The sequence below is a fragment of the Dioscorea cayenensis genome, chromosome 2 (assembly GCF_009730915.1).
Source record: "Dioscorea cayenensis subsp. rotundata cultivar TDr96_F1 chromosome 2, TDr96_F1_v2_PseudoChromosome.rev07_lg8_w22 25.fasta, whole genome shotgun sequence".
NCBI classification, from domain to species: domain Eukaryota; kingdom Viridiplantae; phylum Streptophyta; class Magnoliopsida; order Dioscoreales; family Dioscoreaceae; genus Dioscorea; species Dioscorea cayenensis.
Genome location: NC_052472.1, coordinates 1,935,369 through 2,007,457, shown reverse-complemented (window position 1 = coordinate 2,007,457; position 72,089 = coordinate 1,935,369). Strand labels below are relative to the sequence as shown.

The following is a 72,089-nucleotide window of genomic DNA, read 5'->3' as shown; positions in this document are numbered from 1 at the left end:
GACAACCATCATCATATATAGAAGTCATTCTAAGCACCTACTCAGATAAATGGTTAGTAACATTATAAGAATATATGGAGCCTTTTTACAAGAATGGCACTTGGGGGTTGGTTAAACTATCAAGATGAAAGAAAGTTATTAGATGTAAATAGGTCTTTAAGATGAAAGAAGATATTGTAGGCATTAAAGAAGCAAGATATAAAGCACATGTAGTTACAAAAGGATTAGGAGTGTAAGCGAGCAGAGCTACTCGTGAGCTATTCGAGATCAGCTCGAATAATATTGGAATTTGATTCAAAATTCTGTGAGCCGAGCTTGAGCTTGAGCTACTCGAAATAGTTTTACGAGTCGAGCTCGAGCCTTAAAATATCCAACTTGATAGGCTCGCGAGCCTAATCGAGCTTTTCAATATAAATTAATATATATATATATATATATATTATAATTTTTATATCATAATTATATATATATAAATACATTATATATATTTTATATAAATATATTATAATATATTATACAAACTTTAGAGGGAAGTTATATGAAAATCAGAAAAATAAGGGATTTATCTAAAAAACAGCAAAGTTAGGGAGGTGGTTGGAAAAAAACAAAAATTACGAAATACGAACCCTAGATCTCACTCCCCAAAATCTCGCATTCTCTCATCTTCTTCACTTCTCGCCCTCTCCTCCGATCCTCGTCGTCTCCGTCTCCGTCTCCAAGATCAAGATCGGTTCCAGGCTTTAATTAGTGGTTGTGACTTGCGATTCTGGCGGCGATCTCTTCAGGTATAATGTAAATCTCCTCAATTTCTTCTCTCTTTTTCAACCTTGTCCTTAAAGATCGTTTTCTTTTTTTAATTATGTGGATATTTTCACTGTGATTTGTTTCAATTTCTCTTATGAGCGTCACCTTCAGAGTATGTTATCTGCACACTTGTCAGTGGTTTGAAACTTAGGGTAAAATTAGAATTTTGTTTTTTTTTTTAAGTTGATTCATTTCTTTAAATAACTTTTAAAATTTATGGGGTTTTTTTATGAAAAAGGTATTTGATTTTTTTTCTTGTTTTTTACATATTAAAATACTAATTCCTACAAGTGTGTTGTTTGCACACATGTCAGTGGTTTGAAACTTAGGGTAAAATGCAATGCCAGTGATTTGTTTTAATTTCTCTTTTCAGTAACTTAGTTTATTTATTTCTTTGTACTCACTATCAAGTATGGACAGCCAATGGATGGAACCATTTTATTCTTTTGATTTTGAGGAAGTAATTTAAAGTTTAACATACATTATTAATGTAGAGAAGTGTAGCAAGTGCTTAGTATTTAATTTCTTTGATTTGGGATGTTGATATGTTTGCAAAAGTTTTAGTGATATTTTCATTTATTTTGCAATGCTATTTTGCCAAATTAATGGATATCATGTAAATTTGTTTTTTCTTGATTGTTTGCTAAATGAATGGATATTAATTACATTTTATTTAATGGATGTCTAGATATTTTCTCCAATGGATACTTCATCTCCAATTTCCATGACTAATCCATAAGAAGATTGCTCTCCCAATACCACTACCAATACCACTACCAATGCCACCACCAATACAACAACAGTAACAACAAATACGATAGAGCAAAGAGAGGATGATTGTGCAATTCAAAGGAAGAAGAGGGCAAAGACATCAACAGTGTGGGCTGAGTTTAAAAATGTTGTTAGTGATGGGCCAAAGAAGGCGGAGTGTGTTCATTGCAAGACTAAGCTTTCAATACTTGCAAGTGGTTGTACAACTCATCTTTCAAGGCATTTGAAGAGTTGTTTGATGAAAAAGAGGCATATGAATAATCAGCAAAACAATTAGCTTCTAAGCGATGAGACAAGGGTTGTGATAACAAAAATCATGTCATCGGCAATTATGGATGGAAAAATTGGACATGATGAAAAATGAGAGAATCTGTTGCACATTGTATTCTTATGCATGAGCATCCATTTTTACGTCGTGGAGGATGAAGGTTTTAACATGATGTAACAAAGGGGAATGCCACAATGGGAGAAGTTTTCTCGTGTCACAAGCAAGAAATATTGCATGTTGGTGTATGAGAATGAGAAAAAGAAATTATTTTCATTGTTGAAGAATGTTAATAAGATCAGCTTAACAACAGATATGTGGTTGTCATCACCTCAAAAAATGGAGTACATGGTTCTAACTGGACACTTTATTGACAATAATTGGAAGTTACAAAAGCGTGTTTTGAATTTTGTCCATCTTCCTCCTCCTCTCCGTGGTATTGATATTGCTGATAGTATTTACAAATGTTGCAAGGAATGGGGAATTGAGAACAAGGTCTACACTATATCAGTTGGCAATGCTCTAAGAATGATGTTGCAATTGGAAATTTGAAAGATACCTTTTCAAGACACAAGAAGTTGCTTTGTGGGGGGAAAATATTTCATGTTCGTTGCACAGCTCACATCTTGAATATTATGGTTCAGTATGACCTTGAAAAAACTGAGAGGATCATCAAAGACATCCGTGATAGTGTGGTCCACATCAAACATTCTGAGAAAAGGTTAATCATGTTTGCAGAGATTGCACAACAATTGCAATTACATCATAAAAAACTTGTGATTCATTGCAAAGCAAGGTGGAATTTGACCTATGATATGTTATTTACAACACTACAATTTAAAGAAGTATTTCCAAGATACAAGGATAGTGATTTCACATATGAATGTTGTCCAAGCAATGAGGATTGGGAAAATACAGCAAAAGTTTGTGAAATTCTTGAAGTTTTCAGTTTGATTACCAATATTATTTCTGGAAGTGAGTATCCCACCTCAAACTTGTTTTTGAATGAAGTTTATCATGTGAAAGTGTTGTTGGATAGAAAATATCAAGAAAGCATTAATAAAGATTACTTCATTTTTGACATGGTTGCAAACATGAAAATTAAGTTTGACAAATATTGGGGTGAATGCAATTTGTTGATGGCGATTGGTGCTATTTTTGATCCACGATGCAAAATGAGAGTTATTGAATTTTTCTTTCCTAAAATATATACTCCACATGAAGCACATGCTTACATTCTTGATGTGAAGAATTGCTTGTATGAGCTTTATAATGAGTATGTTGCTGAATTTCAATCCAATGATTATGAAAATAGTGCTGAAAATTTAACAATTATTGGGCCTAGTTGTGCAACTACTATCAATGGCCAAAATTCTTCCTCGGGATGGTTTGAATTTTCAGAGTTTGTGAAAACTGTTGAAACTATTTCCCCACAAAAATCAGATTTAGATATTTATCTTGAAGAGGGGTGTTATATAGTGGTGTCAAACGGGCCGTGTCGGCCCAGGCCCGGCACGACCCGGCACGAGTTGGGCCGTGCTTGGCCCAAGCACGGTGCTACAATACCGTGCCCGGGCCAGGCAATGCCCAAACACTAGGCCGTGCTGGGCTAAGGGTTTGCAGCCCGCGGCCCGTTTCGGGCCAACATGGCTTGGCACGCCAAATGCAAGTTTTTTTTCCATTTTTTTTAATTTTTTGATATATTTTTTGTTTTTTTAGTCAATAAGGCATTTAGTTCTATGTTTTTGAATTTTAGGGTTTAAAATAAAAAATATAAATATAATATAATCGGGTCGGGCCACGTGCTGGGCCGACCTTGGTGGTTGGCAGGCCGTGCCGGCCCGTTTGACACCACTAGTGTTATATCTACGAAGGAGGTTCAAGTAAATTTGATGCTTTGGAGTGGTGGAAAGCAAATACTTTGAAATATCGTATTTTGTCTAAGATGGCCAGGGATGTTCTTGCAATACCCATCACGGCTGTAGCTTTCGAAACCACATTTAGCGCTGGTGGAAGAATTATCGACTCATATCGTGCTTCATTAGCTCCTGAAACTGTACAAGCTTTAATATGTGGAGGTGGTTGGTTGCGTTGCCTTTTTGGCATTAAGAAAAAGAGCAAGGTATATTTACACAAATTTTTTCTTTAACTCATATGATTTTATTTTCTAATAGCTTGATATAATAATATTTTAATATTGTCCTTTTTCATTTTACAGAAAGAGAATAAAGCTGAAGAAGTTGTTCTTCCTATCAATGTCAATGAGTGTTAATATTGCTCAATGTATGCTAGTATTAAATATTACATGAGTAGGTACTGTCACTATTTTATTACTGAATCTGTTTCCTTTAGACTAGTGATCTTTAGGCAAATATATTAATGTTCTCTAGTGTATTCAATTTCAGGTCTCAAAGGAAATTCAGAAGCTCGAGTATCGTATTCTTCTTCTTGTTTGTGCACTGAGAGAGACAGATTCTAAGCTGGCATCTTTAGCAGTGGTACCCACAAGTTTACCTCCATAAACTTCCGTATTTTTCATTCTCCTTTGTCTTCTATTATTTGTTGTTATTAGTTAATCATCATTATTAGTTTTTCACTATGAAATGAACTTGGTAAGCAGCTTGTCAATAGATATACTTTTCTTGTGATTGTTTTGTTTCAAGATCACAATTAAGTGGGTAATGATATGTAGTAGACTTACTAAAGATGCTAAAGTAGTTACTGCCAATTCTCATGATTTAGTCTTTTCTGAGTCTTCATGTGAATCATATTGTTCATTTTTTCTTTTCTTTTTTTTATTTACAGATTGAATTGAGTTAACCAATAATGCTGATTAAAGAATTTGGCACATTAGGAGGCAGGAGCATTGTTATCATTTGATAGACAACTGCCTTGAATCAATTGAAATCACCATCAAAATACACATTAAATCTGAATTAGCTTCAGTAAGTTCATGCTATGAACATTCTCCATGTGAATAATATTCTTCATTTTTAGTGATCGCAAAACTTCCAATACTATCCGATCAATCGAATTTCTTCTTTTTTTGACTGTGCAAAATACATTCTTTTGCTCAAACATTTCCGTTTGCTTTTCTTTGATCGGTTTTGTCTTTGAAATTGTCACAGAAGTAAAAAATTATCGGGAACCATGTTGCAGTTATTATCTTAGTTGGAAGGAGTATTCTACAACAAACATGGCTTCTCTTTAAGCTTGTAACAATAGATTCTATTTCTGTTTTTTCAGTGAACTATTACAACATTTTTGATGGATTTTAACTGCAAAATTTTTATTCTTGAGTTAGTATTCTGTGGAACCAAAACTTTTGGAACAAATGCTCAATTATCAGTTATTCTAAAAGTTAGTGTCATTGGACTGAAAGGAGCTCATGAATAAATGATGAGTGTTCTTTTTATATAAAATCTGTCTAGGTCTACATGGCTACAACTTAAGCATTTTGTTTTTAATTGGTTTTGAATGCTGATATATATGTTACTTCTATTGTTAGAAGAAATTGGTTTACAGGTGATTGTTGGCTATAGAGATTAATTATGTATAAATCAGAGAGATTCATTTGATTAATATGTATGTTAGATTTTTTTCATGAGTGTTAATATTGCTCAATGTATGCTGGCATTAAATATTAATATGGCCAAATTCAAATTGACCATTTCAAATGCTAGGCTGCTGCAGGCATGAGGCATCCATTTTTTTTTTGTGCAATGGTTTTTCTATGCAATTATTTATCTATATTTATTGCCCTTTTGAAATGAGCTTAAACGAGCTCGAGTCGAGCTCATATTTACGAGCTTTGATTCGAGACTAGTAGAGCTAATAGGATGTCGAGCTTCACGAACCAAGCTCGAGCAGCTCGAGTAATACACAAGCCGAGCTTGAGCAAAGCAAACTAAGGCTCGAACGAGCTCGAGCTCGAGCTTCGAGCTTCGAGCTTTACTTACGAGCCGAGCTTGAGCATGTTAATACTCGGCTCGGCTTGGCTCGTTTACACCCCAAAAAGGATTTAGCCAAATACAAAGTATAAATTTTAATGACATTTTCTTGCATGTGGTAAAACGTAATTTCATTCATGTTTTACTTGCTTTGGTGACCCTGGATCTAGAGTTAGAGTAGTTAGATGTTAAGGCTACATACATGATGAGCTTGAAGATAAGATTTACATTCAACAACCAGAAGGTTCCAAAGTTGAAGGAAAAGAAGATCATATTTACCTACTAAAGAAATTCTTGTGTGGCCTAAAGCAATCTTCACGGTAATGGTACTAGAAATTTGATTTATTCATGATTAGTTATGAGTTTTCAAGAAACAATGATGATAGTTGTGTTTATTTTAGAAATATAGCAGATAGATTATTTATATACTTATATATACTTATTGTTGTATGCGGATGACATGTTAATTCCAGCAAAAAATACTTCTAAAATTGAGAAGATGAAAATTCAACTAAGTGAAGAGGTCAAGATGAAACATCTTGGACCGTCAAAGAAAATTCTTGAAGTAAATTCTAAGAGACAAGAAGCAGGAAAATTACTTCTTTCTCAAAAAAAGCATATTGAGAAAATCCTACAATGTTTTAATATTAAAGATGCTAAATTTGTAAGTATTCATATTGCTACTCATTTCAAACTTTCAACAACACTATAACCACAAATAGATGAGGAAAGAAGCTATATAGATTGAGTTTCATACTCCAGTATAGTAGGTGACCTCATGTATGCCTGGTATATACTCAATATGATAATTTACATGCAATTAGTGTTGTTAGTTGATATATAGAAAATCCAGGTAAAACTCATTGTTAAAGTAGTAACCTGAATTTTGAGATATTTAAGAGGCACTATTGATATTTATTTGAAGTTTAGCCGTGGTGGTAATAATTTGGTTGGTTATGCTTACTCAAACCATTTAAGAGATCTTGACAAAAGTAGGTCTTTAACTGGTTATATTTTCACATGAGGAAACAATGCCATCAATTGGAAATCAACTTTTTAGTCTATAGTTGTATTATCTACTACTGAAACATAATATATATTGGTGAATGAAGCTGTCAAAGAGTCTATTTTGTTATGAGGCTTGTACAATGAGTTCATTTCCGATCATGAGGACATTAGTACATTTTATGCCAATCAAAGTGCCCTACATTTGACTAAACATCAAATGTTTCATGGGAAGACAAAACACATTGACATAAAATATCATTTTATTCAGGATATTATCGTTGAAGGAAAATTATTTGTAAGAAAGATTGGTATCTCAAATAATCCTGTTGATATGTTAATCAAATGACTACATGTTGCAAAGTTTTGGAATTTCTTGAATTTAATTAGTATACAATGCACTTGAGCTACCCTTCGGGGTTACTTTGGAGAAGGAGGAGATCTATAGTCTTAGTATATGCAAAATTCAAGACAAGGTGGGGGTTTGTTAAATGTGTCAAATGTACCTTGAATTTTACACATTATCTTGACAAATTATGATGCCTAAACCCTAAGTTAGCCCTATGTTTTTGACAAGTATTTTTAACATACATGAAGCCTTCATTTTTTACATGTATAGATCAACTATTTTTGACATCCATGTATAAATATATAGACTTTTGATTTCTCCATTTGTCTATAAATACATGGCATTGGGCATGTTGAGATCACCATAGAAAAACTAACACAACTGTATTTTAGAGAGTTTTTTTTTTTGGGTGATTGGGTGTTTCGGTGTTTTGGAGTTTTAGTTAAGAGACATTAAATATAATCTCCACTTGTAAAATTACTTTTCTATAGTAGAATATTTCTCCTTTTCCTCTAATAGATGTAGGCACTAAAAAGCCAAACCACTAAATCTTGGTGTCCTTTTCTTTTATTTCCCACTTTATTTTATTATCTTGAGTTGTTGCTGCCTATCGATCATAATAGTAATATTATTGAAATGTTATTTGAGTTTGTTAAACAAATATTATATAATAATAATAATAATAATAATAATAATAATAATAATAATAATAAAAACTAGTGGCTGTGAGCTGTTGGTGGGTCGCTGGTAGCAGCGGATAGGAGGATTGAGAAAACCTCCCTAATTAGGGGTTGGTCGTCTATGAGTCGCTAGTCACTAGTAGCGGCTGGTCACCAGTGGTCAGTTGTTGGTGGCAATGGATCACCAATGGTTGGTGGAGGTAGCTCATGGAATTTTGAAAAAAATGTAAGGGTCAGTTTAGTCCATTATATTTATAAATCCTCCCCACTTTGGAGCATTGAGAAATGGAGTAAAATGAAGGTTTTCAAACTTTCATTTTAGCCCCTAAAACCTTACTTCATCTACAACTCTCTTCAAACATAAATATTTAAAAACCTTACCTTACTTTACCTCCAAAAGCCCTTTCATCTAAGCAGGGCCTAAGTAAAAAAAAAGAAGTAATTTAAGACCAACGGTTGTTAGTTCAAATAGTAAAGGTTTGGGATGCTTAAGTAAGTAGTTTTGAATTATGAAAAAAAACAACCGTTGGAAGAAATCTATTAACTTATATGGCTTTCAGTATCTCCACGAATGATTTAGAGCTCATGGCTTCTAGGAAATTTAAAACAGATGTAAGAAAATAGTCATAATTTTGTAAAAGGTCTAATTATTTAAATGAATATATTTAAAATTAGTATATATTACTAATGCCAATAAATATTCCTCGTTAATGAAGTATTTATTTTTAAAAATATTTATTTTAATTAATATTACTTAAAATTATTTGTTATTAGTTATATATGTGGCTCAAACTCAATATTATGAGGCTCATTTCACTCTATGTACTTAAATACTTAAATATTTGTTAAAGCTCTGAAGGGTGTTCATTTCACCGTAAGTGGGGGGAAGTAGGGGGAAGTGGACTGACTTTTTCCCATTTTCGGTGTTTTTTTTTATCTTGAAGTGGGGAAAGTGTCACATCCTCTACTTCAGGCTGAAGTGGGTTATAGTTAAATCCCACTTCAGTATTTTTTATGGTGAAGTGGGTGAAGTGGGGAAAGTATAAAATGTCACTTCCATCCACTTCCACAACATTTTGAAAGTTAGGAACCCTACCTCTTTCTAAATCGTGTGGCGATCTCTGTTCCAGTGATCTGATATCTTTTTCTGCAAAAATTCAATGACTCCTTCGTTGATCTCCTCCCCTACGGCCTGATCTTTGCATCGTCTGCAGCCTTCTGCAACAACTCCGGCATCTCTCACTTTTGTAGTTGATCTCTCCTCCGGTTGCTACTGTCCACTAGAAAGCCGACCAAGGATCATCCTTGTCGGCCCTTCCAACGCCGGCAAGCGCACTCTTCTCTCTAACAGGTGAATGCTAATAATTGGGTTGATTTTTATTCCTCATTTTCTTTGTTATGATCTAGTTCTTTTTCTTTGTTATGTTGGGTTAATCCATGGCCTAGTATAAACTTCTCTTCACATTTGAAGTAGATGCCTTTCTATCTTTTTTCTTCATAAAAACTACATGGTAGCTTAAGTGTTTGTTGACCGGAGTCTGGTTAGATGGTTTGTTGCTTTGTGAAAGAGTACTTTGATTTCTCTTTGAAGTTGTTCATTTAGGTGTAGTTGATTTTCAACAAGTTAGAAAAGATGGATTTTAATGCTTTACCTATTGTTGATAGCTTCTTGTCAACCATTCATGCAATTTCAATCGCCCTTGTAGATTATTGGGTTGGAACATCCAAACTTATGTTTCTAAATCCAATTTTAAGGCCTTTCTTGAAAACCCCCAATAGAGCTGATCCAGTCTCATTATGCATGTGATTCATGAGATATTCAAAGTTTATTCAAGTTCAATTTGGCCGGAGTATTTTTTGGAAATGTTGATTCAAGTTCAATCAGCTTGTGCTGTGAGTGTCGATTGGATTAATTTTGACCTGCTTTTGTCCAAGGAATTATCCTCATGAATCTGAAAATGAGTTGTTACTGAGTTGCATATTGCTTACTGACAAGTGAATAAGCTTGAGCTATGACCTATTAAATAGGAGGAAGCAAATGTCTTTTATGTAGTGTCAACTTTATGGTGATATGTGAGTATTTAATAAACCTAAATATCTGTTCTTGTTGAACTGAGCTATGCTAATCCCTTAATGAGAAGGCTAGTTAATGAATCTTTAAAATGATTTCTAGCAAGCTCACAAATGCCAAAATATCACTATAGCATGATAGCCATTTCACTCTCTTCAAATGCACTACTAATACTAGTTTTAGATGCAACTGATTTCATGTTTAATTTAAAGTCAATAGATATTGAAAGAGTGTTACTAAGTTACTTCCATTACTTAGATGATTATTGTTGCTGTTTATCACTGAAAGATTATCATATCTCACTTTTTTATTGATAATTTTTTAATCTAATGCCAGCAAAGATTTTTAAATGAAGGGTTTAGATTTTCTAACTTGTCTTTTGTGTCTTGTTCCCTATAAGATTGTAAATTTATCTTGATTATATTATTGTGAATGTCTTTGTTTGTTCAATAGGCAATAAAATTGTGAAAAGCTTTGAAATGAATTTGCTGTTTGAATTACTTTAGGTTGAGGAAAAGTTAGAGTCAAGATTCTGTACACCAAATTTCTTGGAGGTATAATTTTTGTTTGTTGCTCCATCTTTGTGGGTGGTTAGATGGTTAAATTTAAGGATCTTATTCCTTTAACTTTATTGAGCTATTTTCTTATTCTCTTATCTAGTCAATAACATGTGCATTATAGTTTCTGCATGCCAAACCACGATGTTATTTTCCTTGCAAGTTTGAATATTTTTTCCCGTGCATGTTTTTATGTTGGAATTCACAAATATCATTTTGCTAATCATTCATTTCCATTAATTTTTTTTTAAATCCTATTAGTTTTTTTTATCTATTATGCTATAATAATTTCATTTCAAGTGCAATCATTTATACTAACCTTCTTAGCCGAATGGGGACTGATTCCTTGGTCAAGATAGTGAGCTTAGGTGTCTTTTGTCTAAAGTTCATTTTAGTTAACTTGATCCTTCCAATGTAAACAGAAAAAAAAAAAAATCTTTTATAAATTTGGAAGGATGATATATCTTGGGATGATTTGTTACCTTGTTTAGTTTGACTACGTTTGATTGATGAATTTAATGGAAATAGATTAGATTTTTTTTTTGTGGTATATTAAGAATGTCTACGTTTAGAATTAATTTGAAATAATTTTTATTTCATGTAATATTACTATTATTATTTTTATAAAATGTTCTTGATTTAGAACAATCATAGTTTTATTTTCACATGTATTAAATCTTAAAAAAAAAACTTATATATTGGTGATTGCCTTAATGCTTCAAGTGTTTACTTTTGTACTTAATTGCTTGTAAGTAGCTTGTCACATTGATGCATGTCTTGATTTAACCATATAATATTTGATTTTAAGAGCCCCATATGATGGTTTTGCCCCATATGAAATTTATGATAATATCCAAAAAAATATTTCTATGTCAATATAAGTTTATAATGGCCAATGACAATCTATCCGAATTAATCTACATTGACACTCCTGTGTTAGTAACAATGGCGGTCATTTTAGCAATGTTGTTTAACTGAGAAAAATGGCAGGTGCTACCTCGAGAACCTTCCTTCATTAAAGATATTCATCGAAATGCACACATGGCCCGAATATTAGATGGAGGAGTTCATAATTGTGTTGAATACATACGAATGTCCAAGGATACTTTCCTCAGACTTTGCACTATATTAAGGGAGCGTGGTCACTTGAGAGATACCATCCATGTCATGGTAGAGGAACAAGTGGTATTGTTCTTACACATAGTTGGGCACCATGCAAAGAACAAGGCAATGAAAATTGATTTTGTTAGATCTGGTACGACGGTAAGCAGATATTTTAATGATGTCCTCCAAGAAATTTATAACATCCGTCATTTGTTTGTGAAACAACCGGGCACATTAATACACCTGATATAGAATTCAACCCAAATTTTTATTCTTTTTCAAGGTGTGATTTATTTCTTTTCCATTAAATTCATGTTAGTAAGTATTTTATCCGATCAACCTAATTAAGTTTTAGTTCCAAGGATTGCATTGGATTTGTTGATGGCACTCATATAGACGCAAGGGTAAGTGTAGATCTAATGAGTAAATTTCGAGGCCACAAGGGCATCACACAAAATGTTCTTACCGCATGTGATTTGGATCTAAAATTTACATATGTTCTTGCTGGCTGGGAAGGTTCGGCAAATGACTACTTAGTTTTGAAAAATGCATTATCATGATCACCACCATATGGATTGCATATATCTCCAGGTTTAATAATATAACAGATGCTATATTTTTCTCATATATTTTTTTTATAAAGTGAACTCAATATCTTTAATATTTAATGCTAGAAAAATACTACCTTGTTGATGCCGGGTATACAACTACACATGGTTTCATATCTCCGTACCAAAAAGTTAGATATCATTTACAAGAACAAGCATGCCGTAGACCCCAAAATGCGAAGGAGTTATTCAATTTTCAGCATTTTCAACTTAGAACAAGAATAGAAAGAGCGTTCAGGGTTTTAAAGAATCGATTTAGGATTTTAGATTCAAGGCCATTCTATCATTTCAAAATACAAGTAAGCATTGTTCTTGGTTGTTGTGTACTACATAATTTTGTAAGGGAGGTTGATCCGGATGACATTATGGCGCAATAACATATTCGAGATGAAGAAATACTCATACACAAGAGACCTAACATATTAGGCGAACGACGTGAGCAACAAGCTCAATGGATGGAACACCATGAAAAAAATTAAAGATGACATGTGACATGACTATGTATCAAGTGGTCATGCCTTCGGGGCACCATTATGAAAACTCTTATTTAGATGTATTTTTTACATTTGTTTTTGGATGGTGAAACTTCATGTTTGTATTAAATGGTTTGCTTACTCATTACTTGGTGGATGTATTTTTTACATTTGTTTTGTTTCGTGTTGGATTAAATTTTTTGGATAGTGAAACTTCATGTTTGTATTAATTGGTTTGCTTACTCATTAGTTGGTGGATGTATTTTTAACATTTGTTTTGTTTTGTATTGTAGTAAATTTTTGGGATAGTGAAACTTCATATTTGTATTACATGCTTAGGTAATGGTGTCTATTTTCGTTATTATTGTAGGATGAATAATATTGAGAGTGCACAGGGTGAGAAGTGGAAAAGAACGCCAAACAAAAGATGGACAAAAAAAATAGATAATGTCTTGATACCATTACTTGCAGACATGGCAAGAAGTGGCTTAAAAGTTGACAAATCCTTCAAACACCAGGCATTTGTAGAAGTAGCGAATGTCATGAATAGTAGATTCTTTGCCGCTTGCATAGATGCCGATAATGTGGAGAATCACATGCGCACTTTAAAACAAAAATATTAAGACATTAAAAAGGTTATGAGCCTCAGTGGTGTTGGATGAATGACACAAAAAATAAGTTAGTGCTAGAAGATGAGACCTATCGTACATATGTGGAGGTATGCTTGTCTTAGTTATATATTATGTTTGACACGATTATTAACTCTATTATTTACTTTAGTATCTTTCATTTTATACAGGGGCAACCAAAAGCCAAGGAGTATTTAAACAAGCATATACCCTTTTTTGATGAGCTACGTTTGGTTACTGGAGATGATCACGCTACTGGTGATTATGCACGGACCATCTTTGACCAATTTGGTGGTATGGCGGGTGAGGATGAGAGTGCACCTCCATCTAATGCACCATTAGACGGTGAACCTATGGATACAGGAAATCAAATACATGAAGCACTAAGGTCTTCTACGAATAAGACTATTGCTGGGGCTACCTATGGAACAAGGAACAATGGTGAAAATGGTTCAGGAGAAAACATTGGAGAAAAGATAGGTGAGTTGGCAGCATCAATAGATAGGACTAGAAAGAGGACATGGAAAGAAAAACTTACCGATGCGTTGTGGGACATGGAGGGTTATAGTGATGATGATATGGAAATGATCTTCAATAGCTTAATCGACAACAAAAAGGAGGTCGAGAACTTCTACTTGAGGAAGCCATTTCTCTGGAAAAGATGGATAGATAATTTTATTGCTTCCACGAGAAACTCTAGCCATTGAGGAGATCATCACACTAGGTATGTATTTTTGATTTCTAGTTATACAACACATTGTTTTTATTTAAAACTTATGTACTTAATGGCATTTTTTTGTTCATTATAGTGGAGTGTATATATGTATGTATGTATTTGTATGTATGTATGTATGTATGTATGTATGTATGTATGGGTGACATTTGTATGATTATATAGATATGTATGGGTGACATTTGTATGATTATATAGATTATTATTTGTGATATGGTGTGTGTAGGTAGAAATGAAGCCTTTTATGGCAACAAAAGAAATTGATGGAGTTTTGCAAGGAGATGAGGATATGGGCATGTTTAAGTAAAATTCCTAAATTAATATTAAAAATAAATAAAATTAAAATATTTACAAAAGTGACAACATTATTAAAATTTAATTTAATTAATAATGTTTTACATCAAAAATATATTAACGTATATAATTATTTAAACTTGTGGGTTTAAAAATTAAAATAAAATAAAAAATAAAAATAAAAATTCATTTAAGTTTAAATTTTTTTGATTTTGTAAAGATGTAGAAATTTAAAACCTATTTAATTATAAATTTATTATCATCTTTTTATTTTTATACACTACCCTCACTTTCATTGAAATGAACATGTTATGGAAGTCATTGCAGAAGTGACACCAGTTACACCGAAATGAACACCAGAAGTGGGAATGGGACACTTCCTAGCAAAAAGAACATAAGAAGTGGTGAAAGTCATATCACTTCCACCACTTCAGAAAAGTGACACTTCCCTCACTTTCTGACTTCATCCCACTTACGGCAAAATGATAGCTCATAAATGGAGTTTATCTTATACAAATTTTGATCTTATATATATATGGTAAAATGTAAACTGCGGATGTTCCGCTTGAATGGGCCAGATCATGAGGTTACAATTTCAATCAACAATTCAGCTATCGTAGATATCTCACACACTATACATTATTTATCTTATTTATTTTTGTACTCTTGATAAGGTACGGATCGTATAGTTACTATTTGAATCAACGATCAGAAGGTTATAGATTTTTCCACACACTATACACTATTTATCTCACTATTTTTTTACTATTGATAAAGTGCTACTCTTTATTGTTCACAAGTTCATTCACTATTTATGTATCACCAGTCATTTGATATCAATTCAACAATGGATTTCCGCGCGTTCGTAGATTTATTTATCTACATAGGTTCGTAAGTAACTAGTCCTATATATGGTCCTATATATATATATATATATATATATATAATCCAATGATCTTAATTTTTTTAACATTTTTCAGTCAAAAACATAGATAAAAGCAATGTTTTCAAAACCGGACGGACCGGCAGAACCGGGAACCGGCCCGCAGTCCGGTCCGGTTCTATACAAATGGTTGACCGGGAGTCAACCCGGTCAAACCCGGCGAACCGCCCGGTTTGACCAAAACTGGGTTGACCCCGGTTCTAAAAATTTGTTTTAACTTTAATAGTTTCACAACTTTCACGGGCTTCAATTCAGTGAATCACCTACCTCCAACTCCAAGCTCTGAAAAAGGCTAAAAAACTGATGCTTGTTCCCTCTCTCCAACTCCAAGTTCATTGAACTGAGCCCCTTCTCTCTCTCTCTCTCTCTCTGGTATTCACGGGCAAGCAATCCCTTATTCATTTTGGTTTTCAACTTTTTATTTTTTTCACTGCATTTCAGTCCATATAAAAAAAATTTCACTCTCTCTCTGGTATTCATACAATATCTCTCTCTCTCTCTCTCTCTCTCTCTCATGCAACCCTTTTCATTTTGCATGCAACCACTGCACATGCAAACCCTTTTTCATTTTGGTTTTCAACTTTTTATTTTTTTTACTGCATTTCAGTTTATATAAAAAAAAATTTCACTGCATTTCAGTCCATATAAAAAATTTTATTTATAATTTTTTCATTTGATTAAATTGGACATGGAATATATATGTGAGTTTAGAATTTTAAAATATATATATAATTATTACATCATCCGGTTCGACCAAACCGGGTCATCTGGTCCAACCGATTGACCCATGACCCAGTTGTTTGGCCGGTTCACTTCCCGGTCCGGTTCTGAAAACATTGGATAAAAGTATAAAACACTAAAAAGAGTAATTAATGACCACTTGAATATATGCAAATAAAACCCTGGTTTTATAGGGGTGTATTTGAAAAAAAAGTCCAATGAATACGGCTTTGGTACTTCGGTGACGTCTATAAATACTGATCCAAGATTCGCCTCTCAATTTCGCAAAGCTAGGGTTTTGTTTCTTCTCTCTTTCCCGCGCCCCCAAATTCTCGATATTGCGCTGCTGAATCCCTCTTCTCCTTCGCATTTTCGTCGAATTCTCAGTGAGGAAGATCAATTGGATGGATTTCGATGAGTATGAGTACTTGGAGAAGGCTGTGGAGAATCCTGATGCGGCGAAGGAGGGGGTTGGAGCTAATGGCAATGGAGTGAGGGCGGAGGATGAGAAGGATCGGAGTAGGAGTTCCAAGCGACGGGGCGATGAGGCGGAGCGGGAATCTGAGCGTGGATTGAAGCGGTCGAGATCGGAGAGCCATCGGGATCAGAGGTCTAGGGATGGGGAGCGGGAGAGGGATCGGCATCGGAGCGGACGGGAGCACCGGGACCATGTCCGTGATGAGAGGAATGGAAAGGAGGATAGGGAGAGGGGTCGGAACAGTGGTCGGGAAAGTGAGCGAGAAAAGGAGAGGGAGAAGTCTCCACGGAGGAAGAGCCGGCCGGAGAGGCTTGTTGAGGAAGACCGGCACCGGAGCAAGGAGAGGAGCGGGGAGAGAGGACTCAGAGAAAAGGAAAAGGAGAGGGATTTCAAAGAAAGAGATCGAGAGACCAGGTTTTCCCTACTTTTCTTAACTTCGGCTGTGATGGTGTTCTTTTATTGATGGCTAGAAGAAATCTTTTTTTGATGATGTGCAACTTCTCTGACATTTATGCTATTCATCATCCAACAAACTTTAAGCCAAGATGGTTAGAGGCGTGGGTGGAAGTGATTGTATGTTTCTGGCAATGCTTCTCATGATTTGTCTCACAGCTGTAGCTGTTTCATGACAATCTTGGCACGTTTTTATATGTGCAACCTGTGCTTGCTCATCTAGCTCTTTTGTTATTACAATCCATATTTAATCCTGTCATATTAGTATGGAAGAAATGTGCAAGTAGTCTTCCCAGGATATAACCATATGGGAGCTAGATGGCTTGTGATGATAACTAGAGCCTTGATGACCCCAAAACAGAACTATTTCTTATCACTATTTGATGGAAGGTGATAACAAGCATGTGTTTATTTGAGATGTGGAGAACAACTTGCTGATTTGAAATTTTATTGTTGGGCAACATGCGGCTTTAAAATGTGTTACACGTTATTTGGGATTTTAAACGCTTGGAAACTGTTTGAACATATGTATGGGTTGGGTTTTGGTTCGCTAGTGATTTTGCTTATTGGAGATTCATGTTGTGCTTTTGTATAGGAAACATCCTCTTTGTATTTAGGGCCTCTTCAAGGACAAAATTATTCTAGTCTTGCTCTAAGACCTCTCTAGTTCCCCAAAATGAATACATTTTACCATTTTCCCTGAAATAAGAGATACGGCCTTGTCCTTTTGTTGTTTTTCTGTGATATAGTAATTCATCCATCTTCAATTGGCTAAGCTAAATGTTCTACAATGTATGGGGATTATTACTCATGTTTCACCAAGCTTCACCTCCATTTATGCTTAGTGTTTACAGTTAAGTACTGTTGGAGAGCTGTTTGGATACCAGAGCTGAAGATCAAAGGTTGACCATTGAAAAATTTCAGCCTGAATATGATTTGGTATTACTTAAGATTAATATTTAATAAACATATTTAGGTTTTTGGTAATTTGGTTGTGGTGCTTTGCATTATGATTCTGGAATGTGGGAATCTGTATTATTAGTGGAATTTTCAACAAGCAGGTAATGGTTTTTACATTTATAGAACGAAGATCACATAGAAGTGGAAGATATTGAAATTAGAGTCAATTGATTCTCAAGATGCTTACCACTGTCCATATAACTTTTCTGCAGCTATGTTTTAAGTAATCTTTTAGCTGTTGTAAAGCAGATCAATCTTTTATCAAATGTGCTCTGAAGTGTGCTTGCTTTGAGGGTGACTAAGTTACTAACCAACCTTTCATTTGGTGAGAAATTAGACAGTTACGATAGATGATGTGAGAGAAGCCTTGTAGGATGAGCACGTACAAGTCTTTTTTTTTTAAGTTCAAATGTTTTGGGGCACTGTAAGCTTTATCTTTTTACACTGTATGTGCTTTAAATCATTATTTCATTCTAATCATTGTTGATGGGTACACCTTGAACCTTGTACAGTTGACTTTAGAATTTGGGCCTAGAGGAAAATAAGATGGCAAACTATATTCCACTTCCACTTCTTGATCATGTGCATCAAGGCATGCACTTTGCAAACAAGATATCTCTTCTTGTTCTTGCATTGCTTTGATGTTGCAAACTAACTCTCACTTCCTTTTAAATGGCAAACCCCAAAGTGAAATGATCTATCCTTTTAAATGACAACCCCCAAAATGAAATGATCTAAGTCTAAGGTAGTTCATCTTTTGAGGTGTTAACATTTGGTGGCCTTGTATAGAGTGTGGCAGGCAAAACTGCACGATGGATGTATTTCATATTGAGTTTGATATTCTTTGTTATTGATGCCATTTTTTAAATACCTTAACCTTTATAGAGGATGAGATTTACCCAACCTATAGCTTTTTTTCTCTTGGCCTTTTATTTTATTATTTTTTTAATGTTATCAAGCTTGGAACATTGTTGGATAGGATATCAAGATATCTAATGTCCTTTTTCAAATAGCATCAAGTGTTCTTTCAATTCAAAGATCTCTCTCTAAAATGCTATCCTTTCTCTTTGTTTCTGCATGCTTTGTAATTTTATATTATTGTTAAAATGACATTTTGTTTCACTAGATGCGCCAAAATTTCATGTAGTTTAGTTTGCTATGTTATCATCGTTGAAATTTCTGAATATTGAACATTAGAATCTGGGACTGCAGATGTACTAGAGCAATGTTCAGAGTCGTGGAGCCTAACCCAAGAACTCAGGTCATGGGTCTAAAAATTTCATGCTACTAGAAACTTTGAAATCCCAATTAAAAGCTATAGTTACAAGTGTCATGATGGTAATATGGAGTTCTGGAGATCGGTGGTGGTATCTTTTGGTTTTGGTTATCCTCCACTAAGGGACAAATAGCTGAATTTTATTTGTTCTGTTGCAGACGTGCTGGTGATGGGGATCCTGGGCTTTGTCACAGAGGCATTTCATTCTGATGGTTATGAAGAAACAAGTTTTCACTTAACTTCATGGAGAAATTTTTTATGTTCTTTGCAGGACATACCATTATCAGTTTGATTGCTGGTTTCTGTTGAAAGGAAATTGACCTTGCTGGGTATTAACGGCAAACTTTGGTGTAGATCAACTGAAGTCATACACATTCCTTGCTAGTGGCCGAATAATATAAGACTCTAGGTCCTATGCAACATAAACCAAACACTTTTGCCATATAATAACCCAAGCTCATGATTTCTGAGCACTTTCATATTTTTTTGGTTTTATATAAAAAAATTTCTTTGATTTTTATTGCATTAAAATACGTAAAGTGCTTTATAAGAGTGATTGCCCTTGGTCTTTGTCTGTTCTGCAGAACCTAGAACTTTTTAGTACACGTCCAGTTTAGATCTATGTTATTATTGAATAATCTGCAACTAATTGTGCAACCAATGTTAATGTGGTTAATAAAGTTTACACTTAAAACATGTATTTCTTATTCCTGTATATCATTTGATCTAAAGAATTATGTGCATCTTGACCATAACATACTGCTTCAGAGTAAGTTCTGCACACTATGAACTTGCATAGTCAGTAGATAAGTGTTTTTGGATTTTTTTTTTCTTTATTGGTTTATTTATTTTGGATTTTGGATCGACGTATTTGACAAATTAATGAAACTAGTAAGCTCTTGTTCTCTTTTGAGTGTAAGGAAGAAACAATATCTTTAACTTATATTTCCTCCTCGGTGATTTGGTTCTGTCTCCATATATCAAAAGACGACTTTCAGATGAGATCCCTTTATAACTGCTGTGAAAAATTGCAGATGACGATAACTTTTCACAACTTACGTATACATTGATTGCAATATCCTTTCATGCTTCACTCCAGTATTATTCAATTTGGCATTTCTTTGTTGCCCGTATTCTGCATTTTTTTTGTTGCTAGCATTTGGCATCTGGTTCTTTTATTTTCTGTTGTTAACGCAGATTCAGTAGCTTTTCTTAAATATAAAGTTGTATTTTGTTTCTGTTTTCCTTCTCCTTGCATGATTATCATGTTGACTTAAGTGCTAGTGTCTATTTGTAAGGACTTAGATGTATTGCCCAGATCTATCTACAGACATAAAGATCCTTCCATGCCTGCTTACCATTTTAGTCACTTAAGTTATCATCTTCAAGCCCGACTAGAGCATGACACTCTCCTAGCCTTTGCCCTGGTTAAACGCAAAGTTGACATTCTGAATTTTATTATTGCACTTCAGATACTCAAATTAAATGAATTTAAAGTGATTATTTTTCCTGCAGGCGGCCCAAGGAAAAGAAAGAAGATCGTATTGAGCCTGAGGCTGATCCTGAACGTGATCAAAGAACAGTATTTGCATATCAGGTTTCCTTTGATTATTTTATTTCAGTTGCTTCTTTCTTTCCCACTTATCCTGTACTTTTGTGCTTTTTAACTATATTATTTTTATCCTGTGGCAGATATCTTTGAAGGCAGATGAAAGAGATGTGTATGAATTCTTCTCAAGAGCAGGAAAGGTCAGTATGAAACACACTACATAAATATGTATGTATACCTAATCTTGAAAGCATGATATCATTTTGTACAAATTATCTGAGCTTATCTGCGTGCTTGTTTTGTTTTTTATTTTTTATTTTCTAATTCCAGATCAATTTATTCCAGAATTTTTTTTTAGGATTTAAGTGTGATATGATAAGATAATAATGCAGCACAGTAGAAAATTTTGTTTGTCCGAATGCATTAAGGAATGCAATATCCGTACCTGGCTATAGCATTAAATGAAGCTAGTATAGCACTCAACATTTGTTTCTTATTCGTAATTTTCTTGATTTGAAAGTTGGAAGTACACTTGTGTATATATTTCAGTGCTGATTTGGGTGAGAACAATCTGATGGGACTGTTTATCACTGATCCAGCACTCCTGGTCAAATTATGATCCCAACATGGAATATGGCTGCATTAATTTGCTATTTTGCAATATACATTATATATAAAATCTATACGCTAAATCTTATTGGTTAATAAATGAAAAGATTGGATGCATTTTTGGACCCTATAATTTAGGATATTGTTCATTTTAGTTCAATTATTTCTAGAATGTTTAATATTCTCTTTAGACTTATGGTTTTTTTTTTCAATTATTTATTTTGGTTTATATACTTGGCACATTTGGAATGCACCTCCACTTTTTTTTTAATATTTTTAAAGTTATTATTATTTTTTATTATGTGGTGATGTAATTCAAAATGGTGTCCTTGTAACATTGGTTGCCATGCCATATACCATATTGATTTAAACGTAACTTTTAAAAAAGAAATCTATTTTTATTTCTTTAAAAATTATTTTTATTTTTTTAAGTTACTATATTTTTATTTTAAGAATTATTTTAACTTTAAAAATTTTTATTTTAAAACATATATATATTTTTGTTTAAATAATTTAAATCCATGTGGTATATCCCATGAAAATCAGTGTTAACTACCCTTGTTACTGGCATTTTGAATTCCATCATCACCTAATAGAAAAGGGAATTAAAAGAAATCATAAAATGGGGGTTGTATTTTAGTTTCTATATGGCTAAAATAAAGAAAACTAAAAGTACAAGAACACTATTCAATATGAATTTAGAAAAATATGGATCAAAATAATTAATATGCTAAAAGAAAGGTACCTAAATGCCTTTGAACCTAAATTTTGTCATTTGTTTTATACCTCATTATGTTAAACTTTGTAATAGTGTCTGCATTGTAAAAAGATGGATACACTTGGGTGTCAACTCTTACATTTGAAGTTCAGTATATATCTATTGTTGATTATAATTGCTTCTGTTTTTCACTTAAAATCTTTAGCCTTGGTTTTGACTTAACTTGCGCCAAGTATCTCATATTGACAATCTGAATGTACATAACACAAGAGTTAGAATATCAGTTTGAGTGAATTGTGGATAAATTAATTTAAACTTGATATAACTTATAAGCATGTAATACTGAATTCATGCACATTCAGAAATCACTAGAGTGGCTAATATGTTTTTGCTGTGCTAGACAAACTTATCTCTGTATTCTACAATATGGATACCCAAGTGACAATTTATCAAAGCAAATGCTTTGGTACAATAAATTGAAATCGAGTTATTTGATTGAAGCTTTGGTTTTATATGTTAGACTTTGCCATTCGAAGTATTTGTTTAATATATTGTTGTGGTTTAAACTTAATTTTTTTTTTATTTATGGATTCATCTGTGCACTGGAATCGTGACAGGCAGTATAGGATGCCTTTGTGCAATATTATAACCTGTATCGTATCATTTTCTGGAGATCATAGTTTTGTAAGTTACATATTTGGGAATTGGGATTGTACCTTCTAGCCTATTGTCTTAATGAGAGCTTGATGTTTGCCATTTATAGGTGCGGGATGTTCGTCTAATAATGGATCGCAATTCAAGGCGTTCGAAGGGAGTAGGGTATGCTTTTATTTTGTTCTTTTTAATTTAGTAGGGAAGAGCTTTCGTGTTGATATATTTATAATGCCTATTGACTTGCTATTTGGCGATACTTGGTAATTTTCACTTTATGTTCATCAAATATTAATTATTTACACCTAAAAAGACTTTGTGTAAAATTGGGCAAATTTTGGCAGAATTTACCCTTGGCTACTGTATGAGCATATTTACAATCATGTCCATGTATTCGGTTTTCATTAAATTTAAGCGTTGGATACCCTCTGATACTTGGATACTGGACACCCTTACCTGTGTTCTAGTAACACTAGTAACTTGGAATAGTTTGGCAGAAGAGTTTTGGAAATTGAATTATTTTTTATGGAAAACTTTTTGTTTGCAAGGCATATCAAGTTATCATAAGCTTTGGCTTGGGTTTGATAGTAGTTAAAACAAGTATTTTTCAGTCCAAGTTATATTAGTCCAATTAGATACCTCAAATCATATTGACGTTTAAAATATGTTTAGTGAAAGAAGGAACTTTTGTGTTTAGTTAGGGGTTAGGATAAAGGGGGTGATAAGATCTAGAAGTTTGAGATTGTTTTGGAGGAAAACTTTTATATGGAGTTGTTCTAACTGACTGTATTAATACTAATAGAAAAACATATGTTAAGAGTAAAAATTTAATTTTCCAATTAACATAGTTGTTTATTAATATTGACACTTTTAAAAAATTAATTATTAAGTAAATAATTAAATCTTGTACAGAAAGGTTGATGGGGTAACCTTGGGTTTTTGGTCCCCACAACCAAACATATGCAGGAACTGAGGGAAATAAGGTGGTACAAGACATGGAAGTCTATAAACATACAGATGGGTTAAGTACCCTCAACTATTGCTTGAGTACTACTAACATATTATTAGAAGCTGAATTTGAATCTATACTCTTGAATGATGTAATGAGCCTGCTATTTAAAGGAGTAATACAATAGGTTGAAAGAAATTATCTCCATTTTATTCTATAATCCTATGAATTTTAAGTGATTAAAGAAATGTTCTCTTTTATGCTCTAGAATCCTATGAATATGAGATCACAAAATATGCATCCTTCCTTTTGTAGCTGCACTTTCCACTACTGGCACTCACTTGTAACATATATATCACCTATTTTCAAGTAGCTCTTTCCATAGGTTCACCAATTTGATGTTGGTAGTTATTTGATTTTTGGATTAAATGTATGTATTTGTGTTATGTGTAGTTTCTACTTTTGTTGTGTCATTTTTGATATTGCATTTGCAGATACATCGAGTTTTATGATGCAATGTCAGTTCCAATGGCAATAGCTCTCTCTGGTCAGCCACTTCTTGGTCAACCAGTTATGGTTAAGCCCTCAGAGGCCGAGAAGAATTTAGTTCAGTCAACTGCTGCTGCAGGTGTGGGTGGGGTTATTGGGCCTTATTCAGGTGGAGCTAGAAGGTTGTATGTTGGCAATCTTCATTACAACATATCAGAAGATCAACTTCGACAGGTAATGCGAAGGTGTTTCCAACTTTTAATATAGGAACTTTGACTATTTAGCTTTTAAGTCCATTGTTTTTATTTTCTTTCCTAATTGCTTGATTCAGTTATATTTGTAGAAATTAGTTCCCATTTGCACCTTGCTTTTTCTATCAAGTTATGCTGATTTTAATGTGTGAGATGGCTTCATTTTTATTTTGTATTTTGTTATTTTATAATGCTTTAATGTTGATGATCAGAAGCGATCTGTTACTAATCTAATGTATTGGCATTGGACTCTCTTTGTGGTGTTGTTACATATTCCATTTTACCCCCTTTTCTGGTTCTATATATTGCATTGCATGATGCTATCTGTAATTATCATAATATGTGGAAATATCTGCTTGTGGTCCAGCCATTCTGTGTGTTCAATCTTAGGTCAGAGCTAAAGGGCTGATTTAGATACAAATTGGTGGGAATTTACTCAACCACATCAAATTCAAAGAATTGTTAGCTGAATTGCAAACTGTCCTGCCAAATTATTCTAATTAATCTAGATACAGAACGCTGGGCTGATTAATACAATTAATGCCCAGGCATACTTTCAATTAGCTTGAATAAGCTCATGGTAAGGGTTTTTATTGTTTGTATTTTTTGTTTATAGATATTATACCAGTGCTTCTGCGTAGAAATGCACTTATACAATAAACAGTAATTGTGTGAAATGAGGTCAAGTAAAATGATCACGACTTGTTGGCAACTGGTTAGCAAAAAAATTATATCTTCGCTATCTATAAGCTTTTGGGGTATGGGCGATCTTTGTATAATAGTTGTATAAAGGATGTCTCTTTCGGTCAAAGTTTTAATATTCCATTAGAATTGATGGCTCCCTCGAAGGCCATTTTTGTGTAGTGTCAAACATAGTTTGGTAGAATTATTCAGTAGAATTCGTTGACATTTTTTTTTTAATTTGTCTTGAATGCACACTTATTTGAGTGAAAGTATAGTTCAAAGTGTTTTTGTTATTCATGAAATGTGGTTACTAGGTTTTTGAACCGTTTGGCTCTGTGGAGTTAGTTCAATTGCCTGCTGATCCAGAGACTGGTCATTGCAAAGGCTATGGTTTTGTCCAAGTAAGTTACACTCTAGCATTTCAATCGCCTTGAAGACCTGTTTTCGTGTTTTTTTGTAACTAAAAATTCTGGTTCACATTTGCAAGTTTGCACGGCTTGAAGATGCAAGGGCTGCTCAGAGTTTAAATGGGCAAATTGAAATCGCTGGCAAGCCAATCAAGGCAAAATTGAAGTTCTTATTTAACAATATTTTGAGAATGATTCCTTGCTTATGTTTGTCCTTATTTTCCTTTGTCTCTGTTTAGGTTTCAGCTGTATCTGACCAAGTTGGGATACAAGAAGCTGGCACAAATGCTGGTGATTTTGACGATGATGATGGTGGTGGCTTGGTATGTAATACTGCTTTGCCATCTCATGCCCTTGCAAGGGTCTGCTATTATCTTTTCTAGTATTACACAATAATGGATTGTCATTGTAGGAGATTTAAGTCAGCCAGTGCATCGGCTAAGCTTTGGTCACTTTGATATACTCTGAGTTTGGTTTACCTACATTGTGGGACAAGTTTGATATACTCTGAGTTTGGTTTACCTACATTGTGGGACAAGTTTGAGTTTGGTTATAATAGTTCAAATCATATGTTTATTCCATTTAAATCGCTGCATATTCATATGTAAACTTTGAAATTTGTTAATAAAATATGAAAAGCTAGACAAAAATGAAGATCACCTTGTGTCCATTGAACCTTATAGTTGGCACAGCATCACAATCTGAAATCACATGCTAATCATATAACGATCTATCTGTTTGAACTAATGTGAACTGAATCTGGTTATGTGTGCTCAATATGATTGATTTTCTGACTTGATACTCAATTTGAGTTTATCTTGGTCTGAAGTCAAACCCAAATGAACTTTTTGCTAATTTGACAGCTCTTGTGCATATCATTATCTTTTCATGTTTTGGTTGAACTTTATGCTGTTATCAAGTTTCACTAAATTTATAAATATAAGCATTACATTGCAGCTTACTCTTTTAACCATGCAGGGTCTAAATGCTCGCTCTAGAGCTCTTCTCATGCAGAAATTGGATCGCAGTGGCACTACTACCAGGTATCACATTGTTTTCCCACTCATTATTTGTCAAACCCACAGTATTGTACACATGATTTCATAAATTAATTTTCTGATGTTTTTCTTTGTTGTTGCCAGTGCAACAGTTAATTCTGCTCTTCCCACACCAGCAACTTCAGTTCTTGGTATGCCTCCCGTGGTTGCTCCTCTTTTACAACCCCCAGCACCTTCAATCCTTGGTTTACATGATTTAAGTCTTCAAATTCCTCCTCCTGCTCCAACTATAGATATCGCTGGAGTTCCCAGCGAATGTTTACTTCTGAAGAACATGTTTGATCCCAGCATTGAGGTTGGTTGGTCTCTCATGCTATTTTTTGATATATTACACAGAATGATGTATTACTTGTGCAGTGTCGCATCCCATAACTTAGGTTGACACAAGTTACTTCTTTTGCAGGCCCAACCAGATTTTGATATAGATATCAAAGAAGATGTGCGAGACGAATGCTCAAAGTTTGGCACAGTGAAGCACATTTTTGTGGACAAGTGAGAATACTGTTTGCCATCGCTTTAACTTCTAACTTTCTTTTTAATTCAAATTACAACACTATTTGTTTGTATTTGATAACTTTCTTGTTATCTTGGTTCTATTATAGTTAGTACTCCGCTATTTCATTACTACTGTTTTATGTGACCTTGTATCTAGAATGAATACTAAGATTATGATATAGAATTAGTGCCAGCTGCACTGAACAACATGATTTTTTTCAATTAAATTTTTTATTTATCAAAACTTTCATGTAGGTTTACAGTCTTTTATAAGGAAAAAGTTTGAGATCAGTGTTTTATTCAATACATGTTTTGGTGGTTCTGAGCATAGTCTTACATCTAAGCTTTTTCCTGCCCATGTCTAACCACCGTTATCCCTTTTATCATTCAGAAATAGTGCCGGCTTTGTATATCTCCGCTTCGATAGTCCAACTGCGGCCATTAACGCCCAACATGCTCTGCACGGAAGGTGGTTTGCAGGAAAGATGATCACAGCCACATTCATGGTAACATCGAAAGACATTATCGCCTTTGTTCCTTATGAAATGTTCCAATTCAATTCTCTTATCGCTTTCCTTTTTTTCCCTGATTTCAGCTTCCCGAGATTTATGAAACCAAATTTCCTGCCAATAGTTAGATGTGTTCATCCTCAAAGTTATGGGTAAAGGTAAAAATACAATTCCGACCATTACCGGGTGGATGATGATTTCTTTTGGACTTAAGAAAACTCATGCTTTGTTGCTAACTTTGTGAGGGATCTGCCTCTCTTTCATGCAATTTATTTTTATCTGTTTGTTTGTTTTTTTGTTGTTGTTTTTCGGGTCATTACCGTTTGTTTTAGTTTTTTTTCTTTTTACTTTTTGTATATTTGACTCGGTTATCATCGAATAATTTCTCTCTATAAGTTTGCAGGATTTTATTAGAACTTGTCCAATTTGTTTTGGATTTGCTAAAATGATGGAATGAAATAGGAACAAAGTCATTGATAGGGAATTTTTGCTTGTACGTCTCTTGAAAACTTGAAATTTGCAAGAAAAATCATGTTTCTTTTTACTTCTTTTTATTTTTTTGATGTTTTTTTGGTGGATACATGCAAAATGTTCTCAAAATGAGATAATTTATTATGTCAATATCTAGTTTTTTTTTCTAATAAAATTTGAAAGGTTCAATGTCATGTGAGCCGGCCATTGCAAGAAAGAGATATAATTGATTTTATTGGAATTTTGCTACAATTTTAAATATTTTAATACATAATTCTAATTGTTTTAGCGTATTGTTTGCACATAAATAACTCAAGGTCGGCTTAAATTTTTGATACATCAAGAAGTAACTCATACTCAGTTCTCTTTTTTAAAAAAATAAAAACATAAAAAAATAAAGCTTTAAATAGAAAAGAGTTAATTCATCTTACTAATATAAATTTAAAACAATAAAATCAAATAAATGTTGATTAAGAAAAACAAAATGTTTGCTTTAATTTTGTTTTTCTTTCTTTTCTCTATTTTTTATCCTCAAACAAATAATTTGTCTTAAATCCTCAAAGGTCATGTTCTAATTTTGGTTTATTCCACCACCATCTCCAAAGAGAATGAATTCCAAGGATGATCCTCAGAAATATATATATATATATATATATATATTAAGGATTTTTTAAATAAAGTTAATATTAATGAATATCAATTATTAAGTTGTAAGTTAATAACATACATTTTTAATCTTCAAATATTTAGTTTACTTATCACAAAATTATTACCAATATATGATGTGGCTCTAGCCCTCAATTATGGTTCCTTGTTTGTTTCCAACATTATCACAAAGAAAAAAAAAATTATTAACAGACCATTCTTGGTGGGTTCATTTTTTTTTCCCCCTAAATAATAAAAAAAGAGATAGATCTGTGATGAAGTGACAAACACTGCACCAACAATGTTTATAAATGGTTGTTCTTTTGTTTTATAATTTAATGGGTTGTTACATCATTGATTAGCCAATGTTGAACAGCAACAAGCAGCCATAACTAGCTCCAATCATTCATGCATTTTATCATCATCAATGAACTCACTCTTCTTCTCCTTTCCTTCTTTCCTTTGTCTTTTTTTTTATATATATATTATGTATGTATATTAAACTAAACAAGTGAATTTATGAACAATATATATATATATATATATACCCACATGAGAGAGCATTGTTCTTAATTATTGAATCCCTGAGTGGAACCAAGCAAGCTTCTTCTTCTTCTTTTGTTCTCTCTTGTTCAATTAATGGAAGCCATTGAAGATATAGTCATTGTTGGTGCTGGACTTGCTGGCCTTGCCACTGCACTAGGCCTTCACAGGTTCTCTCTCACTAACTGTTTTTTAATAATGTTTGATGATAGCTGTTAAATCATCATTAATTTACAAGTTACAAGATATTATTTGTACAGAGAATTATATAAAATTACTGTTGTTTATTGTGTATGATTAATATTTGGCTTTATTTAACAGTAATTAGTACTGTGTAAAAAATAACGATATAAAACGTCACTGGTGGATGTGTTTTTTATTAACTCTAGTAGTAGCAGACTAATTATTGTTTTTACCTTCAAAAGAGAACTCTTCCTTGCAGAGTAATAAAACTTTTATAAAATTTAGTAGCAGATTGAATACTTTGATTACAATTAAACTAGAGTTCTCTGATCTAGGTGATTATATATATATATATATATAAATTTAGTGGTACTTTAGTAGCAGACTAATTAATGCCCTTATTATCTAAAAAAAACTATTTTTAAGAATTTTTTTTTAATAAAATTTAGTAGTAGACTAATTAATTTTTTACTATAAAATTTAGCATTAGATTAATTACTTGATTACCTAAAAAGAAAGTCTCTCTTTTGGAAGACATTTATTTATTAGATTAGTATCATACTAATTGCATGGTTAGCTTCAATTCTATGTGTGTGTGCTATAATTATATTGATTTATAATATCTAGTGTAGTAATTTAGAAGAATTCAAAAAATTTTGCTTTTTTTTAAAATTATTTTTTATGTTTTGGAAACTATCTCACTCTTTCTTTTGAACTCAACATCAAAACCATGATAATGGAGAGGGAAAGTTTATAAGGAAACTAAAAGGATAAAATTTATTACTGATTCTTTGAAATATTTTTTATGAATGTGAACAAGTGATGTCAGGCACGTGTACAGGTGTGGAGTTAATATCATAATATATATGTGCACTTACCCTATTTGAATTGAAATTCGAACCGATTTTCTCAGCAAGATACAAACACCCTATATAAAAAATCTGATGTCAATAAACCAAAAGGTTATTGACGGAAATCTCTATTTAATGTCAAAAAAAAGTGTTTTTTTAGGATTTTTTTTATAAACTTTAATAGTACGATAAAAATTTTTTTTCTCTAAAATTTAGCAGTAGTTTAATTACTTGATTACCTAAAAAACAAATCTCTCTTTTGGAAGACATTTATTTATTTATTATTAGATTACTATCATACTAATTACCTGGTTACCTTCAATTCTGTGTGTGTGTTGTGTGTGTGCGTGTGTTATAATTATATTGATTTATAATATCTACAATATCAGAGTGGAGTAATTTAGAAGAATTCAAACAATTTTGCTCCTTTTTTTTTTTTAATGTTTTGGAAACAATATCACTCTTTCTTTTACACTCGAGACGTACGATAAAATTTATTAGTGATCATTTGAAATATTTTTTTTTTATGAATGTGAACATCAATGTTAGGGATATGTACAAGTTTGGAGTTAATATCAAAATATACATGTGCTTTCACCTTACGCTAGCTAAGGTTTGAACCGATTTTCTCAGTAGGATACAAACACCTTATACAAAAAATCTGATATCAATAGGCCAAAAGGTTGTTGATAAAAATTTTTATTTGTTATTAGTTTCTTATGAGTTATAAAAGGACTAAATACAAATTTGGCAGTGTGTATATATATCTTGAAGTTGTGAAACAATGAGGACCAAATGTAAATCTACTACTGATCCCTTAAAACATCAATCTCTTACTAATTTATTGTGAATTATAAAACAAGGACTAAATACAAATTTAGCAGTAGATTAATCACTCCATAAAAGGTACAATATTATGCATGCAGGAAGGGAGTGAAGAGTGTAGTTTTGGAATCATCAGATGTATTGAGAGCTGCAGGGTTTGCCTTCTCAACTTGGGCCAATGCATGGAGAGCTTTGGATGCCCTTGGCGTCGGCGACGAGCTCCGCCACCATCATCTCCATCTTGAAGGGTTTAGTACATGATCACTTATTTTATATATCTACGTTATGTTAAATTAGTATAATACAAGCTAGTCGGAATATAAACCTTAAGTGGATAAGAAAAAGTTATATTGTGCACTATATTTAAAATATGGAAGAATTTTTATTTTTAATAAAAAATTTGTATTACAAAAGAGATTTTATATAAACAAAGAATTGAAACAAAGAATGTATTTTAATTTAAAATATCAAAAATTGTTCGAGGATGCTACAACAAAAAGGAAAAAAATTTAGAGGGAGCTGAGAGAAATTTTATTGAAAAGAGGGTGGAAGGTATAATTTTGCTATTTTTTTAGGGTGAAGGATGAAAAAGCAGATATTAAGAATGCCGCTCTTAGTTTTTGTTCCTTGATTATATATATATAATACTTTTGAGTTGAGAGGAATTCAAACTTTAGATTTAAAAGGAAATGAAATACAACTTCTCTTTTACAATAATTGTCATAATTGGGTTTGAAATTTTTTACATTTGTCTGTAATTGTTCTCTTTTATTTAACATTACTCTAATTCTTTTGTGTATATATATATATATATATATATGCATATATCTTGCTCTTGTCTCATGTAATTTTTCAAATGGAATTGATATATTTTTTTATTTTGTCAGATTGACAGTTTATTCTGAGTCAAATGGTGAAGTTGGTACGAAAATTCCATTCACTGCTAAGTAAGTGTTTATCAATTATAACAATATAAATGTTAATGATCAAGACATCTATTAATATTTATGTCTTCATAAGAATTTTTCATAAGTAGCAAGAGCTCGTTTTGCTAGTTAAGACACATTTTTAAGAGTGTGTGAGCAATGATTGTGTGTGAATCGTCCCAACATGGATATGGCCCCACTTACTCCACCAAAGTATAAACCCCCAATTATTACCCATTGATGTTACGCATGGGAGTTAAAAGAAAATCTCAAAATTACATATACCCTAATAAAAGTGGTTAATTTCTTATATGCCCTAGCAACATTTTATGTAGTAGTAACCCTATGCATATGTGTAAATTGTAAAATCTCAGTTTCAAAGGGCTTCATCACCCAATATAATTTCATTTTAGGGATATACATGCCACAAGAAAAAAATATTTAATTTTTACTATTAGTTTTTTTAGCCAAATATATTGTCTCAATTCAATTTTTCATGAAGCATCTACCAAAAGTGATGATATATGTAAATATCTGGAAGATAAATAATTATACCTACATAAGAATTCAATTTGATCCTTGAAATAAAAAGTGAAGTTCATGTATAATCCTTAAACTTTAAAAGAATGAAACATTTTTGGTCCTTGTTCAAGCATTAAAAGAAGGTTATATATATATATATATATATATACATATTTATGATAATTTGCAAGAAATCAAATATCATGTATACCTTTGCAAATTTAATTTTTCTTTTTTTTCTTTTTACATATATGTCTTTCTACACTATATATAATGAAATATATTTTTACATATTACATGATCAAATAAATCCATGCATATGTACCCCTGAAAATTTCTAAAAATCATTATATATATATATAAATGTATCCTATTAATCATGAACTAAAATATGCTTAAAAAATTTACAGTGAAGGGCTTGAAATTCGGTGTTTGCAGAGGGATTTGTTACTAAAAACTCTTGCAAAAGAGCTTCCAAGTGACACAATTAGATACTCATCAAAGGTTGTATCAATCGAAGAATCCGATAATGTGAAGATCTTACAATTAGTAGATGGTTCGACATTGAGAACAAAGGTAATGTTATTTCTTCTCATAATTTAAAAAAACTTTTAATGATAAAGATAGCACATTTTTTTTTTAAAAAAAGTTCAATTCATTTATTGCTAATTTTTAGTTAAGGAGGTAATCAATTCATCAATTCATCAATTTATTTTTATTTTTTTTAATTATTTTTATAACTAACAGGTGTTGATAGGGTGTGATGGAGTGAACTCTGTAGTATCTAAATGGTTGGGTCTCAAGAAGGCATCTTTTTCAGGAAGGTCAGGCATCAGAGGCTTTGCCGAGTTTCCTGATGGCCATGGCTTCGATGCCAATTTTTTTCAATTTTTTGGGGAAGGTTTCAAAGCCGGCATATTACCTTGTGACGATAAAATGGTATACTGGTTCTTCACTTGGTCTCCATCATTTAAAGGTAAATCTTCTTATATATATATATATATATATATATATACATGTTAGAAATACTCTTTCCGGTCCTTGTTATTTGTCTTATTTTAGAAGTTTTTTTTTATTTCTTCATATCTATTTAGAAATCTGTGAAGAATTAAATATTTTTTTTTCCAACTTTACAATTAAATTTTAAATAAAAATTAATAACATTTTGATGAGTTTTTTATTTTTTAACTTGGGGTATTTTTAGAAAATTAATAGAATTTTTTATGAATTCAAAATAACAACTAACTTTTTTTATGAATTTAAAAATAATAACTAATTTTAACTGATTTTTTTATTGGGTGTGAATTAATTAAATTAAAGTGAATATGTAAATATGCATGCATTCAATGAGACAAACTTCACACACCATGATAAGTTAGTGAGCACACCACCCCGCTGTATTAGACACACTAGACTTTCATAACTAAGCAAGCGCCTTATTTGTATACATGGTGCTTTATATATAATTATATATAAACCATATTAATTAGGTTCAATTAAGATTTAAATTAGATTAGTCTTTCAAAACTCCAAGTAGATAACTTAAATGATAATTAATCTTATTTTAAGTAAACATGAGTTTATGATTATCACAAACTCGGGCAATATATACATATATTACTTTGTTAAAATTGTATGATTTTATGCATATATATAATATTATGTTAGCTTTTACTTTCAAAATATTAATATTATTATATAAGTTGATTATTTAATGCAGAAAAATATATATTAGAGGTTTGATTTGCTCAAAGAAAATGTATTTATATTAAAAAAATATTTTTCATATATTGAGTGGCTAACATGAAAAACTTTATAATCCTGACTTTTCCAAAGCTTATATTGTGAATACATAATTTTTAATTCATACGCACTAGTTAATTATAAAGCAAACTCAAAAAATAATATCTTCATCTCATCTAATATAAAAAATAGAAATACACCAAATGCTTTAAAACCAAAACCAAAACCAAAACCAAAACCAAATAACTTATATAATTGAAAAGACTTAAAACAATTTCAAAATAATAATAATAATAATAATAAAGTATCCAAATAAAAATATCATTTGACACACTACGTAGCACAACATTGACTATCGTTACAATCACAAAATATAAGATATTTGACTTTAATGCAAGCTCTCTTCCAATGCATAATTGAGTCATAAATAAAGGTCTGTGTGGGTTGTTGAAAAAAAAAAACCTAGACTAAACATAAAAATATTAAGCAATTTTCTATTACCTCAGATTAAAAACAAAAGCATTGCATACTTCATTATTAAAAGAGAACTCATGATTTTATTTAATTGGTGCTTTAGACAAGAAGATGGAAGATGGTGTGGAAATTCAACAACTTGTGATAAACAAGTTCAAAGAAGCAAAAGTGCCCCAAAACTTCATAAAAGTCATAGAGAAGAGTGACATCAATGGCTTGCTGTGCTCTCCACTAAGATTAAGGTGGCCTTTAGAGCTTCTTTATGGGAACATATGCAAAAGCAATGTAACAGTGACAGGTGATGCATTTCATCCAATGACACCAGATTTAGGGCAAGGTGGTTGCTCAGCATTGGAAGATGGTGTTGTGCTTGCAAGGTGTTTGAGTGAAGCTTTGAAGGGAGGTAACAATGGAGATGCAAAAGAAGAGCATGTTAGGGTTAGATTAGGGTTGGAGAAGTATGTTAAAGAAAGGAAGTGGAGGGGCTTTGATCTTATCACTACTTCTTATGTTTTGGGAATACTTCAACAAAGTGATAATACATTTATAAGGTTTTTGAGGGAGAAAGTTTTGGCTGGGATTTTGGGTAGGGCTATGGTCAAAAGGTCATATTATGATTGTGGAAAGCTTTAAATTTTAGGGTTAGGGTTTGTTTTTGCCTCGACAAGCTTTAATTGTTATCTTTATGTATTACTTTTTGAGTTTCATTTAGAGTTTTACTTTTTAGTGCATTGATCAATGCAACAGTAATAGAGTGTATTATTATTATCAAACGATTAATTTAGGTTTTAAGAGAAGTGTTTTGTACTAAACCCTAATTTTTATTGTGTGCTTAGCATATCTGTGCTATGTAGTTTTTTCGTCCTATTTTTGTGTAAATTTGATCTTGTGTAGTTGAGTTTTATTCTGTATTTTTCATATTGCAATGGCTATTGTATGTGTAGCATACATGTCAAAAGGATATAATTTTTCCCATCAATATATTGATGTGAATTTTATTTTGAACATTAGTAAAAAGAATATTTAATTAATAAATTATTCATAAAGTGTAGTTTTCGTCTTTACACTTAAATTCAATGGCTACGTTTTTAAAATAGAGAGACAAAAATAAATAAAAAAATATGAAATATTTTCAATATTTTAAATTGAATGACAAAAATTGAACATTAATACATTAACCAAAAATGCTTTAACCTTATTTTTGTACAACGATATATATATATATATATATATACATACATACATATTCCGAATCATCTCAAATCAAGGAAAATAATAATAATAATTAGTAATAATAATAATCCACCAACAATTTCATTAACTCCATTAGAACTTATTTTCACAAATCTAAAACATTAATGTCTATACTTTATAATGAAATATTTTATTACTTTATTTGGGAGAATAATATATCGCCCTAAAAAGTATTTTAAATAGTAAAATTGAGATAAATGTACTTTTTTTTTTTTTATCTTTTGGTATAATGCAAGAGTTTCTTTATCGTATAATAGCATCTTTAATAGGGATTGATGATCGTTCAATGAGCGCTAAGTGCTCCATAAATCCTTGTTAGAAACACTATTGATAGTAAAATTGGGGGCCATAGAGGTGTATAGTATAAACACTATTGGGGTCTCAAATGTGAGGCTCTTTTTATTTTTAATTTTTAAAAATATTCAAATAATTAAAATGGCACCGATATATACTAAAATATTATTGTTAGTATATATTTTATTATGTAAATATGTATTTTTTAAATCAATTTTTAATATATTTATTTAATTATTTTATTATAATATGCAATATGTTGTAAATAAATATGTTTTAAAAAAGGGAAAATTACTGTTTACCCCTCGATAATTTCAAAACTTCCCAAACAGCCCCTGTGAGTTTTGCATACCTCAGACAGCCCTTCCTTTATTGTTTCACTTCCTTTTTACCCCCTGCATTATGAAATTCCATCATTGCCCTTAAACATTTTTGCATACATTTTTTTCATTCTTTTTTGCATTTCTTTTTGCATGTACTTATTTCTTAAACAGAGAGCTCATTTTTTAAACAGAGAACTCATTTCTTAAACAGAGAGTTCATTTCTTAAAAAGAGTGTTCATTTCTTAAACAGAAACCTCATTTCTTAAACAAAAAACTCATTTCTTAAACAGAAAACTCATTTCTTAAACAGAAACCTCATTTTTTTAAACATAAAACTCATTTTTTAAACAAAAACATTAATATTTAAACAGAAAAACAAATATTTACGTGATAAATTAATCCTGGATATAAAAACCAATTAATCTTGGCCACTCGTACATATTTAAATAGAAACAACGATATTTAATCACTTTTTTTAAACGTAAACGCAATATATTAAACAAAAACATCGATAGTTAAACAAAGACAAACAAGCATATAAACAGAGAACTCATTTCTTAAACAGAGAGCTTATTTTTTAAACAGAGACCTCATTTTTTTAAACAGAAACCTCATTGAGTAGGGATATTGAGTATCTCATTGTCGCATATCTCGCGCGAACGCTTGAGTCCTGAGCTCCAGATCTGGCGAGCGATCTCGAAGGTGGTCTGCTCGTGTGGGGTCTTAAAAGAGAAATCTTTGTCGGTGTTGGCGATCCGGTTGGCGACGTTCCTCGACGGTCGGAGTGGTGAGGTCTTCGGTGGCGACGTCGGATAAGACAGGCTGAACTTGAACGGAACCATTCTTGACTGCGGAGACCGCAACATGGATATCAATAGGGTTAGGGTTAGGGTTAGGGATCATTCTGGGGTTTCTATCCATGGTGCCTAAGTCGGTGACGGGAACTGAGGGAGGAAGCGGCGCCGATGAGGGTTCGATCTCGCCGTCTTCGTCTTCGTCTTCATCTTCATCGTCTTCCCTGTCGTCGACCTCATTTCTTTCATCTTTTTCGTCGTCGACCTCGGGGAAGACCGCACGCTCCTCGTCGTCGAGCGAAGGCATCGAAAGGTTGCACCTTTTTCTCTGGCAAGATCGAGATCTAGATCGAGGTGGAGATCAAAATTCTAGGGTTCGAAATCCCAGTTTTCATGCAACGTGACTGTGATTGTGAGCCGCATGCTTTGTCTCACTGGCCCAGCCCAACTGCAATAAAGAGATTTTGGGGGGTGATAAATACACCCCAAAAAACTCATTTCTTAAATAGAGACTTCATTTTTTTAAACAAAAACCTCATTTCTTAAACAGAAAACTCATTTCTTAAACAGAGACCTTATTTTTTTAAACAGAAACCTCATTTATTAAACAGAAAACTCTTTTTTTTTTTTAACAAAAAACTCATTTCTTAAACAGAAAACTCATTTTTTTAAACAAAAAACTAATTTTTTTAAATAGAAAACTCATTTTTTAAACAAGAAACTCATTTTTTAAACAGAACCTCATACCTCATATTTTAAATAGAAGCCTCATTTTTAAATAGAAGCTCATTGCACCCAAGGGCATTATAGTCAAACCCTGTCACACTTGCCACAACTTCCCACGCGAGCGACAATTTCGTCCAAAAAATTCCAAATTAACTCTATCAATCACTGTTAGATGTTTGGGGGGTTTAAAAAATCATTGTATTCAAAAGGAAGGGGTTTTTATGGATAGCCAAATTTAAGGGGAGAATCTGTGCATATTGCAAATTTTGAGGGTGTTTTTAGCAATTTCCACTTTAAAAAACATATAATTTAAATAGTTAAAAAGATGAATAAAATAATTGTTGGTTTCATATTATGCATTATGGTATAATTATTATGGGAGATAGTATAATGAATAAGAGTTTAATGGATTGATGATGTAACATAAGCATCAAATTCTATGCTAGTATAACTATTAAAATTGCCCTAATATCCAAAAGAAAATTACTCCCTCCATTCTGAAATACAAGTCGTTTTAAGAGAAAAAATTTATTCTAAAATAGTTGTTTTTACAATATCAAGGCAATATTTATTATTTTTTTTCTAATTTTACCCATCTTCAATTTCCTAAGTTATACACCCTCCATTCTTTTTTAGTTGTCACTTTTCGGAGCTCTTCTCTGTTCTTTTTTACTTGTCACATTATAAACTTTGTGCATCATTAAATAATTTCTTTTAAATTTAGCCTTTAATTTAATATACTTGTACAATTTCCAATAAAAAAAATCAATTAAGCATTAAATTATATTCTCCACTAGTGGGGTTTTAAATAGGGGTAATTTTGTAAAGTAATGATTTTTTTGTATAAAATATAGGTAATCAACTAATTTTAACCAATTTTTCTTAATCGGTGTGAATTAGTTAAATGTGGCAACTAAAAAGGAAAGGAGGGAGTATAAATGAAGAGAGTAATATTGATAGTTCCAAATATATATATATGGTCCCAAAAGAGGGATAGTTTAGTAATTTGGATAATTTTTATGTTAAATTTTAGAAAATTTAATGATATTCTTAAATCTTGTCCAACATACTTAAACAACTTGTATTTTGAAATGGAGGGAGTATGTTCTTCTCATTTTCATCACCTTCATATCATGTATATTATTGGTACTCCCTCCATTCCAAATTACATATCGTTTAAGGATGTTGTACAAGAATTAAGCATAGCATTAAATTTTTTAAAAGTTAACATAAAAAACATCCAAATTAATAAATTATCCCTCTCTTGGAACCATATATTTTTTTTTGGATTATAAATATTACTCTGTTCATTTATATAACTTAGGAAATTGAAAATGGGTAAAATTGAAAAAAATAATAATAATAAATATTGCCTTTATATTGTAAAACGACATTTATTTTGGAATAATTTTTTTTTCTTAAATCGACATGTATTTTGGAATGGAGGGAGTACTATTTAATCCAAACTTTGATACCATTAAATTATGACTATAATAAGAAAACTTAAGTTTTTCTAACTAGCATAGCCATCTCATGTATTTTTTTTTTAATATATATATACAAATGTGGACAAATCACGTGTTAGGGACGTGTACATGCGATGACTTAAGCTCTACAACAATAGTGCTCTCTATGTGTTCGAGTTAAGATTCAAATCTGTCTCCTCAACAAAATAAATACTTTTTACATAATAGACCAAATAATTGTTGGTCATGGATCGCATGTGTGTATTTGTTTCTTATATAAATTTTTTTTATCGAATTATTTTGCAAAATAAACAAATCAAATTCGATAACAATAAATAAATAAATAAAATAGAATATCTTAGCACGATGTTTATTATGTAACCTTGGCTTAAAAATTGCTAGATTAATATTAAAATTTATTTTTTAAAAAAAAACCTAAGATGTTAGTTACTATACGTGACATATGAAGATTGGGTATTGAAAAATAATAATAATAATAATAATAATAATAATAATAATAATAATAATAATAATTGGTGGCCAATAAGTCAAACATTTAAAAAAAATGAGAATTTTCAGAAACACAAACTCATGAGTATCATTTTTAAATGAAAAATAATGACAAAAAAATAATTTACATGCATTAAAATAAAAATAAATTAACCAGATATCAATTTCTTTATTATTTATAAAAATTTGATTAAAAGCACTTACTCTCTATATTTAGTTTCAATTTTCACTTGCATTTACCAAAAAATGTTTTTTTTTTGTTTGAAAAAGTGAATAAACCACATGCATTAACTGAAAATAAGTCCAAGCAACATCCACTAGAAGTGGAGCAAAAACAAAGTACAAGATAACAAGGTCGAAACAAAATAACATAACAAGACCCCTAACCCACCCAAAGGTTAGGGTAAAAAAATCACTGACTACTCAGCTTTGTCTTCTTCGCCGGATCTTGGCTGGTCATTCAGGAAGTCCAGGCTGCGTTTAGCAGACACCGCTAAATCCTCCAATCTTGGCTTTTTTTTATCTGGTACTGCATTCAACCAAAGTAGAAACATATGAATACATTTGCATAATACAGATTTACATGCAGAGTATGTATCCCTAAAAATGCGAGCATTTCTTTCTAGCCAAATGTTCCACATTAAAGCACGGATAATGAGGTCCCCCGCATCTCTCACATGAGAAGAGAGTTTGGGCCTCCAAGATCCCCAAAGAGCATGAGCCGATCGTGAGGTGGCAGTAGTCGAAAAAAATTGGAATGAGAGAATTCCGGATAAAGCGTGGCAAATGGGCGGGGAAAAAGAATAAGTGATCAACAGTTTCAATGCCTGCGTTACACATATCACATGTCGCAGTGGGGAGTCTGTTACATCCTCGTGCTGCCAGCTTATCTTGAGTGAGGATACTATTGTCCTAAGCTAGCCAACTAAACACAAATTTTTTTTGGACAAGGACTCTTCCAAATCAAATTGGTGGTCTTACACATGGCTCCCCGCCACTGCGCCCGTGTCTAAGAAAACCGTAGAAACGATTTGACGTAGTATCTTCCATTTGCCGTAAGACTCCACTTTTTGCTATCTCTCAGACCATGTGTGTTTGGGACACTGCTACTTAAGAGCCCAATTGTAGAGTGAGTCCCGTCTACGAACCAAGGAGATTGTAATAAATGAGCCAGATTTTGAACTGTATCAAAGGAGCGATTGGAGAGGATGAACTGCTCTGGCCAAAGTAACATTGGCGCACGATTCTCCACCCATTTATCAAGCCAAAAAAGAGTGGAGTCCCCATTGTGTACAATTGAAGGAATACAATTTCTAAAGGCAGGAAGACATTGTAAGAGGCCATTCCAGATAAATGACCTTCTTTGTGGGGGGCGATTATGGAGATTCCAAAGCGGGGAATATTGGAAATAATTATAAAGAATTATCTCTCTTCCACACCAAGGTACTCCGGTGGTAAATTTCCACCACCATTTCCCTAAGAGTGCAAGATTGAAGTCATCTAAATTTATAATTCCCCAACCCCCATGTTCTCTGGGTCTGCAGATACGATTCCAACTGACTAAACGCATCTTAGGTTTATCATTTTCTGCACCTGACCAAAGGAAATCCCTCCTAATCCTATCAATAGCTTTGATAACCCAAGAGGGAAGTCTAAAAATGGACATCCAATAGGTTGGGACGGCAGAAAGAACAGAGTTGACGAGTGTTAGTCGTCCACCTAGAGATAAAAGCTTGGATTTCCAAGAAGTTAATTTAGAACGAATTTTTACAATTAGAATCTCCCAGTCTTGCCTACGAGGTCTTTTGCCAGAGATTGGCACACCGAGGTAAAATACCGGGAGAGTACCCCTTGTACAGTTGAGTGTCCTTGCTAGATGGTTATTAGGTAATTGAATACCTGAGGATTCAAATAAACATGTTTTATGGAAGTTGACCGCTAGCCCAGACATGCTTTGAAAAAGCAACAGAATGAGTTTAATGATTCTCAAGTCCTCAACACCGCATGCTGTCACGATTAGCAGGTTATCTGCGTATTGTAAATTGCACATTTTGCCCCAATTCCCGATAGGTACTCCATACAAAATCCCTGAGTTCAAAGCATGTTTGAACATAAGGCTTAGGACGTCAGTAACTAGGGCAAAGAGAAGGGGTGAAAGTGGATCTCCCTGTCTCAGCCCACGAAGGTATCTAACATATCCATTCTGTTCGCCATTTACAATAAAGTTAGCTTTTGAGGACAGGAGAATTGCTTTGACCCATCCAATCCACTTTGATCCAAAACCATAAGCATGCATAAGTTCCACTAAAAATTCCCAATTTACCATGTCGAAGGCTTTAGCAAAGTCAACTTTAACTATATGTCCTTTGATGCGTCGCTTTTGTAGGCTAAAGATGAGCTCTTCCGCCGCCATGATGTTGTCAAGAATGCATCTTCCTTTGATGAAAGCGGATTGGGAATGATCAATGATGGAGTCGATGATCTTGCTTAGTCTATTTGCCAAAATTTTGAAGAGGATTTTAAGAACAGAATTTATAAGACTAATTGGCCGAAAATCACTTGGGCTTTCCGGGTTATCAAGTTTAGGAATTAGCATAATGCTCGCCCAATTGATTCTTTCCAGGTTAGTCGTTCCATCGTAAAATCCAGCACAGAGATTGAGAATGTCACTTTCTACGATGAACCAATATTTTTGGAAGAAAGAAATTGGGAAATCATCTGGTCCCGGGGCTTTGTCTGCTCCTAGATCGAATGTGGCTTGCTTAATCTCTTCTCTTGAGAATGGGAATTCTAGGGGTGTGAGATCTACCCTCTGTTTTCCTCTTTAGAGCGTGTTCCAAGAGAATAAGAAGCGGAACCCCTCATTTGATCCAAAATAAGATCGAAAATGATTAGCAAAGGTTCGCCCTAACTCCTTTGATCCTTCCACCAAATTGTTGTTAACTAGAAGTCGTGGGATGTAATTCCTGTTGCGCCTTCCATTCGCAAAAGCATGAAAGAATTTAGTGTTTTCATCTCCTTCTTTGACCCATTTGACTCTAGATCTTTGACGCCAGTATATCTCCTCTTGTTTGAGCAGGGTGTTAAGAGAAGTAAGCAACTCATTTTGTCTTTGATTCTCCTCAAGAGTTAGACTCCTGGTCTCCTTTATGAGATCAAAACCATCCAGTTCATTAAGAATTCCGAGCTTTTTCAATTTTATTCACCCAAAGCTAACTTTGGCCCACTCCCTTAGTTTTCCTTTGAGTCTCTTGAGTTTTTTTGCTAGGATGAAAGCCCCGCAACCTTCCGGAGCATTCTCCAACCACCATTCTTGAATAAGTTCCCCCAAATTATTCTCCAAGAACCACACTTGCTCGAATCTGAAGCGCTTGACCTTAGGAAGAAAAACACCAGCTTCCAACCTTAAAGGAACATGATCAAATCCTAATCTCGGGAGGCTTGTTTGATGAACTCTAGGAAAAAGAGAGATCCAAGCTGGATTAACAAGAAAACGATCAAGGCGAACCCAAGTTGGGTCGATTTGACCGTTGGTCCAGGTGAATTTTCTCCCAACCAAAGGTGGTTCACATAGATTGAGGTCATTTAGAAGGTTCTGAGCGGAGTTGATATCTACTAGATTGGGGACACCCCCATTCTTGTCACTGACTGAAAAAATAGTGTTAAAGTCGCCACAAATAACCCAAGGTAAATCAGTTTGGCATAATCTTATTTCTTCCCAAAAAACTTCCTTCAGGTGTCTATAGTTGGGTCCGTACACTGTTGTGCATACCCAATGGGAATTATCGGAGACATTGGTAAATTCCACAGAAAGGCAGAAAGACCCAGTGAAGAGCACCTTCCCAATGCTCTATGTTATGAAAAAAAATTTTCATTATGATCCTAATGATTGTTTCAAATGCAAACACATAAAATTTTATTTGATTTTTCAGTTAGTTTTGGTTTTTTCTCTTTCTTTTATAACTTAACATAACATTATTATCAAAAACATTAAAATCTCAGTGTTTTCCGTTGTAATAATTTTACATATCACCCTCTGAAAAATAGTGAAATTACATGCCCCTATCTTTTTTTTTATCTTGATACGATGTTGCCAAAAAAAATAGCAAGGCCAGAAAGCTCTTAGTTATAGTTTTAAAGCACCAAAAGGCTCATAGCCTAGAGATATTTGACCTTATTAAAGAAAGCGAGAGAGTGAGATATTTAAAAGATCTCGAGTTCAAGACTCATTAGAAATAATAATAGCAACGGATCGTTGGTTGTGGGTGCAGACTCGTAGCTCAATCTCCTCCTCCCCGGCTGAGAGTGTGCGGGTTAAACGATTAATTCTGAGCCTGTGCACACGCCCTTGGTGTACTTGTCACTTTCATCAAAAAGATTTCTAGGCCACAAATATTTTTTAAAATACCCAATAAAATTTTAAAATTTTAAAAATAATATAACATCTTCTTTTTTAAACTATATTAAGGAATAATAATGCGTGAATAGATCCGCGGTTTTTAATCGGATATGTCTTTTTTTTAACAAAGAATGCTGAGTAGGTAGGTATTGGTTTTATTTTACCTTGTCCAATAGAAAAATTATTTTATATTTATATATAGAGAGATATTATTATAAGATTATTTTCACTCAATTATAAAAAAATTATACTAAAAAAATTATTTATTAATTTGTCACAATATTTTTCTTAAAATTTTAAAAAACCTTGGAATTATTAAGGACTTGATAGTTGATACCCTCTATGCTTGGTTGAAAAATTTGAAAAATAAAAATATAATTTTATAATAATAATCATAATCATAATAATAATTAAACTTTAAAAAACCTTGGAATATTATGGACTTGATACCCTATATGCGTGGTTGAAAAAATTGGAAAATAAAAATATAATTTTATAAAAAAAATAATAATTAAATTTTAAAAAACCTTGCAATTATTATGGACTTGATAGCACCACGTGTCCTTTTTTTTTTAATTGACTAATGGGTCTTTTTCTTTTTGTCTACTTAACATAGATCAGTTTGAAAGCTTTGTTTCTCATCTGATAAACTACTAATTTTATCAATGGAAACCATTGAAGATGTTATCATTGTTGGCGCTGGCCTTTGTGGCCTTGCCACTGCACTAGGACTCCACAGGTAACTAACTAATTCCAATGAAGAAATATATAATTACCTTTTCAATTCTATATATATACATGCTTGAGTTCAGGATGTTTATATATATATATATATATATATGCAGAAAAGGAGTGAAGAGTGTAGTGTTGGAATCATCAGAGGTGTTGAGAGCTGCAGGCTTTGCCTTCTCAACCTGGACAAATGCTTGGAAAGCTTTGGAAGCTCTTGGCATCGCCGATGAGCTTCGGCAGCATCATCTCCGGCTGGAAGGGTAATTGTTCAACTAAGATTATTATCTTGTGTATATATATGTGTCTGTTGATCATCTTTGTGTGTGTATATATATATATATATTTTGAATTTTATCTTCAGATTGGGTATATATACTGCAACTGCTGGAGCAATTACTTACCAAATACCATTCAAAACAAGGTGAGTTGTTTGTGTCAACCACTTTGTTTCAAAAAGTCGAAGACATAATATATATATATATATATATATATATATATATATATATATAATTGTGATATAGTCAATAAATCACTATTTATATTATTCATTCTGTTGCGGGAATCCTGTGTTTCATTGTTAGGTTATACCAATGTTAGCATAAGTTGTTGATAATAATAATGTTTGATTAGCAAAAATTGGTATATGCAAATATTTCAAAAATGTAAGATAGTGTTTGTTTTGTGGTATTTGAAATTACAATGTATTTAAACATTTCAAGATAAAATCAATTACTCCCACGGATGTATTTGGACTTACGTCCAAATTGGGCGTAAGTTGAAATCCCGACGTTAAAAATCTTTTGGTGATGTATATATGTGTATATATACATATGCATATACATTAATATGTCTATGCATATGAATTCATATATATATATATATATATACATATATATATATATATATATACATATATAGAGATATATACACATACACATATGCATATGCATATATACACACACATGCATATATATACATATATAGAGATATATACACATACACATATGCATATGCATATATACACACACATGCATATATATATATATATATATATAAACATACATGGGTATGTTTACATATGTACACCTCTACATAGATACATATATACCTATACATAATATCTTTACATATACTCATATATGCATACATGCATATATATAGACACTTATATATATACTTATACAGATATATATATTCTCATATACACATATGTATATATGCATATATACACACATATACATACACCTATACACATGTATATATACATGCATGCATGTATGTATGTATATGTATAAGTGTGTGTATAAGTGTATATATATAAATATAAACATACATATGTATGTTTGTATAAATATACATATGTAAATATGTAAATATACATATATATGTATATGTGTATATACACATATATATATATATAACAAATCTCTCCAACCAAACATAAAATTTTATAATACAACATCTCTAAGTGCATACAACCAAACACTAAATTTGGCTGCATTATATTTTAAAAAGCAAGTACTTCAAATTACATTGTAACTGGAAATTCACTGCATTTAAACTTACATTCAACCAAACGCCACCTAAGTGTATTTGGTATGAGTACTATCTAATTTAATGTAACGATTGTTCACTGATTTTTAATAGTCACATGTTCTCCAAAATAATCTAAATTAATCCAGTGTGATGCACTAGGAACTTCATAAAGGGATAGATCTCTTCTAGTAGATTTTTTTTTTACTTACACAAGTATTTGAATTCAAAAACACTTATTTAACTAACTCAAATTTTTGCGATTTGAACCAAATAATACACTTCTAACTAAAATATCGATAATCAAACTGCAAATAGAATTAAAATATCAGCAACTGCATCCCCAACACATCTATCTGAACATGTGATAACTGTTAGGCCCAATTCTTGCCACGAATGCTAGCTATGCGCTTAGTTTTCAACAGAAATAGTGCAAAATATTAGATTTATACGAAATCTAAATACTTGCCTGTTATCAAAGCCGATGTTAAATTTTCGACATTCAACCAAATGGCACCTAAGTGTATTTGGTATGAGTACTATCTAATTTAAAACAATGACTGTTCACTGATTTTTAATAGTCACATGTTCTCCAAAATAATCTAAATTAATCCAGTGTGATGCACTAGGAACTTCATAAAGGGATAGATCTCTTCTAGTAGATTTTTTTTTATTTACACAAGTATTTGAATTCAAAAACACTTATTTAACCGACTCAAATTTTTGCGATTTGAACCAAATAATACACTTCTAACTAAAATATCGATAATCAAACTGCAAATAGAATTAAAATATCAGCAACTGCATCCCCAACACATCTATCTGAACATGTGATAACTGTTAGGCCCAATTCTTGCCACGAGTGCTAGCTATGCGCTTAGTTTTCAACAGAAATAGTGCAGAATATAACTTAGATTTATACGAAATCTAAATACTTGCCTGTAATCAAAGCTGATGTTAAATTTTTGACAATATACCGAAAACATGCAAAATTTCTGAGAATTGCAGTGAAGGGCCTGAAATGCGGTGTGTGAGGAGAGATTTGCTTTTAGAAACACTTGCAAAGGAGCTTCCAAGTGATACAATTCGATATTCATCAAAGGTTGTATTAATTGAGGAATCCGGGAACTTGAAAGTCTTACATTTATCAAATGGCTCAACATTGAAAACTAAGGTAATGTGATTTCTGAGTATTGATAAGAATCAATGAATGAAAAGTTACTGATCCTACAATGAAAATCCGGTGTATTTGTAGTTCTACATGCCATACAAAACATAAATTGATGAAAAGAAAAAGTATATGCATATGAGAAGAATCAGTAAAATTAATGAACTAAATGTTTCCAATCTTGATTATTTCTGTATGTTTGTGTAAGATAGAGTTTACCTCTGATCTTTTATATCTAACAAGTAAATAAAATTGATGAAAATAAGGTAAAAGAAATCAGTGAAAGTTAGTAATTTATCGCTTATTTTGTTGTTTTCAATTCACACCTGAAACCTATATATATATGGCATGCGCGCACAAATCTGATAGAAAAGCAAATTAGTGAAAACTGAGGCATTTAAATATTGGCATTAATGAAACTAATCGATGAAAATTTTGTTTCAGTACATTTGTATATAGCATATCTCTGTCATTAATTGTTGTCTTTTCATCTTTGTTGTTCTTTAATCCATAATGAAAACTACGGTAATGACATATGTCAAATTATAAACCTCCAGTATCAGCAAAAACTATTTGAAAAGAGGTTTATAATTTGTTGGTGGTAGTCAACCATTGGATAGCCCATGGTATGACACCAAAGTATAAGGGGGAAGTCATGGGTTCAAATCCCTTCCCTGGTAGCACTGTTCATCATATTGTTCATACACTGTTCATCCGGGATTCTTATACTATTCTCATACTATATATATACTGTACATCCTGGTTCCAATACTGTTCAGTACTATTTATATTCATATAAAAAGGGCGCTTGTCGTCTATTATTCAAAAAAAAAAAAAATTTGTTGGTTGTTTAGTTCTATTACTATGGTTTCTGCATGTAAGTATCAGTTAAAGTAATTGATGAAAGGCTGTAATACATGAAGGAAAACTAATTAATTGAGGAGAATCAAGTAATGTAATTATCAATATGAATGAAACAAATGAAGGAGATGTTATATTAATCTCTTGATTATTTTGGTGTATTTTTATATAAATTTACCTCTGATGTTGTCTTCCAATTGTTTCTGTTGTTCTCTATTCACTACTCAAAACTATGAAACTTGGAGCCAAAACGATCAAATTTATGGCACCAAAATATCAATATCAGTGACACAAATGAATGAAAAGTTATAAAAAACAACAAGAAATAAATGAAGAGAAAACTTTAGAGTTCATGTCTTGCAATTATTTTGTTATGATTTCTAGTTAATAATTACAAGCACAAATCATCGTCTTTCTTATTTGTTGGTAATTAACAGGTGTTGATAGGTTGTGATGGAGTGAGCTCGGTAGTATCTAAATGGTTAGGACTGAAGAAGCCATCATTTGCCGGACGGTCAGCAACTAGAGGTTTTACTGAGTTTCCTGATGGCCATGGCTTCAACCCTGAGTTTGTTCAATTATTTGGGCAAGGTTTCCGAGCTGGCATAATGCCTTGTGATGAGAAAAGCATGTATTGGTACTTCAATTGGTCTTCATCATCAAAAGGCAAGCTCTACTCTACATATTTATCTATATATGGACATACAAATAAGGCATGCATGGTGTTTATTTGTCATTTCTCTACTTTAAAATGTTTGATTTGATTTACAAAGTTTCATTTTTCTTTTCTTTTCTTTTCTTCAACTAGCTAGACACATTATGTGTTAATAAAAAAAAATTATCATTTTTATTGACAATATATGTGCCACAAAAAGAGAAGATATTATGTTTCTGCATTAAATTGAATAAAAAGAAAATAGAAATACATGAATTATAACTATTAGAGTTTATGAATCAAATTTTGTATGAATCTATATATCCAGAGGATTTAAGTGATCTGGCCCTGTTTTACTATTATTTATTGTACGTAATTTTGATTTTTTTTTCTTTTACTTATTATCAATTATTATTTGCTACAAGAACATTGAGAACATTGCATCATAGTACAAAAACAGTTTAATCCATTGTATGTTCGCACATTAGATTCAAAACATAACTTGTCAAAAAAAAAAAACCTTTTGTTCCTTCTCTTGAAATGTTAGACAAGGAAATGGAGAAGGATGCAACCAAGATGAGACAATTTGTGATAACCAAGATGCAAGAAGCAAATGTCCCGCATAATTTCATACAACTAATTGAAAAGAGTGACATGGGTGATTCAGTATCCTTCCCACTAAAATTCCGGTGGCCATGGGAGCTCCTTTGGCGGAACATATGTAAAGGAAATGTTACTGTGGCCGGTGATGCATTGCATCCGATGACACCGGAACTTGGCCAAGGAGGTTGTGCGGCATTAGAGGACGCCGTCGTTCTTGCGAGATGCTTGGCTCAAGCTTTGAAGGGAAATGACAATGGAGATGCAAAAGAAGATGAGTATGTTAGAGTTAAATCAGGATTGGAGAATTATGTTGCGGAAAGAAAATGGAGGGACTTTGATCTTGTCTTCACTTCTTATGTATTTGGAAGTATTCAACAAGGTGATAATGCATTCACAAGATTTCTGACAGAGAAGATGTTGGTTGGAATTATGGCTAGGACTAAGATTAAGAAGACATATTATGATTGTGGAAAGCTTTAGAGATGCGTAAGGGTTGGTTTCAAGGCTTGCTTTTTGTTGTAGAAATCCTTGAATTATTCCAAGGAAAGAAAGATGTTATTCATATGTGATATATTTGTGTATTTCTTACTACATTATAAATTTATATATTAATTTCTAATGTATTGTTTAAGGTAATATTTTAAAATCAGATATTTTAGAATTAGATTTTTTTTAAAAAAATTATTTTATTTTATTTTATTTTATTTTTTTTGTGACCAGGCACCAAATCCAGGTCATGAACAATGGAATTGAAAGTTCAATGTTAAAATTGAATATATGTGAGAGGCCACATATCATAAAATAAAATTGCGTGTCATAAAATTTTATTTTATTTGTAAATGAAAAAAATCCAAAGTTGGTAAATTAAAAACGTTTATTCGAGCTCCACAACAAAAAAGGTGATAACTTGTATATTTTTGAGTGAAAGGTTGAGAGTTTAAATCCTTCTCAACCTTTCCAGCTCGAGATGATGCTGCCGGAGCTCGCCGGCGATGCCAAGAGCTTCCAAAGCGTTCCAAGCATTTGTTCAGGTTGAGAAGGCAAATCTTGCATCTCTCAACACTTCTGATGATTCCAACACTACACTCTTTACTCCTTTCCTGTATATATATATATATATATATATGTATGTATGAACACTGTTAAGTCTGATGACATGGATTGACATTATGTGACAAGCCAAGAGGTGACATGGCAAAAGAGAGATGACATGGCGTAATGACTTAGAAAAAAAGGAGTGACAAGGATGATGATGTGGCTAAAGCTTGGTGACATGGCATATGAAGATATAAGGCTTAGAAGATCATGTTGGAGACCATGTTTAGAAGAAATTCCTCTCAATGGTTCATGTGATGATTAACTAATTTGGAAAGTGCATCAAGTTAGAAGGATTTCTTCAAGAAGGATAAGTTTTATTTTAGGTATGATTGTATCTATCCTTGGTAAGATCCGGGATGATAAACCATATCCTTGGTAAAACTCATTGTAGGAAAGATCTATTCTATTATTGGCAAGAATAAAAGATCATCATAAAGATTGCAAGGACAAACTTAGTTTGGTGTAAAGCTATTTGAAGACACAAACTAAGATAGGCAAGGACAAGCTAATGTGATTATCAAGACCATATTTAGCAACACAATTTGAAGGAAGATCTAAGAGCTAATTATAGCTAGAGCTATTCAAGGAGACAAATCACATATTGAAGATTACTTGAAGATTACTTGAAGATTTGATTGAAGATTTGGAGATCCAAGCATGGATGATAGAAGTTCATTAAAGGCTAAACTTGGATGAGAGGAGATCAAGTTTAGTAAAAATATTTCCATAAGTCAAACGAAGATTATTTGGGAAGACCAAACTTATACCAAGTTTGGAAAGAAGATCGGGAGATCTTCGGTGACCATCTTTGGTGAGATGGTTGCTTGTGCATTGATAGACGCATTCCTCGAGAGAGGAGATCTGCTAAGTGATGTAAGGAAGGAAGCAGTTGCAGGCAAGAGGAGCTCGGGACGTGTTGACTGCTACAAAGCAGACTGAAGGAACAGGGAGGGTTGAAGGTGTCCCAAGTTCGGGTGCAACTGGCTAGAACCCAGTCATGTTCGGTAAGGTGGGCAGTATTGCAACATCTAACTTTGGAAGGTGTCCAAGTTAGGAGGCCGCGGAGAATTCTAAAAGAGGAAAGATTAAGTAGACGTAGGTGCGTCTATATAAGATATCCTGCTTGAAGATTTAGGATGAATTGAACCACGAGTGAGAGACCCTTCAGTGAGGGTTGAGGAGAGTAGGCATCAAGCAATCTTAAGAGGATATTCTTTGTCTTGAGTGAGTAAGGGAGTGTTGTACTCTTTATTCTATCACCTCTTTTAGTGAATTGTTTCTCCGGACTTGGCCCCCTGGATGTAGGCAAGGTTGTGCCGAACTGGGTAACCAACTTGTGTGTCTTCTTTCTCTTACTTGATTGTATGTGTGTGTTTTATATTCTTGTGAGATTGAGTGACTTCCCTAAACGCACTAACCTACCGGAACTATCACTTACAAAAGACTTTTACACATTTGGTTTTAATCTGAACTATGCAAATTAACGGTTTTCATACAATTACTTTCCCTTTGACTAGGGAAAATGATTCACAGGAGAAGGGTGTGAAAAAGATTACATGGTGAGTGTGAAAATATTAGGCAAGTGAAATTTCGATACTACCCTTATTTAAGTAAAAAATTTCTTTATCTTTTCTTGCTTATGAAAACTCTATAGCAAAACTCCTCCGTTTTTCATTACTTTCCAAAACCCTAGGGCAAGGGGGACCACTCCTTGGATATTTTCTGATATTTTTCTTACTTTTTCAATGTTTTTTTTTATGATGATACTTGTTTTTTGTTAAATATTTATCTTTTTGGAACGAGATTTTAGTTCTGTGCATGGTTTTAATGAGTTCATTTGATGTTACAAGGGTTTGGTGATGGGATTTTGACTTATTATATGGCTTTTGTATTTTTTTTTAATTATATTAATTAGAGTAATTAAGGGCAAAATTGAGAATGCATAAACTTTACAAAAAAAAACTATTCATACCAAACGAAGGAATTAACTTTAGATGTATTTCAATTACAGTTTTCATTTTATATACCAAACATTGTGTTGTTACTTTGCTGGGAAAATAATTGTAGGGAAAAACTTTACAGTAAATGACTTTGCAGGGAAAGTCTTTCACTGCAAAACACCAAACGTGATAACTAAAAAAAAAAAAACTTAAGATTTTCTAACCCGCAAGCATCAATGTGATGACTAAAAAAACAGAAAACTTAAGATTTTCTAACCTACACATTCATCACATATTTGTTTTTATATAAATGTTGGCATGCCACATATCAAGGACAGTACACTTTTTTTTTAAAGAACCCCAAATGGTGCTAATTTATTAAACACCAAGTAAATTACAAAATGAAAGCACCACAACTACAGAAAGAATCCTAAGAACTGAATGAAAAGGAAAGAAAAAACAAAAAAGAAGATCACAGGTTACTGAAACCAACTAATTACTAAAGCTAAAGCCATCAACAATGAAGCTTTTCATAATCCAATGAGGAAAATCACTACCAAACAAAAAGAGATTCAGAGTTTGAAAACTAGCTCTATGGTTAGCAAGATTGATAGCAGGGTGAATCCAAGTCTTTGGAATAACGTGAAAACGAGGGTTGCCTTCATATCCATGAGGAAATTCAAGTTGAAAATATTCTCATTCCATCGCCAAGCTATTGGCTGTTCAATGAATCAATAACTGATTAGTTGGTGATTAACACTTGTCTAATTGGAATACCCACACTACAAATAAATTGCCATATAGTAACAGTATAAAAAATGTTGGTAAAAATCAATAATTCGTTGGTAAAGGTTTTAAAACTCTATACCAACGGTAAAAATACCTATTCCAACACTGCTTTTACCGTCGGTAAAAGTCTTGTGGCCACATCCAAAGCGGTTTGTAAGGCCACATCCATTGCAAACAACTCTCCATTAGTGTTGTCAAATGCAGGCCGAGAGAGACAGCCTGCAATGGAGATAGCATAATTAGAACTCGAAGCAAAGAAACCAACTGAAATACATCTCTGTTGATGTTGTGATAGGTGAAAATGAATAAGAAATACTTATCCGTCCAAGGAAAGTTGTTGAGAATAAGTCTTTTGCCTTATAAACTCCTGCTACCCGTACGATAGTCATTTATGTGGGCTAAAGCTCTGCTAACAATTGCCTCAAACCTTGGTTGAGTATTCCTGAAAATTACATCAATCTAGTTTTCCAGAAAAACTAAGCACTAGAAACTATAAAGGATATAATATAAATGGAATAATTGCAGTCAGTGAGCCAAGTGACAGTGTAAATCCACCCGAAAAATGGATATTCTTGTTAACCTAGATACCAATTTGATGTCAGATCATACACTTGAGGAGTTAAGCTCTATAACATCTACGCCCTCTATCTGTGTGAACTAAAATTAGAACTCATCTTCTCAGTGAAGCGAACACCTTATGCAGAGGACCCAAAGCCAATAGACAAAATAATCGTTGGCACTTGCATCACATATGTACATTTGTTTTTTATATAATTTTTTTATTAAATTGTTTTGCAAAATAAATAAATAAAACTCTAGAACAATAAAACAATCAAATAAAATATCTCAGCACCATATTCATTATTATGTAACCTTGATGTTGGTTACTATACTTAAAATATGAAAGAATGTGTATTGCAAAATAAATGGCGGCCAAGAAATCAAACATTTTTTTTTAAAATAAGAATTTTAAAAAACAAAAACTCATAAGTACCATTTTTAAATGAAAAATAATATACAAGAAATAAAATTAAAAATAAATTAACCAGATATCCAATCTCTTTATTATTAATAAAAATTTAATTAAAAGTACTTTCTTTCTATATTTAATTTCAATTTTCACTTGTATTTACCCAAAAATGTCCAATAAAATCTCTATGTTTTGAAAAAGAAAATAAATATATTCATTATGATCCTAATGATTGTTTCAAATATTAATGCAGACACATAAAATTTTATTTATTTATTTAGTTAATTTTTGGCTGGAGTAATTTAATATAACAATTTTATCAAAAACATAAAAATTTCAGCTTTTCCATTGTACTGGTTTTACTTATCACCCTCTGAACTATAGCGAAATCACATACCCTAGTTCTTTCTTTATCAAAAATACCTCATAATCCCTTCTTCATTTATTTTTACTTGTCAACCCCTCACATAATTTTTATTGTATTAACTTGAGTTATATTACATACATAAATTAATTCCCTTTTTTTTTGCTATAATTTATTTTTTATATTTCATTATATTTGGCATTAGATATATAATTAATTTTTAATAAATAAAATCTTAAGGTTTTTTATTAGGGAAAATTATTGTTTACCCCTTAGGAATTTCAAATCTTTCCAAACAACCCCTCTAAGTTATGAACATCCCGGATAGCCCTTCCTTTTGGTTTTACTTCATTTTTGCCCCTTGCAACTCAGTCCTTCTAGCTTTGTTTGAGTGAATTCCAACCTTACCCTTGGCAGTGGTGGGAAAAGAATTTCCCAATCACATCATTTTTTAAAAAATTGTACCTTGAACCATCTTTCATCTTGGACTCTTGGAGTTTTATTGTTCCCCACTTCGTGTTTTGGAGTTTTACATCCCATTTGGTGTCTTGGAGTTTTTCTGGTTCCCCTATAAGGTGTCTTGGCATTTTTCTATTTTCATCCTTTTGGCCATTTGTGTAACCTTGGCTACCATCTCTTCCTTGCCAAGTTGACACCATGGAATACACACATGTAAGTTTGCATAACAAAAGACAACCAAAAGAAATTCTCGTTTTGGGTTGCGTAGAAATCATGCATATTCTCATTGTTGATCTTCTTCATCCATTCCCAACTTGTCTCCCTACCTTAGAGCATGACCTTTGACTTGCACGGATTAAAACGAGTCTTCGAATTTGTAGCCAATGTGCTATGGGAGTTCTCCTATTTCTGTTTAAGTTTATGCGTTTTCATGTAACTTTGGTCTTTTCTGTTTAAGAAAACTTGTTTCTGTTTAACAATATTGGTTCTTGTTTAAGTTACAGGGTCTCATTTAAAATTATTATTTCCAGTTTAAGTTAACATGTTTACTTTTATCAAAATATGTTAATGTATTTACTTAAAAAATAACCAATATAGTTAAACAAAAACAAATTATCTTAAACAGAAAAGACCAAAGTTACACAAAAACTTGTAAACTTAAAAAGAAACAAAGTTTTCTAAACAAAAACGACTTACTAGACACATGTTAACATATAATGTGAAATTATAACACATATTCTCAATGACCTATCGTTGACTAAGCATAAATGATTAGTTATGTTGGTTACAAATGCTTTTGTCACGCATTTTGGAACTATTGAATGTATTTCATTAAGTATATTCAAAGTAGTTAATGCATGTTGGTTAAGTATGGTTTCATTGTTACGTATGAAATCTTTTTAAACAGAAATAACTAATGATAAATACAAAAGGCTTATATTAAATGATAACAACATTATGTAAATAAAAATACATACGGATAAATGAAAACATAATATATTAAGCATGTAATCACATAATGTTACATGGCATGATTTGAGGATTAATCAATCACACCTTCGTTAGTATGATTGAGAATCAATCAATTATGCATTTTTGTTATGATTTGAGGATCAATCAATCATACCAAGAATGTGTGATTGATTGATTGATTCTCAATCATACCAAAGGAGGTGTGATTGATTGAATCATACAATATTTTCCTTGCCGGCTATCTCTTCCTTGCATGACTCTCCTTTATGTTCACATTGTTTGAACACATTAGGATTTTCTATTTTCGCTCAATTAATGTAGTTTCCACTTAATATTTTATGTTTGTATTTAATCTTCTATTTTACCAGGGATTCAGATTCAGCTTCTGGGTTAACTTAAACAAAAAGTAATAATGTTAAAAGGTAACCCCTAAAATTAAACAATAACCAATATTGTTAAACAAGAACGAATTATTTAAAACGAAAAAAAGGACCAAAGTTACACGAAAGCACATAAACTTAAATAGAAACAAAGTTTTCTAAACAAAAACAACTTACCAGACACATATTAACATACAATGTGAAATTATAACGCATATTCTCAATGACTTATTACATAATTGCCATCGAGCGATGACAACATGGGTCCTAACGATGCTTGCTTCCAAGAAGATCTTACAATGAACCCTCGTCCGATCAATCTGAAGTTTCGTTGTTGGATATTGGACAACGATTTGTATGGACATGGATTTGTTCTTGCGTATTTGATTAGTTTTTTTTTTAATTACATCTGATAATGCTTAACGTACATTATTTTCTCTTAAGAACACTTGTTACCGTTTACACTAATTTGTTGATGCTTAAATTTTAGGTTCTTCACAAGCGTCCGCTATAGTCGCTACCACATGGCTAGTCACAACCAAAGATCTTGCATCCTATCGATGACTAAGCAAAAACAACGATAGTTAAGTGACATAGCAACTATGAAACACAAAATAATTCTAATTTAGCATAAGAGTACGTTCATAACTAGAAATAATAATTGTTAAACGGGAACCAAAAAACTTAAACAAGAACCAATATTGTTAAATAGGAACAAGTTTTCTTAAACAGAAAAAACCAAAGTGACACGAAAACTCGTAAACTTAAACAGAAACAAAAATTGTTAAACGGAAATGACTTACCTAACACACATAATGTAACCATGTCAAATTAAAAGGGGAAACATACATTATACAAATTAGACATCACCATGGAGAAAACACACATGTGAGATCTGCATAACAAATGACAGGTCCAAAGAAAAAAATCTCCTTAAATGCAACATTATCGCTTTGGGTTGCATACACAGAGAAAAATGATAAACAAAACCCTAGCCATGCCTAACTACCAGATCAACCCATAATCACACTATAAAACCGAAAAATCTTTCTTCGTAACCGATTACATTACAAATCAAAAAGGCAAAAAAACTAAAAAAAAAAAAAATACATTCACAAATCTTCATTTGTTCCAACTTGCCTTTCTACCTTCAAGCGCAAACTAATGACTTGTATGGAATGAAAACCGGAAATTCCCCTATGGTTGATTAGTCGAATGAAAATTAGGCCCAAGAGAAGATGTCTAGGAATGAGAAGCTTGACGAAGAGGTGAAAGATGAAGAGGCTAAGAGTGGACAAAGGTTGCGCCAGTAATGAAGTTCTCTTAGGTTCCTCTCCACTTATATCTCACCAGGCCAAAGTGGTTGCAGTTAAAGGGCATTATCATCATTTCCAACCATGTGATGGTTGCCACAACTTCCCTGGCAAGGGACATTATCGTCCAATCAATCCAAAACTAACTCCGTTTCACACCGTTACATGATTGAGGGGTTTGAAAATAAGTGGATTCAAAAGGAAAGAGCTTTTAGGAATACTCAAAATTAAGAGGGCAAATTGTGCACGTTGACAACTTCCAAGGTGTTTTTGATAATTACCACTAGAGGTGGGCACCGACCAATAGGGGTGGACATGGGCCCGGCTGGGTCGGGTCTGGACTGGGCTAGACTCAAAAATACAACCCATATATTCGGGTTGGGCTGGGCCGGGCCATGTTCGGGCCAAATTGTTTTGATCCAAACCCGACCCATTTGATTGTCATTAGGCCCAGGCCCAGCCCAACCCGACCCAAAAAATAAATAATTTTTTTATGAAATAATTGAAATAACTAAATAAAACTACTACTACAACCCCTAAAATTTTTTCAAACATTTAAAAAAAATACAACACAAGTATTATAAATGTTTACTCTTTTCAAGCCTATTACTATTATATATATAATTATATATATTATAAATAATATATGATATATATATTATTTATTTATTCGGGTCGGGCCGGGTCGGGTCGGGTCAAAATTCATCTGACCCAAACCCAGCCCGAAATTCAATCGGGCCAAAACATTTGAGCCCAACCCAGTTTTTTGGGCCAACTTTCTAAACCCAGGCCCTGTATTTTTTGGGCTGGGTTCGGGCCAGCCCATGGGTCGCCCGGCCCATGTCCACCCCTACCGACCAAGCCCACCCCATAACCGGCCTGGAAAAACCCGCCGGTTTAGTGGACCCGGCGGGCCGGGCTGGCAACCCGTAACTGGCCCGCACTATAGCGGGCCCAGTTATGGGTCATACATTTTGGAACCCGTGACCCGACGGGTTGACCCGCCAAGTCAACCAGGTTCATCAACCTGGTGAGTTGGCCCGGGCAACCAGCCGAGTAGAATTTTTTTTTAATTTTATTGTTTTTTTTTAATTAAAAGCATGTTGCTCATGGGATTTGAACCCATGAGCTTGAAGTTGGGGAGCACAAATCAAACCACTTGAGCCACAATTTATTATTCGTACATTATTGGAAAGGATTATATATAGATAGATGTGAAAGATGGATCAAAATATTTATGGGCAGACAATTATGGGATTGCACTTTCACAAATATTTTTTTAATTATTTTTTATACTATATATATTAATTTATAAAAAAATTAAGAAACTATATAATAATTTTAAAAAATATATATATATAAACAAATTTGTAAAATATCAAAGTACCAAACAATAAATTTTCATAAATACTTTTTAAAAAGAATAATTATTCTGTTAATCGTCTTTTGGCTCATAAGCACTAAGTCCCTATACATGCAAGCTCTTAAATTCTCTTAAATAGAGGCACTCTTATTTGTCACACACACACACATATATATATATATATATATATATATTAAATTATTTTGTTTCTATTTATAAAATAAAAAATAGTTTTAAAAATGTGTATATTAATTAGTAAAAAATATATATTAGTAAAAAAAGAATATTTTTTAATAATGGTTAACACGTTATTTTAATTAATTATAAAAATATATGAAATTTTATGTTAGTAATTTTTTTTTCAATAGCAACATGATGAGCATAATAATAATAACCCTGTAGTTCGAGCCCAAAGTAAAATATCAGAGCCAACCCTAATTGTGATAAATAAATAAGTTGATTATAAATTCAATTTAAAATAGGAGAACTATTTGATATTTAATTTTTTCACTTAAAAAAATATGCTAATATTTAATTTGATAGCTAAATAAATTAAAATATTACTTTGTTATCCATTTTAAATATAATTTTGGCATGTCTCAAAATTTTTTAAGTTGTTATAAATTATTTTAATTTTTTTTATTGTTTAGGATTAAATTAAAAAATATATATATTTTGTGTCTTCTTTATATTTATTTATGTTTTACATTATGTTAATGAAAGTTTGTAGGGCAATTGGTAAAGGTAAAGATGTCCTATTTGGTGTATTTTGGTTCGAATCCCTTCCATCACACCAATTTTTTAAATTTTGAATTTAATAATAAACTATCATTTAATATAATAACAATAATAATGTAAAAACCAGTCGAGCCTGGCCCAGACCCGGCGAGTTCTGTGTTGAGCAGGACCTGGAAATTCTGCCGGGTCAACCAGGCCCGGCGGGTCTATCCTGTAGCACGGGACGATTCCTGGTCCGTCGTCCAGTGAATCGGACCCGGCGGGTTGGGTCCGTCAGGCCTGGTTAACCGATCTGTGCCCCTCTCTACTTTTATTAAGATAAAGATAACCTAGCATTTTATATAATAATATCTAAAGAAATGTATGTCTACTTTTTCTTTCTAAGTTGGGAACTTTTTAAGTAAAAGACCAGAGAATAATTGGCTTCGTGGTCACCTCACACATCTAATCTTGATATGCTGTTGCCAGTTAAGTAGTAAGGACAGAGAGCTCCTAGGCAAAGTTTTAAAGATGTCTTAGGCCACAAATATTTTTTAAATACCCAATAAGTTTTTAAAATAATATTTCATCTCTCTTTAGGGCCTGTTTGGCTGCAAAATAAAAAAATATTGCATAATTTTATTATGTAGGAAGTGCAAGTGATTATTACAGAAATTATAGCATATTTTATTCTTACATAATGAGTGTTTGGTTAACAAAATAAAAAAAATTATGGAGATCGACCGATCGGCAACTAGACCACCAATGGACCTGTGGTCGGTCATCGGAGGTCAGCTGGAGCACTGGTGGATCGCTGGTGTGTCACCAAAGGCTATCCGGGCAGACCACTAGTGTATCGCCGGCGTGTCACCGGAGACCGGTGGACCGGTGACCAGTTGCTGGAAGCCTGTTGGACCACCGGTGGATCACCGATGTGTCACCGGAGGCCGGTGGACAGGTGATCCGACCGTCGGTGGACCGATGACCGGTCGCCGGAGGCCGGTTGGACCGCCGGCCGGAGGCTGGCCGAGCCACCGGTGGACTGGTAGTTGGTTGCTAGATCAAAAGAGAAAGACTTTTTACAATAAAAAAATATTCCACTAGGAGTGGAATATTTTTTTATGCCATAATGCCTATATTATGCCATAATTTTAAACTCTAAAATAAGTACCCAAACAGCCAATATGGCATAATTCTCAGAAAATATTAAATTATGGCATATTATACAGATTATGCCATAATTCTGGCCCATCCAAACAAGCCCTTAAAGAAGAATGGCAAAGTGTGAAGTGATATGCGGTTTCTACCAATGTGGGTGCCCCACTAACCATCTCCAAGCGACGACCAATATAATCCAAATTGCGTTGGATGGTACACATAGAGGTGCCCATCCCCAACCCACTAGGCAAATCTGGCCCATCACTCAATGTAAGCCTCTTCTCACTTACTTTAGAAACAAGAGTACCATCATGACGCACAAAGTTGCCCACATCACATACCACAAGAGGGTCTTCAGTCTGATCAGAGAAATATCCCCCAATTGGTACCAGGACCACTCCAAAATAAAGCCCAACAAACCCATTCATGGGAGCCACCAATATCTCTTCCTCCCATGTTTCAACAACCTCCCAACATGTGACCAAAACTTTCAATTCAAGAACCTCGGACGCCTTATCTGACCCCTCAAAAAGTTGCACGCCACTTGACCCTGCCATTGATATAGAGTTTATATTATCTAATTTTTTTATTTTTTTATCATTAACCCTTACTAAAATTGGGAAATAAAAATAAATACGGTAAACCTCATCCGTTGCTGATGGGGTGAGCCCCATACTAAGGAGAAAAATAAAAATACAGTTTTATAATAATAATAATAATAATAATAAGGGAAAATTACTATTTATCCCTCGTGAATTTCAAATATTCCCAAATAGTCCCTCCAACTTTGGCAAACCCCGGATAACCCTTCCGTTATTGTTCAACTTCCCTTTTACCCCCTACCGTTCACTTCAAATGGGTCCATGTTATGAAATTTCATTTTTGCCCTTGAAAATAGCGGGAAAAAACCGCCCAATCACATCATGTCCAACCTTTATACATACAATTTTGCATGCCTTTTACGCTTGCTTTTTGTCAAACAAAGTTTAGAAGGCTCATCACATCTTCTTCTTTTTCTTCTTCTCCTTAATTGGTTTGTTCGATTTGAATTCTGCCGGTTTCTTGATAAGGAGAGAATTTCTTCGATTCGAGTGCTAATGTTCACGGCAGTGACTTCTTGGGAATCGGTGTTAGCTCAGCTGAGATACGTGAGCGATGGGGTCTCGATGTTTCCCGTGTCAGGGTGAAGTTTATCACACCCGATGGATATAAAACGATTTGTCTAATAGAAAAGGAGGTTGACTTCCAGCGGATGTGCTATTGTCGATCTTGTCGAGACAGACAATGTGCCATTGTCGAATCCTACTGAAAACGAGTTTTTCTCGTTGTGAGATTCTTCTCTTTTATGTTTATCTAGTTATATACGTTCATTATTGTTTAACTTTTCCCATCTCCGTTTAAATACATTACGTTTCCATTTAAACATTGTCTTCTTCGTTTAATTTATTTGTTAGTATTTAACTATTTAAATTACTGTTTAAAATTTTAATTTATCATTTAAACATTTTATGTCTCTGCTTAAAATATTTATCTTTTACGTTTAAACTAAAGTGTTGGCAGGTGGCAGATGGCAAGTTTATAGTATCCCTGTGTTGGTCTTCTTCCCCGCGTATCTAGTTTACACTAGAGTGGCTGCTTGTGGAATGTCTTCCATAAGCTACTTGTGCGTCGCCTGCGCGCCATGCGTATCGCCCCATGCCAGGTAGATCATCGACATAATCAACGATCCAGTTCGGAACCGAGCATGAGGTATTTGGGAAGAAGATTGTACTCATGAGATACATCATCATGAGTTTGACAAAATTGTCTTCTTCTCTCCTCTGTCGAACAAGTTTCTCAAGAGTTCTCTTGATGGAGTCTCTGTGTCTCTCGTAGGTTTTTGATAAATACCTCCCTTAGAAAGCTGAGCGTGTTTTCTTCTTCTGAAACACGACTGCATCTCCATCTCAACGCAGACCAAGAACGAGGGCCACATCTTCAGGCCTAAAACTTAGCAGACTTCCCCTGATCCTGAATTTATTGGTGCGGCCATCATACCTTTGCAACAGAGAATCAAGAAGGGTCCGCTCTTGGAATACAGCTTCCAACTCAATAAGTGTTGCAAACGATGTCCTTCGGATGATCTCCCAGTGTCGAGGGATCATGTGAACTTTCAATTCAGCCAAGGTCTCCACTACCGGTGTCAAGTAGCATCACCCATTAACTAGGTTAGCCGCCATAATCACTAGCATGCGACAATAACAACACATTCACCAGTATTCATAATTTTTTAAGCTAGAAATAAAAGTTAAACGGTAACCTGTCAATTTTTAAACAGAGATAACACTTATTAAACATAGACCTCATTTCTTAAACAAAGACAATAATATTTAAATGGAGACATATTTTTTTAAACCAAAACTCATTTCTTAAACGGAGACCTCATTTGTAAAACTTCAAACATATCAAATGAAAAAGGGAAACGTACATTATAAACATTACACAAATCATAACAATCGAAAACTATTTCGATTGTCTACACAGAAGAAAATGTAAAACAAAACAAAACCCTAGCCGAGAAATCTCCCTGCAGACTAACAAAACCCCAACCGATAAATCCCTCTGCAGGCTTCAATGTCTTCCGATAAAAACATAACCATAAAACAAAACCGAAAAATCTTTTGTTGTAACAGAATAGTTAACATAAACCCATAATCACAACTTCTTCAATACCTTAGATTGCATATTGATAAAATGCCGAATACTTGCGCGAGACTTCTCCTTCGAGACACCGGTGGAAAAAAAAAAGCTAAAATTGTAGAGGATGTTCCAGTAGAGACAACTTCGGAAAGGGAAAAGCTGAAGAGGCGAGTTGAGAAAAAACAAGTATACGGCTCCACTAAAGTCCTCTCTTGGGATTACCCTAACGCCACTTTCTCTTAAACCGCCGAAATGATTGCAGTGCCACGACTTCCCATGCGCGGGCAATTTTGTCCATAAAAATCACTCTGTTAACCACCGTTACATGCTTTGGGGGTTGGAAAACATTGAATTTAAAAAAAAGGGGTTTTTAAGAATTCTCAAATTAAGAGGGTGTTTTTGAAAATATTGGAAACTTAGGGTGTTTTTTTGGCAATTTTCACTAATAATAATAATAGTTTTATACTGGCTTTGATAGTCAAATTTTTCCATTGACTCATGAGTCCTTTACTAATTTATCTTCATACATCAGTCTGGAAACCCTTCTTCTCAGTTCTCATCTGATTAATAAACTTCTAATTCAAGCCCCAACAAAGCTTTTTCTAATTCCATGGAAACCATTGAAGATGTTGTCATTATTGGTGCTGGTCTTTGTGGCCTTGCCACTGCACTAGGACTCCACAGGTAATTAATTAATTCCAATGAAGAAATATATAATTACTTTTTCAATTGTACATAATATATATCCATATATGTCTATATATGTTGGTTGAATTCATGATGTTCATATATATATATAAATATATACAGGAAAGGAGTGAAGAGTGTAGTGTTGGAATCATCAGAAGCGTTGAGAGCTGCAGGATTTGCCTTCTCAACATGGACAAATGCTTGGAAAGCTTTGGAAGCTCTTGGCATCGCCGGCGAGCTCCGGCAGCATCATCTCCGGCTTGAAGGGTAATTGCTAAAACTAATTTAGATTATTATCTTGTATATATAATATATGTGTGTGTCTATTGATCATCTTTGTTTATATATATATATATATATATTTTAAAAAATTTTATCTTCAGATTGGGTATATATTCTGCATCTGCTGGAGCAATTACTTTCCAAATACCATTCAAAACAAGGTGAGTTGTTTGTCAACCACTTTGTTTCAAAAGAAATAAACAAAAAATGTGGTTATTTTTGTAGTTGGTTATAAATCAAGCTGTCATTTTGTGATAAATCAGTTGTTTTTTTGTTCGATAAAGTGAACAAATCAATATTTACAAGAGATGTGACCTCCCAATCCTAAACATGGGACTATAATGACTCACTAGTGCAAAATATAACTTGGATTTACGCAAAATCTAACTACCTACTTGTAATCCAAGCCGATGTTAAATTGTCGACAATATACTGTAAACATGCAAAATTTCTGAGAATTGCAGTGAAGGGCCTGAAATGCGGTGTGTGAGGAGAGATTTGCTGTTAGAAACACTTGCAAAGGAGCTTCCAAGTGGTACAATTCGTTACTCATCAAAGGTTGTATTAATCGAGGAATCCGGGAACTTGAAAGTCTTACATTTAGCAAATGGCTCGACATTGAGGACTAAGGTAATGTGATTTCTAATTATCGATAAGAATCAATGAATGAAAAGTTACTGATCCTACTATGATAATCCGGTGTATTTGTTTGTGGTTATGCAATATTCCATACAAAACATAAATTGATGAGAAGAGAAAGTATATGCATATGAGAAGAATCAGTAAAATTAATGAACTATATGTTTGCAATCTCTTGATTATTTCTGTATGTTTGTGTAGATAGAGTTCACCTCTGATCTTATATATCTAACAATGAAAATAATTGATGAAAATAAGGTAAAAGAAATCAATGAAAAGTTAAGAATTTATCGCTTATTTTGTTGTTTTCAATTCACAACTGAAACCTATATATGGTATGCACAAATCTGACAGAAAAGCAAAATAGTGAAAACTGAGGCATTTAAATATTGGCATTAATGAAACTAACAGATGAAAAATTAGAAATCTCTTTGTTGTTTCATTACATTTGTATATAGCATATCTCTGTCATTAATTGTTGTCTTTTCATCTTTGCTGTACTTTAGTCCATAATGAAAACTACGGTATGGACATATGTCTAACATGAGTTCTAATTGATATATACAAGATAAGTTATCTGAATACCAGTATCAGTAAAACTATTTGGGATGAGGTTTATAATTTGTTGGTTGTTTAGTTCTATGACTATGGTACTGCATGGTAGTATCAGTAAATCTAATCGATAATAGGCCGAAATCCAGTAAGGAAAACTAATTGATGAGAATCAAGGAATGTAAATATCAATAGGAATGAAACAAAAAGGAGCTAGAAGTTATATTAATCTCTTGATTGTTTCAGTGTATTTTTATATAAATTTACCTCTGATGTTGTCTTCCCATCATTTCTGTTGTTCTCTATTCACTACTCAAAACTATGAAACTCGGAAACCAAAATGATCAAATTTATGGTACCAAAATATCAATATCAGTGACACAAATGAATGAAAAATTAGCAACAACTCTGATATCAATACATAAAAAAACAAGAAGAAATGAAGAGAAAACTTTAAAGTCGCTGTCTTGCAATTATTTTATTATGATTTCTAGTTACTAAGAACATAAATCATCGTCTTTCTTTCTGTTGGTAATTAACAGGTACTGATCGGCTGCGACGGAGTGAACTCGGTAGTAGCTGAATGGTTAGGACTGAAGAAGCCATCATTTGCCGGCCGGTCAGCAACTAGAGGTTTTTCTGAGTTTCCTGATGGCCATGGGTTCAACTCTGAGTTTGTTCAATTCTTTGGACAAGGTTTCCGGGCTGGCATAATGCCTTGCGATGAGAAAAGCATGTATTGGTACTTCACTTGGTCTTCATCATCAAAAGGCAAGTTTCACTCTACATATTTATCTATGGACATACAAACAAGGCATGGTGTTTATTTTTTCGTTTCTCTACTTTAAAATGTTTGATTTGATTTGCAAACTTTCATTTTTCTTTTCTTTTCTTCAACTAGACACATTCTGTGTTAATAAAAAAAAAATTATCATTTCTATTGACAATCTATGTGCCACAAAAGAGAAGATATCATGTTTCAAGATTAAATCGAATAAAAAGAAAATAGAAATACATGAATTAGAACTATTAGAGTTTATGAATCAAATTTTGTATGAATCTATATATCCAGAGAATTTAAGTGATATGGCTCTGTTTTATTATTATGTAATGACTTTGGCAAATTAAGCCGCCACCAGTGTACTTAATTTCTAACATAATGGAATCATCTTCTCCTTTTTACTGGTGGTTGTTTTCACAATTTTGATTTTTTTTTTTCTTTTACTTATCATCATACAAGAACATTGCATCATAGTACAAAAACCAAAGTTAGTTTAACCCATTGTATGTTCATAATAAGATTCAAAACATAACTAGACAAAACACTTTTTTTCCTTCTCTTGATTTGTTAGACAAGGAAATGGAGAAGGATGTGACAAAGATGAGGCAATTTGTGATAACCAAAATGCAAGAAGCAAATGTGTCGCAAAATTTCATACAAGTTATCGAAAAGAGCGACATGGGTGATTTGGTATCCTTCCCACTAAAATTCCGGTGGCCATCGGAGCTCCTTTGGAGGAACATATGTAAAGGAAATGTTACCGTGGCCGGCGATGCATTGCATCCGATGACACCCGATCTAGGCCAAGGAGGTTGTGCGGCATTAGAGGACGCCGTCGTGCTTGCGAGATGCTTGGCTGAAGCTTTGAAGGAAAATGACAATGAAGATGCAAAAGAAGATGAGTGTGTTAGACTTAAATCAGGGTTGGAGAATTATGTTGCAGAAAGAAAATGGAGGGGCTTTGATCTTATTTTCACTTCTTATGTATTTGGAAGGATTCAACAAAGTGATAATGCATTCACAAGATTTCTGACAGAGAAGATGTTGGTTGGAATTATGGCTAGGACTTTGATTAAGAAGACATATTATGATTGTGGAAAGCTTTAATTTAGAGATATGTTAGGGTTGGTTTTTCTAGGCTTGCTTTTTGTTGTAGTAGACATACTTAAATTGTTCTTAAGGAAAGAATGTTGTTGCTCATATGTAATATATTTGTTTGCATGTCTTTCCTAGTTTAGTAATTAACCTTCTTTGTGTATTCCTTGCTACAATATATATATTTACATATATATATGTATATATATATATATATATTAATTTCTAAGGTAATCTTTTAAATCAGACATTTTAGCATTAGTTTTTATTTATTTATTATTTATTATTTATTTTTATTTTTATTTTTATTTTTATTTTTATTTTATTTTTTTGTGACCAGGCACTAGAATTATGGAATTGAAAGTTCAATGTTAAAATTAAATATATGTGAGAGACCACATATCATCATAAAATAAAATTGCATGTCATAAAATTTTATTTGATTTTTAAATGAAAAAAAAAACATCTGAAGTTAGTAAATTAAAAACCTTTATTGCACCTCCATAGCAGAAAGGTGGCAACTCATTTATTTTGAGTGAGAGTTCAGAGTTCAACTCCTTTTAGTAACACTAATTGACAGCTAGTTGGTTGTTTTGTTCATTGTTTCCTAAGTGACAGTGGTATTTTATTTATTATTTATTATTTATTATTTTATTGTTTTTAAACTCTTGGTGGATTGTATAGTTTTCTCTCATACTTGTACTTGTCTATTTTGATTTATTTTGTTTGCCATTTATTTATTTATTTATTTTTGAAAATTAATTTTTCTGTATCTAAACCCTAAATTTAAACCTGTAAAAACTAAAATTTAAGATTAAGAATTTTAGAATTTTTGGCATAGAGTTTGTATTTGGGTTTAACATTTTCAAAATTTTAATAGGGTTTTATATATTTTTTTTTTAAATTGTTTGAATATAAGGATTTGAATTTGAAGTTTATGAAAAAACGAATGACCTTGATGATAATGTGATGCCAAATTGACATCTAAGTCATTTGGAAATCATATTTGATTAGAAACCTTCAAGTGGCAATTTCTAATTGGAATGGGATAAAATTTAATGTGATATTATAGTTTTATACAATCCTTCCTCAATTCACAAAATTTAGAAAAAAAGATGTGAAAGTGATAATGACACTGATTTGAGTATTAATCCAAGTTGATCAATTTGACTTATGCATGTTGTGTTTAAACGCTTGAATAACTACAGTTATTTTTTATTATATACTTTTGATTAATATATATATATATTTAAATAATAGGTCACAAGTGCCCATCACTTAAGGGTTTGTAAAAAGACAAGTAGGTACAAAAATGCACCAGTTACAGTAGCTTATCAACCCCTAAAAACTTATTACTCAGTCATGCCCTGCATAAAGTAATGAAAATCCACCATGTGCATGTGTAGAAAATATACAAGAACCATACCAAGCTAATAAATCTTGATACCATGTAATGTAATCCCCTTTCAAAGAAGATCTACTCGTCTACCAGAACCTATTTAAACATTACCATGAATAATACCAGGCTTCATAATAATACTATGAACACTACTACGAGCATAAAATTTCGAACTTGCATTTGCCCATACACTGTTACATGTCTTTTACAACCAGACTACACAAGTGTTGGTTAGTATGTGTTTATTTGAGTAAAATATGGATGTAAATATCAAATTTAAATAATTATATTTTATATTATATAATTAATAAACATGTTTTTATATATATTTTATTATTGGCACCAATTATTCAAACTGAGTTTGAGTTGGTTGAAGCTTGACCCCTGCTCTATAATATCATTTATATTATTACTATTATTAGTATTATTTAGACCACATGCAGATATTATAAAATTTAGACTAATTATCACTTTTTGAATTCATTGTAATTGTTAAAGTAGGACCACTATTTTTTTATTCCATTTGTACCCCTCCCTAATATCATTTTAGTATTATTTAGACCACATTCAGCTGACCGGTAGTATTATTACTATTTTGTCGGCCATATGTTTTTTCAAAATGTGTACTATTAGTATATAAGAATTTTCCTCAAATTATTTGATAAAATATATAAAAATAAATTTTTACAGCATAAAAAAAATCTAAATATTATACTTTAATGTATGTACACTTTATCTAAGTTACTATGTAGACTTTGAATATTGTGGCTCAGAAAATCTGTTGATAATTTAAGAAACTAAAAAAAAAATATTGGTTATTATAGTTATAATTATGAGAGATTTATAGACAATATACATAATGGTGGCCAATAAGTCAAATATTTTTCTTAAGAAAAAATAGATTTTTAAGAAACAAAAACACAAAAATATCATTTTAAAATAAAAATAAAACTAAAAAAAATAATACAATAGGATTTAAAAAATAAAAAATAAATTAACCATATACTCTAAATTCCCATGAAGAGTAGGTTGAATAAAAAAAAAATGCCTTTTAGACACAATTATGGTACTATATCCAATTTTTTTTTATTATCGATAAAAAATTAATTAAATGCATTTTTTCTGTATTTAATCTCAAATTTCACACAATGCAATTTTTATGTAATGGGAAATATTCATTATAACTTTAATAATGATTCTAGTTTTTCTTCTTCACTTGAAAATATTCATGTTTAGGAAGAATGCATCTTGAATTCTTCACACCTTAGCCGTCTTAAACCTTTTTTTTTTTTCCTTAAGTACAAATGAAAGAATAAACAGCTGCGCATCTTGACCACATGTTATCAAGTATGACTTTTGGTGGCACCAATTGCATCTCTTTAAAAGAGATATATGTAGAGAGTAAAGACAAAAACAAACTCTATCAACTTCATCAGCACTGACCTCACTCTTCTTTCATACCTTATATATATGCATCAATATGACAGCCCTTATTATAATCAACCTATAAACTTCTAATTTAATGGAAGCCATTGAAGATATAGTTATTGTTGGTGCTGGCCTTGCTGGCCTTGCAACTGCACTAGGACTTTACAGGTAATTACAATAAAGAAATATATCATTAGCTTTAGAACCCTACCATGTATATATATATATATATATGCTTGAGTTCATGGAGTTCTTATATATATATATACAGGAAAGGAGTAAGGAGTGTGGTGTTGGAATCATCAGAGGTTTTGAGAGCTGCAGGATTTGCCTTCACAACATGGACAAATGCCTGGAAAGCATTGGATGCACTTGGCATCGGAGACGAGCTCCGCCGGCATCATATTCGACTGGAAGGGTAACAACTTAACTAAGATTATTAACTTGTATATCTTGATCTCAGATTGTTACTTTATATGGGTTATATATATATATATATATGTTCATCATCTTCGTATTCTTTCGTTTATCTTCAGATTGGCTATTTATTCTGCATCAAGTGGGGCAATTACTTCTAAAAGACCAATCAAACCAAGGTAAGTTGTTTATCTAATCATGAGAAAAACTTAATACCTCTAATAAAATGCAAGCTTAAACTTTTGACTATAGCTGATGGAGAAAGACAGAAAGTTACTGACTATTTGCAAAGTTTATGAAAATTGCAGTGAAGGGATTGAAATTCGGAATGTGAGGAGGGATTTGCTGTTAGAAACACTTGCGAAAGAACTTCCAAGTGATACAATTAGATACTCATCAAAGGTCGTATTGATTGAGGAATCTGGGAACTTGAAAGTCTTACACTTAGCAGATGGCTCTATATTGAAAACTAAGGTAATGTGATTTCTAATTATCGATAACAATTAATGAATGAAAAGTTACTAGTCCTATAATAACAAGTTGGCATATTTGTTTATAAAGTATCTCTGCTAGTAGTTCTGCATTCCAAACTTCGAAATATTGGCATGCA

At 32.6% G+C, this 72,089-nt stretch overlaps 6 protein-coding genes across 8 annotated transcripts in view; 5 read left to right on the top strand and 1 right to left on the bottom strand.

Moving 5' to 3' along the window:
• The first annotated feature begins 16,226 nt into the window (after positions 1-16,226).
• On the top strand, positions 16,227-28,036 carry LOC120275987 (RNA-binding protein 39-like). Its single transcript, XM_039282727.1, has 13 exons — positions 16,227-16,848; positions 20,639-20,720; positions 20,816-20,872; positions 22,763-22,818; positions 24,094-24,322; positions 25,338-25,424; positions 25,511-25,585; positions 25,670-25,753; positions 26,409-26,473; positions 26,573-26,783; positions 26,892-26,980; positions 27,375-27,489; positions 27,579-28,036. Exons 1-13 carry the CDS (start codon positions 16,361-16,363, stop codon positions 27,618-27,620), a joined length of 1,680 nt encoding a protein of 559 aa, XP_039138661.1. The 5' UTR covers positions 16,227-16,360; the 3' UTR covers positions 27,621-28,036.
• Positions 28,037-29,198: 1,162 nt separating this feature from the next.
• Positions 29,199-35,534, top strand: LOC120278968 (monooxygenase 2-like). The gene is made up of 6 exons (XM_039285760.1): positions 29,199-29,321; positions 31,112-31,258; positions 31,898-31,957; positions 32,869-33,034; positions 33,206-33,434; positions 34,779-35,534. The coding sequence occupies exons 1-6, from the start codon at positions 29,248-29,250 to the stop codon at positions 35,306-35,308; spliced, it is 1,206 nt and encodes a 401-aa protein (XP_039141694.1). The 5' UTR covers positions 29,199-29,247; the 3' UTR covers positions 35,309-35,534.
• A 7,333-nt stretch (positions 35,535-42,867) lies between these two features.
• Positions 42,868-43,838, bottom strand: LOC120279409. Its single transcript, XM_039286340.1, has 3 exons — positions 43,802-43,838; positions 43,261-43,691; positions 42,868-43,188 (listed from the first exon to the last, which is right to left on the bottom strand). The coding sequence occupies exons 1-3, from the start codon at positions 43,836-43,838 to the stop codon at positions 42,868-42,870; spliced, it is 789 nt and encodes a 262-aa protein (XP_039142274.1).
• A 1,234-nt stretch (positions 43,839-45,072) lies between these two features.
• LOC120269084 (monooxygenase 2-like) lies at positions 45,073-50,605 on the top strand. Of its 2 annotated transcripts, XM_039276376.1 has the most exons (6): positions 45,073-45,181; positions 45,288-45,434; positions 45,536-45,595; positions 47,716-47,881; positions 49,174-49,402; positions 49,939-50,605. In XM_039276376.1, exons 1-6 carry the CDS (start codon positions 45,108-45,110, stop codon positions 50,472-50,474), a joined length of 1,212 nt encoding a protein of 403 aa, XP_039132310.1. In that variant the 5' UTR covers positions 45,073-45,107; the 3' UTR covers positions 50,475-50,605. The 2 variants fall into 2 exon arrangements, with proteins under 2 accessions (XP_039132310.1, XP_039132313.1); XM_039276379.1 differs by lacking the exon at positions 45,536-45,595.
• A 14,096-nt stretch (positions 50,606-64,701) lies between these two features.
• LOC120270316 (monooxygenase 2-like) lies at positions 64,702-68,365 on the top strand. 2 transcript variants are annotated; one of them, XM_039277329.1, is made up of 6 exons: positions 64,702-64,880; positions 65,007-65,153; positions 65,270-65,329; positions 65,633-65,798; positions 66,902-67,130; positions 67,712-68,365. In XM_039277329.1, the coding sequence occupies exons 1-6, from the start codon at positions 64,807-64,809 to the stop codon at positions 68,245-68,247; spliced, it is 1,212 nt and encodes a 403-aa protein (XP_039133263.1). In that variant the 5' UTR covers positions 64,702-64,806; the 3' UTR covers positions 68,248-68,365. The 2 variants fall into 2 exon arrangements, with proteins under 2 accessions (XP_039133263.1, XP_039133267.1); XM_039277333.1 differs by lacking the exon at positions 65,270-65,329.
• Positions 68,366-71,147: 2,782 nt separating this feature from the next.
• Positions 71,148-72,089, top strand: part of LOC120280645 (monooxygenase 2-like) — a 3,858-nt gene continuing 2,916 nt past the window's right edge. The window contains exons 1-4 of the mRNA XM_039287543.1: positions 71,148-71,230; positions 71,334-71,480; positions 71,599-71,658; positions 71,788-71,953. Coding sequence (XP_039143477.1) covers positions 71,157-71,230; positions 71,334-71,480; positions 71,599-71,658; positions 71,788-71,953 — 447 coding nt within the window. The 5' untranslated portion in view covers positions 71,148-71,156. The remainder of the gene's footprint in view (positions 71,231-71,333; positions 71,481-71,598; positions 71,659-71,787; positions 71,954-72,089) is intronic.

Excerpts from the sequence above, each read along its gene's own strand:
- LOC120279409 (XM_039286340.1), bottom strand. The coding sequence starts at position 43,838 with ATGTCTCCGATAATTCCCATTGGGTATGCACAACAGT. Across the intron at positions 43,692-43,801 it reads CATTGGGTATGCACAACAGT|TCAGTGACAAGAATGGGGGT; the intron begins GTACGGACCCAA and ends CTATTTTTTCAG. Across the intron at positions 43,189-43,260 it reads AACTAAGGGAGTGGGCCAAA|GAGACCAGGAGTCTAACTCT; the intron begins GTTAGCTTTGGG and ends GATCTCATAAAG.
- LOC120275987 (XM_039282727.1), top strand. The coding sequence starts at position 16,361 with ATGGATTTCGATGAGTATGAGTACTTGGAGAAGGCTGTGGAGAATCCT. Across the intron at positions 25,586-25,669 it reads TCGCTGGCAAGCCAATCAAG|GTTTCAGCTGTATCTGACCA; the intron begins GCAAAATTGAAG and ends GTCTCTGTTTAG. Across the intron at positions 26,784-26,891 it reads TGTTTGATCCCAGCATTGAG|GCCCAACCAGATTTTGATAT; the intron begins GTTGGTTGGTCT and ends CTTCTTTTGCAG.
- LOC120278968 (XM_039285760.1), top strand. The coding sequence starts at position 29,248 with ATGGAAGCCATTGAAGATATAGTCATTGTTGGTGCTGGACTTGCTGGC. Across the intron at positions 29,322-31,111 it reads ACTGCACTAGGCCTTCACAG|GAAGGGAGTGAAGAGTGTAG; the intron begins GTTCTCTCTCAC and ends TTATGCATGCAG. Across the intron at positions 31,958-32,868 it reads AAAATTCCATTCACTGCTAA|TGAAGGGCTTGAAATTCGGT; the intron begins GTAAGTGTTTAT and ends AAAAATTTACAG.
- LOC120269084 (XM_039276376.1), top strand. The coding sequence starts at position 45,108 with ATGGAAACCATTGAAGATGTTATCATTGTTGGCGCTGGCCTTTGTGGC. Across the intron at positions 45,182-45,287 it reads ACTGCACTAGGACTCCACAG|AAAAGGAGTGAAGAGTGTAG; the intron begins GTAACTAACTAA and ends ATATATATGCAG. Across the intron at positions 49,403-49,938 it reads TTGGTCTTCATCATCAAAAG|ACAAGGAAATGGAGAAGGAT; the intron begins GCAAGCTCTACT and ends TTGAAATGTTAG.
- LOC120270316 (XM_039277329.1), top strand. The coding sequence starts at position 64,807 with ATGGAAACCATTGAAGATGTTGTCATTATTGGTGCTGGTCTTTGTGGC. Across the intron at positions 64,881-65,006 it reads ACTGCACTAGGACTCCACAG|GAAAGGAGTGAAGAGTGTAG; the intron begins GTAATTAATTAA and ends AAATATATACAG. Across the intron at positions 65,154-65,269 it reads CATCATCTCCGGCTTGAAGG|ATTGGGTATATATTCTGCAT; the intron begins GTAATTGCTAAA and ends TTTTATCTTCAG.